This window comes from Lampris incognitus, chromosome 6 (assembly GCF_029633865.1).
Source record: "Lampris incognitus isolate fLamInc1 chromosome 6, fLamInc1.hap2, whole genome shotgun sequence".
Lineage (NCBI taxonomy): Eukaryota > Metazoa > Chordata > Actinopteri > Lampriformes > Lampridae > Lampris > Lampris incognitus.
Window position 1 is genome coordinate 12,442,497 of NC_079216.1, and position 72,089 is coordinate 12,514,585.

The window sequence follows — 72,089 nt, forward strand, 5'->3', positions numbered from 1 at the left end:
TGGTAGTCTGCAGCCCTCCCCGGATCGGCAGAGGGGGTGGAGCAGGGACCGGGGCGGCTCGGAAGAGTGGAGTAATTGGTCAAATACAATTGGGAGAAAAAGGAGGGGGAGGGGGGACCTGCTGGCTCACTACTGACCCGCCCCCATATTGAATCCCCACCTGCGTTTATTTGACATGAGCGCCTGTCATTCCGCCTCTCCTTTGGATGACGGCTTGCCGGTGACGTCATTTCCGTCAGCAGCTCTCTCCGCGCAGCGTTGCTCTCTGGTGTTTGACTCGTAATAAATTCCTTTGGAAACGTGGACGGGCGACGCGTCATCCTGGAGACCGAAACGTACAAAGAGTCGTGCGATGGCAGTCGTGCGTTTTATGGGGACAATAAAAGAAAAGTAAACGCGCGAAACGCCAGACATTTGGACAGAAGGCGAGCTGTAATTAACAGCTGGCAGTCGTGCAACATCCTTTACCGGTTAATGGGCTCGGACACAGTTAATGAGTTGGGTAAAAAGTGTTGTAAACTACTAATAAGACACGTTAGCCCCTAGCTAACCGGTCCGACCCTTTAGCCGAGCGGTTAGTGACGTCGCCTTGTGGTGCAGTACACGAACTTTCATCAGTGCAAATTAGCAACATACAGGTATCAGGGTCTGCCCTTAGACCCGAACTGGACCCTCAACTCTCCACACAGCACATGGTTGCACACACATCCAAAAGATGCAACAACAACAACAAAAGCTGCCCCGATTCTCTCTGCAGGATTCGCGCCATCTTACCAAAATGATGCTCTGTGGTCTGTCAAACACCGTACCCACTACTTCCGCGAGCCCAAAACCAAATTATAGCGGGTGTAGTCGAGCCTGTCAACAGCGGGGAGACGTCTGTTCGAGAGCTGGACAAGGAAGAGGCGGGAAAAAAAGGAGCGGGCAATCTCAAAGGCGGGCGGAGTTGTGTGTTTGGCGGCTTCATTCACACCGCAGTGAACAAACACAACGCGGGACAGGAGACAAAGGAGGGACGCCTCGCGCGTTCCCCCCTGCCAAGCGCTCGGGAATGGCTGCCCGGATGGATGCTGGGCCACGGACAGCTGGGGATGAGCGCTGCCTGTGTCTGTGTCTGCCTTCAAGCTAAGATAAACGCTCATTTGGCTGCAGCAACACAAAAAACAAAAAGAGGACATGTAAGACCGAAAACATGGCGTATCCTCCTCCAGCTCTGAGGGGCATGCCCCCCCCCCATATCCAGGCCCGCGCCTCAGACGGACTAGTTTGTATGACTTGTCGTCCAACCACTTCAGACACCAGTCATTCATACCTTTTTTTTCCCCCCGAACAGCTAAACTAAAAGGCGGGGTGAGAAACCGTCCCTTGTAGACAGGGGTGGCGTTACAAACCGGAAGTCTTTGTCATCGCGACACAAAGAGTCAATCAAACGCTGCTAAAGACCAACACTTCCGGAAAGGGTTTCTTCAAAGCTATTGGCGGTGAGCAGACAGCATGGTGCCGGAAGTAGCTATGTTAGCGAGGAAATGACGGAATGAATGAAGGGGTGTCCGGGTGGCATAGCGATCTATTCCGCTGCCTACAACGCGGGGATCGCGGGTTCGAGTCCCCGTGTTCCCTCCGGCTTGGTCGGGCGTCCCTACAGACACAATTGGTCGTGTCTGCGGGTGGGAAGCCGGATGTGGGTATGTGTCCTGGTCGCTGCACTAGCGCCTCCTCTGATCGGTCGGTGCGCCTGCTCGGGGGGAGGGGCAACTGGGGGGGGGGCGTGGTGAAACTCCTCACTGTCAGGTGAAGAGAAGCGGCTGGTGACTCCACATGTATGGGAGGAGGTAGCTTGCAGCCCTCCCCCGGATCGGCAGAGGGGGCGGAGCAGCGACCGGGACGGCTCGGAAGAGAGGGGTAGTTGGCCAAGTTGGGGAGAAAAAGAGGGGTAAAAGAATCATTCACTGCGGATAAGGGGCGAATACTTTGGAATGTCAGTTTGGGAAATTTCAGATGCAGAGTTTTCCAATCTGGTCCTGAGAGAGTAGCTTTCCGATGCTATCTGGCTTCATGAACGGCACCTTGTTTGAATCCTGCAGGGGCCATAAGACGAAGAACTGAAGCTCCAGTGCAAGTGGCTGGGTGAGTTTGAGTTGAGGTTTTGTTGTTGTTGTATTTTTTGTTCTTTAATTACGGGAACATGTTCACTGCTGCCTGACCCTGGGAAAAAAAAAGGCAGGATCACGTGCAGTCTAGATGCGAGGAGAGGCTAATTTGGGAATTCGTCTCCCTTTGTCCACCAAACACAGTTCATACATAGGAATGCCTCACGACTGAGGAGGAAAAGCAGACCTTTAAAGTCCTCCAATGCAGTCCACGGGATCCTCATGCTGAGCTCGTGAGACTGCGCGTGAAGAGGAAAGCAAAGGGAATCACTGGCTTCAATCCGCCAGCACCATGGGGGGGGGCGGCGGGGGTCCATCGTTTAATTTCATTCAATCAAGCGTGAGTGCTCTCTTAATTCTGACATAAGCCTCAAAGGCACGAAACCGGCGAGGTGGAATGGGCGCGTATCTTCGCTACGTATCGCCCACTATGATATGCGCTCCGGCTTTATTACAAGTCGCAGGCCCCATTTCCATACCGCGCCCAGAGAAGCTCATCACACTTTCACTTCAGCCGGTAATTCAACAAGGAAATTATATTTCACCCACACAATAAGACAGCATCCAGGGACAAACCGGTGGCAAATCGCCCCCTTTCTGAATGTCAAGTGCTGTATTTGTTAGCACGGCCCGTCTCACCGCAGACGGCAAATTGCATTTCCAAGAATGTTGGTTCTTTAACAAAGGAGCCGAAAATGATTTGCTGGATACACAAGTGAAAGAGCGCCCCCGCCCCGCCCCCCCCTGAGATTTGCCCTGTGGGTGAATTATTCTCGTATTGTAGGGGGGGAAGGATCCATTTTTAATAGGGTCGGTGCACTCTGCTGAGAACAAGGGACGGCTTGTCAACACAGGGAGGTTGGCTTTGGAAAAATAACACACAGACAGGCCTGGTCCTGAGGTCTTCTGACTGGGCCAAGCCACATATACTGCGTGTATTGTGTTTCGGTACTTGTGCTACATGCTCTTCCCGTTTTTCCTTGAAAGGGCCTTCAAAATAGACCCGTTTATGTGCGCTTGTATGTACGGCGGGTGGTCAAACATCTGTGTTAAGCGCTTTAACCGGCCTGGCCTGGTGTGAGTGGCGTCCCGCCCATCCAGCCGTTGTGCCTCTGCAGCGTTGCCTCTTTTCTTGCCTCGATTTCTTGAATCTGGGGTTAGGCAATCTTTCCTAATCTTATTGGTGATACTCACCCTTATTGTATTCTCTTTTTTTCCCTCCTCCTCCTGCGCCCACATGCATTGTACGAGACTATTAGTCTGTTAAATTATTTTTTGATTTAGTCAGTCTGTGGAGGATTTCATGCGTATCGTCGGAGGAGATAATACATACAAATAAGGAAATCAGATTCACAGTCACTTTCATCTTAAAGTGCATTAAATATGAAAGAATTAGTCTTGCTGACTATGATGCAGAGTCATACCACCAAGGTCAACAGCACTTTATAACTGCATACAGACAGCACATTAGACATGTCAGGAGCATGTGCACACAGGATCCACATTTAACATCAGGCTATACTACATAGCAATGTGTATATACTGTAGAAAGTAGACTACATAACATTCAGCACATATGAACAGCTGACTTTACAGAGCACAACATGCATTACTATATGCATATCACTCTACATGCAGACATATCAGTCGACATCATCATCATCATCGTTCTTCTGGGTCCTCAGGTGGGTGTAGAGGCCGATCCTGGAGCCACATAATGGGAGGACGCCTGCGCGTGACAGCTTTTTACGTGGCGTGGCTGATGCATCTGCAGCCACCTCATGGTCCTTGGCAGGGGGTGGCCAGAGTCCAGCGTCATGGAGAACCAAGACGATTGGGGACCCCACCCTCTGTTGCGGCCTTGATCCGCCTTCACTGCCGTTGTGACCTGGAGACATCTTCCACCAGTTCCGCCGTTGAGGTCTTTGTTGGATCCTGCTTTGTCTGGAACCTTCCCCTTGACCTGCCCGCCTTGTGCATTGGGGAAGGGAGGGGTGCAACATACAAATAACATACAACGTGCACATGATGTGCATGACGAGGCAGTGGATGGTGTGTCCTTTCCTCGAGTAGGTTTACTGACAGCTGATGATTGCTTATGGCATGAAACAGGCTTGTACTGTCTCATAAAGAATTTGCTCGACTAACTGGATTATTTTGCTCCTTATTTGTTGAGCACTTTCCCTACCAATCAATCAATCAATCAATCAAGTTGCTTTTTATATAGTGCTTTTCCAGCTGCAGCAGCCACTCAAAGCACCTTACATTTCTGGTCAAATCTGAATTTCAGATACCTGTTACGATAGAACACAAGCCCTACCGTTGAGTGTTTCTTTTAACAAAGTTATATATATATATATATATATATATATATATATATATATATATATAAACCCATATACATAACTATATTCCTATTTTAAATGAAAGATAATGATAACACTAAAACCCAAACTCCGCCGAAGTGACACAACCCACTTGGAAGCGTTTTGGGTGGATTTGTGAAACTCCTTCCTACATGTAGACGTCCGTCCCTGGCCATATGGCACAGAGGCTGAGGTGCCTTGGCGCCAGACTTTGGCACTGGTCCTCTTCCTGGTCACACCGGCCCACCAGTACGACAGCAATGACAAGCAAACAGCCGGCACCATGCGTGCCATGGCACCTGCTCCCGTCTGTTCTCCCACCAGTCTGGTAGAGTGCCGTGCACAGCTGTAACCTCTGGAGCTGCTGGCAAAACACAGGCGTAAATTGCCTTCCGGAAAAAAAAAAAAGTGGCTTTGCACAAATATAGTCACTAATACTTGTTGTTTTTTTTTCTCCTTCATTCCACGTAAAAAGGAAAACTGGCCTTGGAGATTAATTCGGCATCCCTGCTGTCATTTTCCACCCTGTGATCACTGCCGCCAGCGACGTTTGGCGACCATATAGCGCCTGATCCCCTTGATGTATTGGATGCATCGCTCTGCTATTGAAGCGCATTCATTTCAAGTCAGACGAAGCCTAAGCTGTCACGTTCCACGCCGGCGTTTTGCCACGTAGCTTTCCCTGCGATGCGCGTGAAACGAAACATTCCCTCCAGTGAATGACAGTTGCAATGGAAAGTGACGTTTTAATACTATAATCATTAACGATGCTTGAACCACGGGATCCTTCAGAATAGTTTACAGCTAACATACATGCGTTACAGAGGGAGTGTGCTCGCATGCGAGTGGTGCAGCCGTCTAGCGGCTTTAGCTGTAATGGCAACATGTGCCATGAACATGACTCTAATACTGCCCGGGGTCAGGGGCCATGTACACTGATGAGCCAAAGCATTATGACAACTCACAGGTGAACCAAATAACACTGATCATTTCCCCCCAAAAAATGGCACATGTCATGGTCTGGGTAGATGAAAGTGTAAGTGAACAATCAGTTCTCGTAGTCAGCTGCGTATGGAGCTGCTGGGCTGCGTAGCCGCAGACCAGTCAGAGTGCCCATGATGACCTCTGTCCACCATCGAAAGCACCTACAATGGGCCCGTGAGCGTCGGAACCGGACTTTGGAGCAGTGGAAGAAGGTTGCCTGGTCTGGTGAATCACATTTTCTTTTACATCATGTGAACGGCGGTGTACATGATTACCGTTTACCTGAGGAAGGGATGGCACCAGGATGCACTGTGGGAAGACGACAAGCCGGTGGAGGGAGTGTGATGCTCTGGGCAATGTTCTGTTGGGGAACCCTGGGTCCTGCCATTCATGCCTATACACCATTACGGACCAGGTACATCCTTCATGCCAATGGTATTCCCTGATGGCAGTGGTCTCTTTCACCAGGATAATTACCCCTGCCACACTGCACACATTGTTTAGGAATGGTTTGAGGACCATGATGAAGAGTTCAAGGTTTTGCTCTGCCCTCCAATTAATCCAGATCTCAGTCCCATCGAGCATCTGTGCGATGCGCTGGACCGACAACAGCTCCACCTCACAATTCACAGGACTTGAAGGATCTGCTGCTAATGTTTTGGTGCCAGATACCACAGGACCCCTTCAGGGGTCTTGCAGAGTCCATACCTCTGCGGGTCGGCGCTGTTTTGGCGAGAAGGTAATGGACGCAGCCTGCGGAAAGGCCCCGAAGGTTCAGCCCTAACCACAATATGTTGTTTGCAGTCATGTGATTCCCATAACGCTTGAGATTCAGATGGAGGGCAGGAAGTGGGAAGCTGAATGGACGAGATGGAGGAAAGGCCGTACTGTGCTAGTTTAAAGTCATTGCAGCTCGTTGCAATTGCACGGCAGGGTAAGTTGTGTAACTGGTAACCCCGGTTTAAGTGTTATTGGTGTTGCTTGTAGCTGTTGTTTTAAATCTACCCGCAGTGCACACCCACAGATGAACTGTGCAAAATACAATTTTCCATTTGTGGTTAATGAAGAAATGTCTTCTCTGTTCTATTCTATTCACAGGTAGGATGACCAACTCCACATAAACCAGCTGACAGGAAGCTGCGGCGGCACCTCGGATGAAGGTTGCAGGCTTGGCAGTGGAAACATGTCAGGTAAAAAAAAAAAAAACCTGTCTTTATACAAGGATCAGTGAATTAAGTAAAATAAAAAACGTCAGACAAAATTAACCTCTTCAGTCTATTGTTTACATGTTCTTTCCAATGTGAATTTTAGTGCCCACACTGCAGGCAACACGAGGTTAATCTGTGCCTGTGTGTTGGAGACGAGGGATTCTGCCTCACCGATGATTTTGCGCCGGACAGGAGCCATGCTTGCTACTTCCATGTGCAGCCACAGCTTCACATTGTGGATGGTGAGTATTGCGACTCTGTGGTATGGAACTATAATGACATTTTTGTTGAAAGAATTTTGCCCGATATGGATTTCTGGGATGATGTGATTCCCAAAGTTTGGTTTTTTTTCTCCTTGTTTTTCTTTTTTCCCCCTCTATTTTACACTGATCAAATACAGTTGAAAGACTGATATTTTCTAACATTTTAACATCCTCAAATACCATTTACCCACATCCTGCTCCCGTCTATCTGCTCCTATCCCGTCCCGCAGGCCCCTTCTCAGAACAGAATTAAACCACATTACAGTAGGTTAAATATAAACATGAAAAAGGAAAGAAAAGAAACAAAGGAACAAAGAAAGAAAGAAAGAAAATACAGAAGCGAGTAAACAAATAAGAGAATAACTATTGTACTGGCATCTGAGCCATTTTAATGGTCTTTTTGGGGCTTCTTGAGGTTGGGCAACTGCTGGCTGTGTATGCGGTGGGCAAACTGCAAGGTATTTGTTCACCCCAGGCCGGCCCAAGCTCGATTTCTATGGCGCCACCTCGCCAGGGGGGAGGCGATCAAAATATTCAGTCAATGGCTTCCGCTGAGGATAAAACCTATCAGAGGAAACCCCTCAGTGTAAGCTTCTCTCCAGTTTAAGTAAAAACAAAATGTCCCATAGCCATGCTTTAATAGAAGGTGGCTGAGAGGATAGGGCTGAGGGTTTTTCTACAGGCATTTAATGGGCAAAGGCAATAACATTAGATTGGACAGTGATTTTGTCTGGGGGGGGGGTCTACTAAAGATTGCTATGTGAGGGGATGGACAGATTTTCAACTTCAAAATTTCTGAAATCGTGTTAAAAAATGAATGCCAGAAGCCAGTTAGTTTAGGACAATACCAGAACATATGAGCTAAATCGCAAGGGGCTAGGGAACATCTTTCACAATTTCCATCCACTTTGCTCGGGTAAAGTTTGGCGAGCTTAGCCTTGCTATAATGGAGTCTATGAACTACTCTGAACTGTATGAGACTGAGCCTAGCACAACTAGCGGAGGAGTTGACAGTTTCCAGAGCTTTGTTCCAGAAAGCATCTGGAAAAAAAAGTGGTCTGCAGTTCTTTTTTTCCCAACAAACTCTAATCTTACTAATGACCGGCTCGTCCGCTGGGGATAAGAGGTCGTAGAAATAGGAGACATGGCCTTTGGATAAGGTTCCCACCTTGAGTAATAAGTCTGTACTACTAGGGGGGGGGGGTTTGAGGGAAGAGGGGGAAGTGAGTTTTACCTAAATTTCGTAGCTGAAAGTATCTGAAGAAATCAGAACTATCTAAGTTAAAGGCCGCACGTGGTTGGTCAAAACTGGCAAATAGACCATCTATATACAAACCTCCCAGGCGGTGGAGACCTCTCCGTTCTAGCAAGGAACACCAGGGATCCATCTTGGCTGGCATAAACAAGTGATTGTTATATACCTGAGTCGCTTGGGGGAGGGAAGACCAACCAAAATGGCGCCTGACCTGTGCCCAGATCTGCAAGGTGCCTATTACGATGGGGTTAGAGGTGAATTGTGAAGGGGAAAGGGGTAGGGCGCTACATGCAAGAGCTTGGCGTGAAGAAAAGGAGCACGACTTTGCCTCAATCTTACACCAGCTCCTTTGAGGTGAGGTGAACCAGAGCATAATCTTGTGGGTGTTAGCGGCCCAATTAGCCTATGATGATGGGCAATCCAAGTCCGCCCACGGATCTGTTCTCGGACGTAGGTGAAAAACCAGCTGAGGAGGTAGCACACAATTGCGGTATAAAACACAATCTTTCAGAGGTTCTGAATCACCGCAACAATGAGAGGTCCTTGACCATACAGTCATAACTGTGCACACAGATTATGACGCTGACAGGCCCTGTAGTATGTGAGATTAGCAGCGGACTGATACACGCACACGTGGAAAGAAAAAGTGTTTTTCCTGCCATTATAAGAATTTTGTGCAGCGCCCAAATCAAGTGAACGGGAAATATGGGAAGAAAAGGTTGTTAATATGCAGCGCTCCATCTAAACAAATCTACCTAATAAAAACGTTTTGCCTGTCAGTCTGTGGATGTGCAGCCTCCTAGGCGGACCCTCACACGAATGCGACCAAGTCTACTATGAAATTTCCAAGAAAGGTTTGCTATGCGACCATGTTGGTCTGGCCCTACCCCTGTCTTTATGTTCATAATGTAATAAAGCTGGGCAAACCATTTACGGTCGCTCTTGCACGATGCAGTTGACTCAGATCGGGCAGTGACAAGAACATGCAACACTTCCTGTTCTGAGTGCAACCTAGAGGAAGTTGTTCCATTATAACGTTCACATTTTTTGGATTATTAAGATTATTTTAATAACTTTTGATCGTGTCGCTGCCCGATCTGAGTCAACCGTAGATGTGAGTCGCGCATGCACAAGTGTAAACAGTTTACCCGGCTTTAGTTTCCCTCATACAACTAGTATATAAAAGATAGTTAACGCAGTATAAATGGCATTGGACATTTTCTGACAGATGAGAAATGTATATATCGTCTCATGATACATTACATAAATACATTTTATTTTTTAGTTTTATCCATTATTTATGACATATGTTCCCATCTCATCTCATCTCATCTTCAGCCGCTTTTCCGGGGTCGGGTCGCGGTGGCAGCAAGCTAAGCAGGGCACTCCAGATGCCCCTCTCCCCAGCAACGCCCGCCAGCTCCTCCTGGGGGATCCCAAGGCATTCCCGGGCGTTCCGGGTCTACCCCGGGGTCTCCCCCCAGTTGGCTGTGCCCGGTAAACCTCCAAAGGAAGGCGCCCAGGAGGCATCCTAATCAGATGCCCGAACCACCTCAGCTGGCTCCTTTCGATGCGAGGGACATATGTCCCCAAAAGTTCAAATTCAGCTCGCCCAATGTTGCCATTTCACACCAGTGAAATGCCAAATGACCAGTAAGAGAGGGACACGCGGGCAAATATTGACGTATTTATTCCAAAATATAAATCCATTAGTTTTATACATGATATTTACGTACGTTAAAAAGAGCATTACGAAATCCTACAGTAGAGGCACAAGCTTCCGAAATTCCCACTTGTCCTGAACGAAGAAGCCCTGCTGATGTCCTGGATGTGGGTGAGGCCGTCCGCCCAACCCCGTCTTCCCGCGGGCTGTTGCCGCTCCTACTTGATTTTGGCAGCACATGGAGGACCAACAGCATGTCAGGCAGGTAGTCATAATGTTTTGGCTCATCAGATGAAGCCATTTAATTGTAAAGCACCTTGTGTCCTAAGACAAGAAAAACGCTATGAAATGCAGTCACGCATTTCGCAAGAATTGGCAGTTACAGAAGATGGATTAAAACCCTTTGTGCGGTGTGTTGATGTGCTCTTTAGCAGGAGTGTACTCAGCCACCATGTGACCTGAACTATCCCTCAGTAGTTGTGCTCTTGTAGACCTACAAGTACATTTAGCTCCATGGGGCAAAGCGCTGTGCGAAGGTTATTGTTCTCATTCCATTTAGCTCAATACTAATACTACAAGGGTTTGGGGCCTCTATTCACTGTTCAGATCACTGGTAGAAATATAGCATTAACACTTCCAGGGCTGGTTTTTTTTTTCATGTAGCTTAATTTGTAATCCCGTCGCTTACACTACCAGACTGACCGCCACGTTTCCCTGTGCAGCTCCAATGGTTGGGCGCGGGCGCGGCCTTCGTTCTTTGGCGTAGGGTTCAACAATTTCCTTGTGTTGAGCATGGCACTTATTCGGGAGGTTTGGGGGTACCCCTCCGGCTAAGACGATACCTGTTATACGTGTTTTCACATGTGTTGGGCAAACACTCTCGAGGCACAATTCTCAAAGTTGTTGCAAATGTCACGCGGACGACCCGCTGTTTTGTAACCTAATATTTCATCGTAAATGAGATTTTGGGATTTGACTTTAGTCCTTGTGACGCCTCGACGGCAGTATCAAGCTGTGTAGCAAATGAGCATGGGGTTGATGAACTTGAATAATGACTCTATTCAATCATTCAGACGCAGGGGTCGGTTGACCATAAGCATCTCACGTGTGGAGAGAAATGGAGTCGTTTCCTGAAATCTTTTTTTTTTGGTCCCCTTGAAGTTTATCCACATGCCGGATGTGATCTAACTATTCCTTCAAGGAACATTTCACCGATGGTTTTATGTATGTGCAATCAGTACGATGAGTAATGTAGTGGATTGTAGTGGAGTCCTCACTGTGTACTATATTGACGGAGAACTCAGTGCTCTCCTGCACAGGCTTTTCCGCAGCGCCTACATGTACCACAATGCATTGCTGTAAACTTCTGGGTCGCCGTCGGTGTTGTGGGGCGTAATGTCAACCATCGGAAACGTAGCTCTGCCGATCCGGGGGGGGCTGCAGACTACCACGTGCCTCCTCCGATACATGTGGAGTCGCCAGCCGCTTCTTTTCACCTGACAGTGAGGAGTTTCACCAGGGGGATGTAGCGCGTGGGAGGATCACGCTACCCCCCCCTCCTCCTTACAGGTGCCCCAACCGACCAGAGGAGGCGCTAGTGCAGCGACCAGGACGCACCCACATCCGCAGACACGGCCAATGTGTCTGTAAGGGCGCGCGACCAAACCGGAGTTTACACAGGGATTTGAACCGGCGATCCCCGTGTTGGTAGGCAACGGACTAGACCGCCACGCTACCCGGAGGTTGCGTTCTTTTAAAAGCGTGTTTAGAGTAGATTTTAGACAGGCTGTGTGTAGTGTTTCCGGCCGCCAACTGACGTCACGACACGTCACTCGGCGGCTGGAAAAAGACTCGGTTTCAGTGCCACCGCAGAGATGCGGAAATGACCGGGAACAACCGCAGACGCTTTCCGGGTGCTGTCACTGTCGCAGATAGACAGAGATCAGGTGGAAAATCGGTGAATTTGCCCTTTAAACTTGTTGGGGGGACATCGGTTGGATAAACCGAGCTTGACTGTTTGGAAAAAAATGCAAGAGAAGTTATCAAATGTGTTGTGTTCAGTAATCTAGTTACCCTATATTACATTGAGTTATATACTGCCAACCGCTAGAGGGCGCTGTATTCTTAGGTCACTAGTAACAGTAGGTTAGGTTGACTCTTTGAACGTGGTTGTTAGTTGTTGCTGAGAACCTGCCGGAGTATGTTGGAAGCTAACGGTCTGCCTTGCAATTCTTTTAGTAAAGTTCATTAAGCTATACTTCGTGTGGTTATTCTACCAAAGAATATAACAAATGCTGGAGGGCGCTGTTTTCTTAGGTCACTAGTAACAGTAGATTAGGTTGACTCTTTGAATACAGCGCCCTCTAGCGGTTGGCGGTATATAACTCAATGTAATACAGGGTAACTAGATTACTGAACGCAACAAAATGGTCACCTCCCATCATGCTGTTTGGTTGAATCAGGCCCACAGCACCTTAATCACCAAATCCCAGAACCACCATCCCCCTCCTCACCCCTTTAGAGAGAGAGAGAGAGAGAGAGAGAGAGAGAGAGAGAGAGAGAGAGAGAGAGAGAGAGAGAGAGAGAGAGAGAGAGAGAGAGTTATCTGATCAACATTTCCCCGTTTAATAAAATGAGATCAGGTTTGTTTTTGATTGGGGTTGTTGTCTGCAACTTACGCTACACAGGAGTGCAACATAAGAAATCAAACGGAGTACAAAATAACTTGAGAAATATATATTTGGGCAAACACATTTTACAGCATCTTTTTTGAAATCAGGCTTTAACATAAATATGGAAACATTTGTTTGATCACACTGCAGAGTAACCTTTAGAATAATTGGGGAATAAACTTTTGTTTTTGTTTTTGTTTTTTTGGAGATTCAACCTGTGGCATTTCGGTTACAGGGAAGTCTATGTGAGTCACCATATTGCCGCCCTGCCGCCAACACATGGCAGGGTCCATTGATGCCAGTGTGCAGGTAATGAGCAGTAAACTGGCCCATATCCAGCCAAACTGTCACTTACCTTCACACTCATAAAGGATCATTAATTCATTATACTTCACATTCACAGTGGAAAATACTTTGTGATTTTTTTTTTAATTATTTTATTTTTTAATGGGGAATTTAGAGAATCTTTTTTCTTTTTTTTGTGTAACATCGTGGGGAAATAAACTAAAATTACCACGAAAAATCTGACACCTTTCAGAGCCACCCACAAATCTGCAAGAACATACTGACACCCTGCCATGCCTACCCGCAAGCAAACACACATCCATGCATGCACATGTATAGTAGCTTCACACGCTATCGCACACCATTCTACCAACCCCATAGGCACCGAGACATACCTAAATGCTGTTTTACGAGGCTAGTCTTCCCATGGTGTCCATTCCAATAACCTAAGGCTCAATTACTGCCAACGTTTGGCTGGCCAACTCCTGGTTGTTTTGGCTGTAAATAAGAAATTAAGAGCCGCAGAAGTGGAGTGAGAGAACTGCTGGCAATAACTTTTAATGGTGTACTTAATTATGCATGCAACCATACAACAATGTAATTTGGAGTGACAAAACATTTTCCTCGTAAATGTCCGGGTCGAGTATTTCATGTGATGCCCATGTCACAGGTTTATGGGGAGCGAAAACAGAAAACAAAGCAAAATGGAGGAGAGGGGGGGGGGACTTTAGGTCAGATCAAGGACACTGCAGCAGAGTTTCACAAGCCCGCTAAACGAAACGTTTCCGGTTAAAGCTCACCTCCTCGTTATCTCATGACGGGCTGCGCCCTGCCAGTAGTGGATCTAGAGATTTTTTCCTGGGGTGGCAAAGGGGTGGCAAGACTGTGTCCCAGAGGTGGCAGCTGCCACCCCTTGCCACCCTGTAGATCCGCCCCTGCGCCCTGCTAGCTGCTGGGAGGCCTCAGAGACACGCAGCGACAATGCTGCGATGCTTCAGAGGCGGATGTGAGGAGTCAAAATTTCCCTTCGCCCAGTCTTCCTTTACCACAGGGGGCAAGGAGCCATATCTATATGTCCTGTAAGATGTCGGCTTTTAGGTACTGCAGTGAAAAATGAACATTTCTACAACATATCTTCCCCTGTAAATGTATGCGTGTGGCTGCCTGCCTGCCTGCCTGGCTCTCCATCTATTTTCTTAGATATGCATCGGTGGCCCGGTGGTTAAGGTCCTGGGTTCAAACCCCGGGCTCGTCCAACCTTGGGGGTCATCCCAGGTCCTTTCTCTGTGGAGTTTGCATGTTCTCCCCGTGTCTGCGGTGGGTTTTTCTCTCCGGGTGCTCCGCTTCCTTCCACCATCGAAAAAGGGTTAATATGCATGTAAGGGTTAATACTCCGGTCTGTGCCCCCTGACCAGGGCAATGGAAAGCAGAACTGGAGTTGGTCCCCGGGGGCTGCACGGCGGCTGCCCACTGCTCCTAGCTACACAGCTAGGATGGGTTAAATGCAGAGAATTTCCCCACTGGGATTAATAAAATAAAAAATGGAAATAATAATGCTGTGCAGCAGATTATGCATGAGTTCAGCATACTCAGGGTATACAAGAGGCCTTTACTATTCTGACATGTAACATAAGGGTATCTCATCTCGTCTCATGTCATTATCAGCCGCTTTTCTGGGGCGGGGTCACGGTGGCAGCAAGCTAAGTAGGGCACTCCAGATGTCCCTCTCCCCAGCAACGCCCCCCCCAACTCCTCCCGGGGGATCCCAAGGCGTTCCCAGGCCAGATTGGACATGTAGTCCCTCCAGCTAGTTCTGGGGCTACCCCGGGATCTTCTCCCAGTTGGACGTGCCCAGAAAACCTCCAAAGGAAGGCGCCCAGGAGGCATCCTAATCAGATGCCCAAACCACCTCAACTGGCTCCTCTCGACGCGAAGGAGCAGCAGCTATACTCCAAGCTCCCTCCAGATGTCTGAGCTCCTCACCTTATCTCTAAGGCTGAGCCCAGACACCCTACGGAGGAAACTCATTTCAGCCACTTGTATCCGCGATCTCACCCTTTCGGTCACTACCCAAAGCTCATGACCATAGGTGAGGGTTGGAACGAAGACTGACTGGTAAATTGAGAGCTTTGCCTTCCGGCTCAGCTCCTTCTTCACCACAACGGTCCGGTACAACGTCCACATCACCGCTGATGCTGCACCAATCCGCCTGTCAATCTCCCGCTCCATCCTACCCTCACTCGTGAACAAGACCCCGAGATACCGAGAACACAAGGGTATGATTTGAATCAAATACACCAAATAAGACGATCCCACCGTCTAGCCTGTGTGCTTACAAAACATTTTGTCGAACGTCCCCTGCAGAGTCGGATTGTTTTAAAAATAATTATGGCGTTAAAGTCTTTTCACCGATTACTGTGACGATAACAAAGGTCTCTGTTAGATCCAAATATTGCATTGCTGTGCGGCAAGCAGAGAAGAAGTCAGACAGAGACAGAGGGCAACCCGATAAGACCATGTCTGGCACCTGATTTCTGCTAATCCTCCTTTGTGTAGCCTAGATGGGATTATAAGGTGCTGAAGAGATACCGCTGGCTGCTGGATCCGCAGTGAACAAAGACGCAGTGTGCTAAGGAGGCCTGACCATTGCAAAATGGACTGCGATCCCAGAATATAGAAAGCATAGAAACACTTCTTTTTTTTTCTTTGCTTAAACTCCGTTAATGATCAAATATGAATAATTAATTGGAGTGTCTTTGACATACCAGCACCAAGACAGGATGTGCACCCGTGCATATTCCTGTTTTTCACTAGGTCCCTTCTTATCCACGAGAGAGGCTGACCGGGGTAGATGTGTAAATACTGTGAGTGAATGAATAAATGAGTGAATGAATAAAAGCCACTTTATTTGTCATTGTATTGTTACAACAAATTGTATTCTTACAATGAAATGTGTCCTCAGCGTTTAACCCATCCTATTGCATAGCGGCAGTGGGCAGCTGCAGCGCCCGGGGACCAACTCCAGTTCTTCTTCCCATTGCCTTGCTCAGGGGCACAGACAGGAGTATTAACCCTAACATGCATGTCTTTTTGATGGTGGGAGGAAACTGAAGCACCCGGAGGAAACCCACGCAGACACGGGGAGAACATGCAAACTCCACACAGAAAGGACCTGGAACAGCATGGGGTTTGAACCCAGGGCCTTCCTGCTGTGAGGCTACAGTGCTAACCACTGGGCCACCATACTGCTACTAGAGTGCTGGTGGATATTATATATATATATATATATATATATATATATATATATATATATATATATATATATATATATATATATATATATATATATATATATATATATATATATATATATATATATATATACACACTATATGGCATATTGTGTTGATGCATTATGGTGTGGTATGGTATAACAGGATAACATGGTGTATTATGTGTTATAATGGACAAAATACACAAGGTTAAAAGAGGGGTTTTAAACTCAGAAATGTAGCATAATGGGGAAAAAATTACATTATCCAAACCATTTATCCCAATCGGGGTCACGGGAAGCTGGAGCCTATGCCAGCAGTCATTGGGCAGCAGGCGGGGAGACACCCTGGACAGGCCGCCAGTCCATCACAGGGCCCACACATACACACACATTCACACCTAGGGGCAATTTAGTGTGGCCGATTCACCTGACCTACATGTCTTTGGACTGTGGGAGGAAACCCAAGCAGACGCGGGGAGAACATGCAAACCCCGCACAGAGGACGACCCCTAAGGTTGGACAACCCCGAGGTTCAAACCCCGGACCTTCTTGCTGTGAGGCGACCGTGCTAACCACTGCACCGCCGTGCCGCCAAAACTGTAAAAAAAAAAAAAAAATTGGAAAAAAATGTGTCAAATATAATGCCGTAATAGTAGGTTTACCCAGTAATATCAAGTCCTATATACTAACACACCACATTGCGGAAGTTTCTTCCTTTAGAAAAACGTTGAAACTGGGACACACCGTTTCACCACTTAGTCCTGTTGAGAAAACAAAACAACAACAAAAAAAAACAGTTGCTTTGGGTCGGTGACTCGCAAAAACAAGTTCAGTGCATGTAACTGCCGGGAAAATCTACTCCCAAACTTTCCCTCTCTCACAGACAGGCCGGTGCTAAACATTTCTCTCTTCTGTCCTTGGGACTACGTCTCCCTTCTCACTGCAGGGGAGGGATGTGTCTAGAAGCTCTTTTTCTGTCACTCAGTGTGAGACGTCCGTCACGCGCTCAAGAGCAACTGCTTGGCCCTCTGCTGGGTCCCCAGCCCATCAATCAGAACCACACACACACACACGCACGCACGCACGCACACACACACACACAAGCCTATGATCACATATTAGTTGCAAGCATGCATGCACAGCGACGCACACACACACACACACACACACACACACACACACACACACACACACACACACACACACACAACATTAACATGCACATCTGTGAGCAAGGCCTTGCTGCCTGAAGTGTGGCATGTGATCTCTATGCACTTGCAAATTCCTGACTTGACAGGACTCAGTCATCGAGACACCTCGCTGTCTGCCTCTCCCTGTGCTCTGCGAGAGTGCTTGCGCAAAGCACCGAGAGCTGGTATTGTGTGTTGTTATTTGTGTTTGTTTATGCACGTGTCTAGCATATACGTATGTGGGCAAATACGCAAAACAATGGTCTCATTTGGTATTATGGCTACTTTCTCTGCAGCCTGTGGCCCTCCTACTTGCTGTTATGTGAGTACTGATGTTGTTTCAGGTACGATGGTAGAATACAGTAAGGGGGAGACCCGGACACGGAAAAATATACCTTCTGCGGGATAAACCCTCTTTTGTTTGGCAGGTGTCATTTTCTGCAATTACGGTTATTATCCGAAGCAAAAAAGAACGGCCAAATGCCGTCAGCGCCGTCACAGCCAGTACTATATTTGAGAAATATGGCCCCGTGGCGTGCTCTGCACAGGGGAGGAGTGCCCTCTCCTTGCCCTGCAAAGAGCTTTAGATGAGCTGCATTACATGCTGGAACTCATCTCATTCATTCTAACAGCCGGACCCGGAGAGTTACCATTGTTGCTCCGCTAGGACGAATAAACACCACCTCTTTTTGGTCTCCGTGTTAACCAACAACTCCCACAATTATAGCGCGCGTGTGCGTGCGGGCGTGCGCGCGCGTGCTTCAGACAGCAGCCGTGGCGTTATACGGACCGGCAGCTCCCCCAGCTGTGACTGTGGGAGAACTGGTCATGTGTTTCGCACGGAAGTCTTCGGCATGGGAATATCATAATAATGTCATCGAGCCGGTAAGGCTTTGGATGGGCGGGGGGGGCGCGGGGGGGGGGTTGGAAACAGTCGAGTAAAGGCGGAGGAGACGTTAGTGAAGAAAGCGGGTCGCTGATAAAGAGAGAGGGGAGACGCGGCGTACCGACCCTGAATGGGACGCGGGTGTAAACGGTAACAATCCGTGACGACGGGGCGGGTAAGCGGAAGCGGAAAGCGACCGGAGGAGGCGCGAAAGAGGAGCGCTGGGGCGGGAAGTCGGCAGTCCGCGAAATCACGCGTGACACCGGAGTGACAAACGCCACTCCGTCGCCATGGAAACGACGGTTGCCCTGCTGGTGAACACGTGTGATGGGCCCCGTTTGTAGTCCGTCCTTCACACGGTCGAGGGCCGATGCGATGCCGTGGGTCTTGCAGTTGACACCTTAACTTCCGGTTAGTTCCGGTCCTCCTCCTCTGTCACCGATGCATGCCGACGCATCGCCCTCGCTAACTTTAATTATCCTTACCTATCTCTGACGTATACGCTCGCATGATCGTTTTCTTCTCTGGCCTCCTTCCGCTCAAGCCGCTCTGCAGAAGCATAAGGGCGACATAACGGAAATAGGTGGCAGACGTTTAAGTCGATGAAATCGCCAAGGCGTTGTTGAGACGACGCACGGCTCTCAGCCAATCAGATCGCTTGATCCACAGGCCGCTGTTGCATAGGTACAATTAAACCCTCAATGGCACATGCCGAGATAAGTACTACAACGTTACCGGCGTTCACGGTCCAAGAGAAACAGGGTGTACCGTCTTCACTAGCAAGGACCACGCCACAACAATGTGAGTTTACAGGCTTAATGAGGAGAGGAAGTATTGGATGATGGGGATGAATGATGGAAGTGAGGGTGTGGGTGGATGTGGAGGTTGTCTGATTAGGCCGGTCTGGGACATCTTGGCATACGGTGGCTGGAGAGGGGGAGATTCATGGTGGGGGTTCCATCTCAGGTGATGGTTTTCCCGAGCCAGCTATGCACCCCAGATGGTGCCTGAAAAGGGGGGAGAAAAAAGGAGGGAAGAGCGTATGAAGGATGTGAAGAAGGATGGGTAGGCAGAGGGATGAGGTAGGAGGTTGGAGGTTGGACGCAAGGAAGGGAGGGAGTGGGAGGGTGGGGGTCGAGAGAACGGAGACAAACAGTGCTGGATGGGTTGACCAGGTATAAGTCAAGTCAAGTCAAGTCAATTATATTTGTATAGCCCAATATCACAAATTACAAATTTGCCTCAGTGGGCTTTACAGCAACACAACATCCTGTCCTTAGACCCTCTCATCGGATCAGGAACAACTCCCTAAAAAAAAAAACATTAACAGGGAGAAAAAATAGGAAGAAACCTCAGGGAGAGCAACAGAGGAGAGATCTCTCTCCCAAGACGGACAACGTGCAATGGATGTTGTGTTTACACAATTTACAGAATACAACATTGAAAGAGGATAACAGAATTATAATGGAATTATAAAAATCTATGAAGAATATGATGAGGAGGATGCCAAGCAGTGTCCAGACGCCAGCGGAACAGCCCAGGCGTATAAGCAGGCTTGCCAGGTGATTGGAGGAGTGGTTGAGGCATGGCCCTGCTCCCGAACCTTAATTAACGAGTTAACTTCATAATGAGCAAAGTGATCGCTAACATTCAGGCCTCATCTTATGAAATGGTGACCTGACAGAGAAATGGTACACCTGGATTCAGCCTTCCATCATAGCGCGCATTCAGGCAGTGTGACATGAGTGCGGTCGTATGTGTGAGCAGTGGGCCAACCATGAGATATTCCCTGCTCTCAGGAAATTTGGGAAGAAAATTTGTATGTTCTGTGCATGAACATTGTTTCTGAGGGCTAACGTGGCATTTTGGGCCGTGGTTTTCAAACGATGGGTGGTGACCCATAAGTGGGCGGCAGCAGGGTGCCAGGTGGGTCATGGCATGGGAGGTCCATAGTAAACAAAATGTCAGATGTTGACATTCTTTATGTTTCATCTGATAATAAGTAGGCCATGACCGAAGGCTAAAAGGGGGAATACTGCGGTCATGAACATTGTAGAGAGGCTTGTTAGTTTTCTCACTTTTTCAGGAATCAGCAACAGGAACACTTTGTCATTTCACTTCATACACTTGCGTACATGACATTAAATGAAATGTCATTTCCCCCAGCCCACAGCAGCACAACACAAAGACAGAAACCCATCCAAGAACTTCAGGAACACCCAAAATAAACCAAAATCACTGTCCAAGGGAACAAACGCCAGCCAGGACGACTGTCAGAACCGCCAGTCTGCAGGAAGTTTTCGACAGGTAATGAGAATTAATTCCTAAATTTACTGCACAAATTGGTGGATCTCAAGCCCAAAAGTATTTCCACAGATGGGTCACTGCATGAAAATGTTAAGGAACCCCTCTCAGGGTATTCAGATGTATGAATTGTGTAAAAAAAACGTTTGCCTCTTTACTGGGGTATAGTGTCAGCAGGCCTACGCATCCCAGCAGTTTGAACTTCCATGTAGGGTTAGTTCCCAGATCAAATTATTACTCAAACAAAATCATATGAGCATGCTCAGATCTGACCAGTAGATCTGATACAGCAATCCGTCTTCATAAAACCCACTGTACGTGCACAGCTAGATCCTGGAACGCACAGGTATAGAGAGCCATAAATCTGATATATTTTATTGGCCTTTGACATCCGAGTGCAACGAGAGGGAACCGAACCTCACAGAGCAAGAGAGAGAGAAAAGAGAGAGAGAGGCACTGAGATAGACAGAGACCAAAAATGACTGCCATTTTGAATTACTACAAAATGTGTTCATAGAGGATAGATACAGATTCAGACACTGACACCGCATTTTTTTCCTCTCAGTTTTAATGTCTTGCACAGCTCCTGGTGTTTTACTTACTGCAGCAGTAGAGTATTAGAAAGAAAGCCACTTTGTTTTGTCATTGTACCTTACAACCAATTGTAGTCTTACAATGAAATGTGTTCTCCGCATTTAACCCACTCTATTGTATAGCAGCAGTGGGCAGCTGCAGCACCCGGGGACCAACTCCAGTTCTTCTTTCCATTGCCTTGCTCAAGGACACAGACCGGAGTATTAACCCTAACATGCACGCCTTTCTGATGGTGGGAGGAAACCCACGCAGACACAGGCAGAACATGCAAAATCCACACAGAAAGGACCCGGGACAGCCTGGGGTTCGAACCCAGGACCTTCTTGCTGTGAGGCAACAGTGCTAACCACTGGGCCTCCGTGCCGCCCTGCTGTTAGTATGCCTTTGTTTTCCACATATGTATACTTGTACGTTTTTAGCCTTAATTCGCAGAAGTTGTAATTCGAAGTATTGTTTAAACTCAACCACGTACCCAGATAAGCAGAATGAGAACCAAAGAGAAACCAGTGTGACGTGAGACGGTACTCTCCAAACCAAACACTGGACATGGATGGACAGATTGGTCCGTCTTGGCGTTGGGGGGGGGGGGTGAGAGAGAGAGAGAGAGTGATATACAGGTAAACAGAGGAAAGCAGCCTGAACCAAAGGTGGAAAGGGAGACAGAGAAGAAAAGACAAATGCATAGGCAGAGGTACAGAGACGGACCAGGAGACACCTCCACACCAGATCTCAGCTGCCAAGGAAGAGAGTGTTTGCAGATCTAAATGACAGGTCCAAACACAGGCTAGCCGCTTTGTTTAACAGCGGTGGACTCATTTCATTACCACTGACTGGTAGAACATTACCGCTTGCACGCCAGACCCTCTTAGGTGGTTTATCCCCCCTTTTTCCCCCCACATTTTTCACTCATGTTTTCCTGTTGCATACAGCCTGGGACAGAGAAAGGAGAGGATCTATGTCTGACTGTTATTTTTTCTCCAACCATATTTTGACACATGTTTTGCCTCCACCTGCTTTTTTTTTTCATTATTTTCTGGGGTTTCCATAACGGCTCCAGGGAAGATACCTAAACTTAACCTCTCTTCAAATGTCCAACTGACAGACTGCACCCTGGTGCATGAGGCGGGATTCGTCAGGATACAGAATAAAACTGCCTGGCAGGAACGGCCGTGTGACTTCCCCCTGCCTGGCGCGGAGACCCGTCACTTCAGCGAGAAGGTGCCTTCCAGTGGAGCTTGCACGCCGCCGGCAGCCAGACTCTTCTGGGATGCAAGGCATCTCAGGTAATCTCAACCTGGCAACCCAAGGCCTGCTGACGTGGACTTGATTTATCCTGAACTGCCAACTCAGATTGCGAACCATTCCCCATTCGTTTTATGGGAGCATTCTTATCAGGTCAGCCACCCAGCTGGCAAGTAGAATGGCCATGTCAGCGTCTGCTGACATCAGAGAATGCTCCTGGTGATTTGTCTAATCTGAGTTGGCCTCCATTTCTTCGCCTCCCGTGCCGCTTGCCAAGAACTGGATCTTTAAACATGGATTCTAGAGGCAATATTGGCCGTGAATGTGAGCCAACAGTGAGACATTTCCTGGAATAGATATGGAAATATCAATATACAGGTATGTTTTTGTAACTGCTGATATATAAAATCAAGGCCTTTACCATCCATCTTTTTGAGGTTCACGACAAGCACTTTATACAGCAGATCTGGATGCCAGATAATCATTAAACCCTGCACGTGGTGTAGGGTAATTGTCATGTTTAAATGTTAAACTCCCATGTTATATATTAAACACTTGCCACTAATCCTAGATACTGTCGCACTTTTGCTACCTCCTCGAAAGGGAAATGTAAAAATTGAGTTATATAATTATTCAGATATCAGAAGTTAAAATCTTACAACTAGATAGTTGAAAGAAAAAGTTTTATGTTGTTGCTGTACTGACTGATGCAAGTTAAGATAGTGCAAGATACTGGACAACTCCAATATCGAGCAAATCTTCCCCTAGGGGGCACTATATTACAGACTGCTCCTGTAGAGAATATGCGGATAGCCAGCTAATACAGTCCAACTGATGAGTTATAGAGAGCCACTGCTTGAAGCCTCATCTTGAAACTTCCAAGTGTCAGCATGAATCCCAACACTGCATGAGACAGGATGGGCAGCGTGTGCATAGAAAGAAAAAGGGGAAAAAAAAGAAGAGGAGGAGGAGGAGGAGGAGGAGAGAATCAAACCCGTCACCTGCCTTCACAGAGCGGTGTCGTTCTCAGAAAAATAATTAGCATTGTCAGAAAGAAATAATTACGTTTCTGGAAAAGAGAAAGTCAGTTCATTAAAAACAACCCACTCTACCAAACCCCTCCCAATCCCGCCCCCCCCCTTCCTTCCGTGCTCATTCCATCAAGTAGCCTACCAAACTCCATTATATGCAATTAGACAGATGCAATTAGCCCAGCTGCTGTGATTTCCTCCCCGCCTATGGGTGCAAGACGGCGGTTCTTCAGGACAAGCTTTTTTCCTGGGCTGTACATTACTACAAAGTAATTTACTTGTCGGCTGTAATCACATCCTAGCAGGCTGCCCATTATCCGATGAGGCTGTCCGGCAGCTGTGGCCTCAGCGTTTCTCATCCACAACTTGGGAAGGAAAGGAGGAACAATCAGAGGAACACCGGATGAGAACTTGAAGTCGGCTGTTAATGTCGTTTTGATGAAGAAATTACCTTACTTTTTTATGGGAAAGGAAAAAGTCATTGTGGGCTTTATCTATCTATCGACCTGTCTGTCTGTCTGTCTGTCTGTCTGTCTGTCTGTCTTATAGAGATGCATTTTTTTACTGTTGTATAGTATAACCTACATTGCCTCTTTTCTTTTTCACTTTGGATTAAGACTTGGATTGAAAGCAGCATTCTATTCCATTATCCAAGCCGCTTATCGTGTCGCGGGCATGCTGGAGCCTATCCCAGCAGTCATTGGGCAGCTGGCGAGGAGACACCCTGGACAGGCCGCCAGTCCATCACAGGGCAAACACACATTTAGTATGGCCGAGTCACCTGGCCTACATGTCTTTGGACTGTGGGAGGAAACCGGAGCACTCGGAGGAAACCCACGCAGACACGGGGAGAACTTGCAAATGCCACACAGAGGACGACCCAGGACGACCCCCCAAGGTTGGACTACCCCGGGGCTCGAACCCAGGACCTTCTTGCTGTGAGGCGACCGCGCTAACCACTGCGCCACCGTGCCGCCCTATATAATAAAACATGACCAGAGAATGAAACATGAAACAGATTTAATGGAGTAACACCATCTCTTCACTCAACCTCTTCAGTTGGACCAGCAGAGTTTGGAGGGCAAAAGGCAATGTTGACTACTTTGGTCATCTCTTGAAATTCCCTCCTTTTAGACCTGGATTGCTGGGCCTCATGGGTGGTAAGGAGAAGTGGGCAGCTAACGTTTGCAAAGCTATCAGAACCGAAATGGGCGCACGGAGGGCAAGGAACCAAACACAGAAGTGACAAGCTAATGCTAAACTAAAACCATTGGAGGTACCTGAGGACAAAAGGTTCTGCAGATCTAATGTCAACCCGCAAACCAACTCACGTCCGGGCCAGAATTCCAACTGACTGGAGTATATGTTGGCAGGATGAAAGACACGAGAGGAAAGCCGTGGTTCTCTCGCCATTAGCCTGCACAGTGTGGGAAGACGGCGGCGCAGACTCGTGTTTGCAGCGGCCTCACCCAGTACCGATTATGCAGTGTCGTTGTCAATGTCTACATCTAAGTTTGTGTCATGAAGTTTTTATTTTGATCGTCGATTTCGCATGGCTTGGAGAGCTGGCGCTGGATCGGCTGAGAGAGCTTGGTCTGCCGCGTCCTGTGGGCTCGAGGAGGAGGCAAGCGGGGCAGGCTAAGCAAACTGCTGGCCCACGGCCCTGCCCGAGAGGAAACACCGAGGTGGTCTGACAGGACACGGAAGCGGGGCAGGCTAAGCAAACTGCTGGCCCACGGCCCTGCCCGAGAGGAAACACCGAGGCGGTCTGGCGGCAGCCTCGCCTAGCGTCGACTGTGCCGTGTTTTTGTCTGCGTATGCATTTGTGTCGTTGTGTGGAGTGCGGGAGAGGTGTGTCGAAAGTGTCTGGCTGGACAGCGAGCTTTGGATCGGCTGAGGGAGCCTGGTCTGCTACATCCGATGGACCACGGCCCTGCCTGGAGCTGCACCTGAAGAGGAAACACCAAGGGCGGTCTGACAGGATGCGGAAGCGGGGCATGCTAAGCTAACTGCTAGCTCATCCAGACCGGCAGTTCCGACAGTCATCCTGGCTGGCGTTCGTTCTCTGGACGGTGGAGTTTTTGGACTGTGTTGTACTGGTTGGACTGTATTGTTGACTGTTTTTGTTTTGTTCTCTCTGTTTCTGCATGTTTTTGGTGGTGTTGTTTTGGGATAGTTCTTTGGTTTTTGGATATGTGATTTTCTCTTTTGTGCTGCACTGCTGTGGGCTGGGGGAAGCTAAACTTCGTTTCTTTTGTGTACGTACTAGTACATACGAGGAAATGACAAATAAATTGTTCCTGATTCCTGACTTGATCAAAGTAGCCGAGTTAAAGGTCAGAGTTCGCCGTATAAAATCTCCTGTCATTGAAATGATCAAAGGGGGTTTGCAAAAGATGACATGTGATGAGGAAAATTTGTAGTGAGGCAGGCAGGCAGGCAGACACCATGACAGCACAAGAAAGTGTTTAGTGAGCAACTATGTTCCTGTGAGCATATGGCGGCTGCCATCTGTGGCAGTCTGAGAGACAGAGAGTGCTTTGAGTACGAAAAATGTTGGATGTTATTGCAACCAATTAGGGAGAATTTTCACCAGCAGACTTTGCAAATCTGTCTTTGCGAGCTTTGAAGGAGCACAAAATAGCGGTGGAGTTTTACCAAGATGGAAAAGTTCACATAAGTAACTCAAGATTTACGTGTGTTACTAACTCTAACGAGAGTAATTTTAACTCTTGTTTACCCACACAGAGGCAACCACAGCAATGTTTACACAAACTTGCATAACACATAAATAACACATAGCACTGTTTGCAAATGCAATGACAATTTCCTCGGAAACTCATTTTGACCTGGGTTGGGCAAGGTCACTCAACCGAAATTTGTCAACCTCATAGCTTCTCTGAAATCCTCGAACCCCTTTTTTTTATCACCTGAGTGAAACGGATTGTTTGAAAATGTTTGCAATAAAATATAAAATCTTACCTTTGCGTGGCTTGTCCAAGTCTGAGTCTTGGGCGGCACGGTGGCCGAATGGTTAGCACTGTTGCCTCACAGGTCCTGGGTTCGAACCCCAGGCCGTCCCAGGTCCTTTCTGTGTGGAGTTTGCATGTTCTCCCAGTGTCTGCGTGGGTTTCCTCCGGGTGCTCTGGTTTCCTCCCACCATCAAAAAGTCATGCATGTTAGGGTTAATACTCTTTTCTGTGTCCTTGAGCAAGGCAATGGAAAGAAGTAATGGAGTTGGTCCCCGGGCGCCGCAGCTGTCCACTGCTCCTATACAATAGGATGGGCCACATGCAGAGAACACATTCATTGTAAGAATACAATTCGTTGTAATACAATGACAAAATAAAGTGGCTTTCATCTTCTAATTTCAAATGCATCTGTCAGTGTGGATGCTGCTGATCTTCTCCTATGCCTCTTTGCTGTGCACCAGGAAAAACAATCATTGCTAATTCCATTCTCATTCACCTGAGCTTACTTGTTTATTATCACCATGGACATCATACTGGACAAAATAAAAATAATTTTCTCTAAAAATGCATTTCATTGGAGGATAGTACCCAACACAGTGAGTATCTTAGAAACAGGGGAGCTAAGCATGAGGTAGTTTCAGTCAAGACTACCAAGGTTGTCCATTGTGGCGTAGATAAATGTTTAATCCCCATTTATATGCCCTACTCCTCCAGTTTTGCCTTATGCAGACAAGCATACATTTACCTCCACTTTGCCCCGTGCTTAAAGCCATTATTGTATCAGCTGATATAGTGCACACCCAAAACTACAAGAACAGACATGCTTTGGTGGTTAATATTAACCACACCTTGTGTGTCATTTGATCCAAATAAACTTTCCACAGAAGATCCTTCAACACGTTTTATTGAGGCCAAAACCTTGTAAACACACTCTGCTTAGGATGCTACTTGTCATGCTAATAATGATTGCAGTGCAGGGAAACATGGATTAGGTGTTACTTCTCTCTCTCTCCTCTCAGGTTTCAGAGGGAACAGCTAGGGCTCTTTTTAGAGCTGTACAAACTAGACAGATAGAAAATAAGGGAAAGGGCATATAGTAATGAGTATGTACACATAAATACCATTAGACAGGTTGGTATTTCTGTCTTGTTTTCAACCTAGCATGCAAACTCAGTTTGACATGTATGAAAATGCTGTGGCAGGACATAAAAAAGGTAAAGGGCATCCATGATCCTTTCCTTATCCTTATATGCTGTGTTATTTGTTGGTTTATTTGCTGCTAGAGGTGTTGGCCAAAAAAAAAAAAAAGTCTATATCCCTGATCAACATTTCTCAATAACAGGGTATGCAGACTGTCCTGATGCATGCTCAATAATCCATGTATGGAAGTCACAGAAACAGAGTATGCAGTGTTACTGCAAGTGTGCCAGTTTAGTGTTTACTCACAGCCCAACCATACAGATGGAGAAAATAACAATGCACTGGGGTGTCATTTCCACTAGACGGGGAGGGATATGCCCACCCACATGCACACTTTCAAAATCGTGTTATTGTTTTTTTTTTTAACCGAATATATCGTGCTTAATACAATACTGTTTGGCCAGCCGTCACATTCTGCCTGAGAATGGGAATGGGTATACATGCTGATTGCAAGGCCCTGATATACTAAAAAAAAAATCTATATATATATATATCTATCTATATATATCTATCTATATATCTATATATATATATATATGTGTGTGTGTGTGTGTGTGTGCCACGGACGAGTAGCGGACACGGACAGCCTGCCTACACGGCTCTAGTACATTTCGGCGTCTGTGGACGCGGACGTGTTCCACGCATGCGCACTTGAAAAATTGCTCGCTGGACGAGCGAGCGGCAGTTCATAAACACGCGGCAGCAGTTAAATGTGACGTCTTCATCTGGAGACGGTGTGGAAAGAATGAAAGGAGATGTGATTTGGTTGATTAGAAAGCTATTCGGTAATTTAGTCCAGGATAATCATATTTTCTGTCTAGACCTGTTGACGCTAGGCTGACGCCGACTGAGCCAACTTTAATACAATCTTGCTAGGTAACGTTGGCTCACCAGCCCGTCACATAGTTCCGATGGGGGGGTAAAGCGAGTTGACGAACTAAATATTTAAGGTGGTCGTAAAACAGAGCGATTTTCTATTAACCTAAGTGACTTGAAAACGAGTCCACCTTAAACCGCGGCAAGTATCCGTCAACGGTGTATGAAAAGCAGCGTCTCCCTCGCTGCTAGTTTACACAGGATAACTCCGCTTCGCTTTCATAACAGACCAGATGGGGTGGAGGCCCCTATGGAGGACAGGGAGAAGCAGCACTGAATGGCAGCTACTAGGCAGGAGCGGAAGTTTGGTTTCAGCATTGGGTAGGGACATTTTTAAATCATTTGTTGGAATGTGCCTACCCACCCCACGTCAATAGCAAAGCCATGATAGGTAGAGCACTAACAATAACTCAGGATCCCACTCACCCCCCTTAACCCATTCTTCATGTAACCGGTTATTTATCTTGCCCGGTGTGGGATTCGATCCGAGGTGTACTGCACCACAAGGCGACATCGCTAACCGCTCAGCTAAAGGGCCAGACCCGTTAGCTAGGGGCTAACGTGTCTTATTAGTAGTTTACATTCACATTGCTTCCATCTGGTCTCAGGTACAGGTCCTTCACGCGGAGACGGGCCACGTTAAAAGGAGTTTTGATCCATTTGCCATTTAAGTTCTAAACTCACCGAACCTTTAAACTCTTGTGTTAATGTATTGTAGCGAATTCGGGGGGAAATTCGCTGCAGTATTGTTTTCTCCCTGTCCTCTGTGTATGTCCTGTGGTATGTACATGGATTTACTTTATGTGAGGCTCTGTTCAAAAGGTGAAAACAAATAGCCTCTTTTAGGGTGTGTCACACCCAGCCACTCACGGACAAATTGTGTTAATGTTACAGGCCCACGATCTGCAAAAATGAAGTATGCATAATGCATGCATTCTGCAAGTGATGATCGGGTTAGTTTTCCATGGGTGGTTGCACTTGCAAGTTGAATTTCAGCGGGGTTTAATGGGAGGTTCTGTCTTTCAAGTAAACAAGCGATTTTCGTCTTGTTTCATAAAACCTTATTTATTTCAAGTCTCTTACTGCACTGGTGGGGGATTCCTCTCGTTTTGGGGATTTTCTTACTCGAATACGCTAAATTGTGTCTCTATTTTGAGAGATGTGTGTATGTGTATGTGAGAGTTAACCCCGTGGCGACACAGGCTGTGGAAGAGGAGTCGCCCACGATCGGGGGGGGGGGCAAAAACCAAGTCAGGGTAGCACTTTTGTTTGTGTTTAATCTCAAGACATGTGTAGATATTTAATCATTAAAGAAGAAAAACCTACAAATAACCAGGGAATATTTCTGTGCCGCCATTTTGATAAATCGCACGCACTGAGCGGCGGCATAGAAAAGTCAAAAGAGACGGACAATCGGGGAGGCCCGCAACGTGTGTGAACGACAGAGATAAACGCTGTTTTCAGGGGCCGGAGGTCCCGCTATGTCGGGGCTGGCGGCAGTTCCGGCGGCGAGCGGACGGGCGCAGCCGCAGTCTCTCGGCGTAGCGGGTGAATTAGAATACGTGATGACGCCATTACGTGCGGCGCTAAACCCGTCCCACATCCCGGATGGTCGGGGAGAGAAACCGCTATCCAAACCCGGATTTGTGCGAGGGGCAAAAAAAAAGAAAAAAGAAAGACGGTATCTTCATGTCCCCCTTTTTAAGTCGTTGTGTCACTCGGCAGGACAGCGGAGCGATGCGCACGCAGAGATAACGCCGACGCCCTCTGCGCCCGCCGATGTTTGGGGTGACGGCATGGAGAAACAACCCAAGCTATTGTCATCTCGGCTCCGGCTCAAACACGGCGTCTGCGAGGTGGCGCTCAACCGTGCGCTGCTGACATGGAAGGAGCCGCCGGCCAAGAAGAAGCGCGTCTCCGGAGGCGTTTACCACCCATTTAAGCTCGGTAAGCGGCGCGGCGTGCGTCCTCGCGCTAAGGGAGGACGGTCGCGGGTGTTCACGAGGGCAGCCGACGACCGCTTTTGTTGACCCGCTACTTTCACCGCGCGCTCGTCCCCGGCGGCTCCCGTGTTTTCCCGCGGGGGCCCGGCACCGCCGCAGTTCCGCGTCCAGCGAGAAACAAGCTGTTCCTTCTAACAGCTACTATATATATATATATATATATATATATATATATATATATATATATATATATATATATATAGTTCAACCTCTACCTAGTAGTGGCCCCTTCAGCGTGACGCACCAACTCGTCTGTCCGTCCAAACCGTTTGGACGGACAGACAGACAGATGACAGACCGGTGTCGTGACGTCCCACGTTACCTGTGGTCCTGTTAAGTGTTATTGCGCATGCGCAGGTTTGGATTTAGTTAGTGTCTGTAACAATGGTAGCACATTTCCACAAGCACGGTAAAATGTCAGACCACCGGTGGTGATGCAACACAGATAGGGACCATTTCGATTGGGTAGAATATTATTTATTTCAAATGAAAAAAAAAAAATACTTTACTGTCGGTTCAACTGCTTGTATGCCTGACCTCTACTTGGACATTGTGTTGCTGAGCAGGTCACAGGTGACAGTGCTACTTGTAATGCAGGGTCTGCTACATGTGTCCACTTTGCCCTAGGATTAGGACCTGGTTGTTTTAATGTTTTAAAACTGTGTGTGTGTGCGTGCGCGTGCGCACACACTTAAATTGCCCTAAGCCTGGAGGACAGGGCATAATGAAAGGGAGTATTATGAATATTTAAAGTAGCCTTGAAATGTCTGACTGCATTAGGCTATCAGTTACAGCAAAAGCTGGAAAGGATGAACTCAAATTGCCCAAGGGTCACCTAATCCTGACAGGAACGTTCCACCAATGAACTACATTCTGGTTCAGGATTAACTTTCTACACTTTCAGATGAGGCTGATTGGCTGTTGACTTCAGTCTAGAAAATAAATAGACAAACATGGTAATTTATGAGTCAGACATGGGATCATTAACAGATTGCTCAGATGCTTCTTTGGTACGTCTTGTTTTATAAAGAGAAGTGCACTGAATCTAAAAATGCCCTTTAAATGATTTCTGTTTCTGGGTTGTTTCAGTCAGTAGTAGTGAACAGGAAAAATGCCTTACTAAAGCCAGAAATTGATTGAACCAAAGCTCAAATCTTGTTCGTCGTCAGTAATTTACAGTTTATGCATTTATATTTTGCTATTATTTAGTTTTGTTCAGTGAAGGCAATAGTAGAATGCAATCTCGGTTTTACAACATCAACAAGCTACCAATATTGATTAGAGCCATATGAATAAATGGGACAAACGTACCCATGACCATTGAAGGATCATGCATGATAGACCAATTCAAGGAAAGTATAGAGAAAGAGATAGAGAGGCTTTCTACCTTGTTTAGTCTGGAGTCACACAATTGCCATTAAGAAGGGGACTTGTGTGGTCTTTCATTTGCAGCCCCACTTATCACCACTGGTGCTTCATAAATGAGGATCTGTGTCTGGGTCAACGGGTTTGCTCTGACCTTACATACTCTGGCATTTCCATGGCTATCTGGTGGTCATGGGTTAATTCTTGCAAATAGCACCATCTGCTCTGTCTGGGACCTTGTAACAAAAATCCTACACGGTCCTACCAAGGCGAAACCCACAAAATTCTCTTTTTGTGAGTTTAACAAAGCATAGGTCATGATGTGGCAGGACTTGATTAGAAACATAACATGGCGCATTGTAAAGATGAAGTGGGTAATAAAAATTATAGAGTGGCAACAGCAATTGTAACTTAAGAGACTCCTCCAGTCCCATCTGGCGGCCTCTTGCTCCTTCTTAGACTGACATGCCAAACAATCTGGTTGGTTGATGTCAGAGTCAGATTTTAGAAACCAAAACATCTTAATTTTATTTTCCAGGGGACAATTAGCAATACCATATTTACATTGATTTTCTGATTGAATATACCCCCCCCCAAAAAAAAACACAAAAAAAACAAAACAAAACAAAATGACAAAAACAACTGAAACTGGAATCAAATGCTAAGTTGAGAAGTAGCCGTGCATAAAATGCGCAACAAAGAACAGGAGATGCTGATGAGAGGGAATCAAAAATAAAGGAAATTCTATTTTTAAAAACGCTGCTCAGTCATTAACTCTCTTTTCTTTAATGTGGAGATTTGTTGGCGATATGTTGATAGACTGGCCTTACACTGAGTTTAAAGTGAATGGGCACACTGTAATCAGGCCTCTGCCCTCATGCAATAGAAAACTGTGTGTTTTGTGGCGTGCATTCATGCACAAAATGGATGCCAACAAGAACATCACTTTTGGCTAGGATGAGTCATTCATTATATGTCAGTAAGCAGATCGTCTCGATGCACGGACCCCAAAAGCAATGAGGACATGAACTTGGATGCTCCTCTTCCTGCATCAGTTTACTATTGATGCCTCTGTCAGGGGTGGTTGAATATTCCATGACTGCCCTATTTCCAGATGAATCTCAGGTATTGTCTGTCATATTGGGTCACTAGGTCAGCAGCGGCTTGGTGGTCACATGATACAGGGGACCAGTGAGGAACAAAAATGGGAGCAGTTATTTTGCAAACGGTTCATTACATGAACTTGGCAGTAGGATGATTATGAAACCCGGCCTGTATTTTCCACTAATTGAATAGTGTCTGCCTCCCTTCCTAAAAGCGGTTAGAGAGATGAAAGGTTTTGCTGATGCAGTTGAAAAGATTGGACCTAATTTTGCAAGCAGAATACAGACACAAACGTTGCAAATCATTTGTATTGATGTTTTCACAAGAAGTGTATTTATCAAAGTTTTTTTGGGAGTTAGATTGGTTTCAGAAAATGTTAGTGCCTTACAATAGCGTTCCCCAACCAATGGGCCATGGACTGGCACCGGGCCTTGAGGAAAGGATATGATTCAGCAAAAATAGATAAGTAAATAAAAATAAGAAAACCTGAATAATAAACATAACATAATAAGCTCTTTGTGTGGTAATTATAGTGACCTTGTCACACTCTGTCTGTGCTGCGCCTTTCCTCACCATTCCCTGTCATGCCACAACAGGATGAGGATACCGATGTTGAACTTGAGTAATGCAATGCATGCGAGGTCATCAGTTGGTCATCACCCGCTTACCTCCTCGATGGGCATGTTGCGACTAGCTAGCTACCGTGAGTAAAAAACAAGCATTGCTTGAGAGTTTCTTCAGAAAAGGTAGGGGAGATAAAAGGTCTAACGAGGATAACTCAGAGACAGCACAGGCCGAGACTACCACAAAAGAAAGCTTAATTTAAAGGAAATATGATGAGTTGTACCTAAGTATGGCTTTATTACCACCGATGACTTGCGTGTCATGACCGTCTTGTTGCAGGGAAACAAGCCCAGGGCTCCCACTGATTCACTGATATTGGTGAGTTGCAATGTTTTTAATAAATTCATGCGAGGGAAGTATGCGCTGTGTGTTTAATATCCAAACGTTACTTAAATGTTATGATGCTACTGACTTATAAACCCAACCTATATTCTGGTCGTGATTAACAACCTTGCCCGCCAGCCGGTCCACCAGAATATTGTAAATATTAAACCGGTCCGCTGTGCAGAAGAGGTTGGGGACCCCTGCTTTACGAGAGCTCCTGACCACTCGTTAATTTAACATGCAGACTCTAAATCTAATTTTGCGTATTGAATCTAAAATCTAAATTCGGAGGCAGTCGATCAAAGGATGTTCATAAATTAGGACAATTTACATGTTAAGTTAAATTTTTGGTAAATTGGAGCAGTCATTGTCAGTGACTGCTGGGATAGGCTCCAGCATCCCCGTGACCCCGAGAGCAGGATAAGCGGTTTGGATAATAGATAGATGGATTTTATTTAAGAATGACCTATAAATTGTTGCTAAGTATTTGCATCACAGAATATTATACAACAATTGCTAAAGGTTTGACATTTGCCTCTAGAAATAAGTTTAACATCAGAAACAACAGTCAAAATTACCAGTATTAATTAGCCCCAAGAAAGTGTCAGACTATAAAAAGGGCAAATGCGCCCTATGGCTATGGTTTGCAATGGCTGACATCACATGACATGAGGCACACTTCAGACCGATCGAGCAAGTGTTTAGGAACTGGTTGAATTTCTTTTCATTCCTTATTTTTGCTGAGAAATGGCTTGTGAATCTTTTCCTTATACTGCATCATGTTTTACTGATGCTATGAATTTAGAAATCTGACCTCATAGCATTACCACAGAGATCCGTTTTGTTTCATTCCCATGCACATTTAGGTCCTATCAGTACTTGGATTTTTGCTTACAGGCACATTTCAAAAGGAGGTAAGTGATCACTTTGGTATATCGCAACCCTCTGTTAACTATTTACTCCCTAATATGCTGAATACCATCAGTAGGCTTTTTCTCTGACTGAACTCCTTTTTCTGTATGCAGCTATTGTCTCATCTAAATCAGTCTTAGGTCAAAACATTTTCTTTTTACCTCACAAACACTGCTTTGTTGAGAAAACTAAAATAATCTTCACAATTATTTCCTCATAATGTTTTGTCCTGTGCAGTTAAACTACTGCTTAACACCGCTGAAGGAAATGTGTTTTGAAATGGCACATTGTTAAATGCAACGTCACACTCTGTCTCTGAGAAGTCCTCATCTATCTCTCTCTCTGTTGGATGCTATTTCACTCTTCTGTAAGCTTTGAGGGCCTGTCTTCCCCATAGATAGGGATTTATGAGCATCACTTGATGGTCGTCTGTTGTGCTGTGAATGCACTTTTCACTTATAAGGGATTGGTATCAGCCAACATACTAAATGGACTGCAAATTAAATCTGTGCTTGTGAATGTTTTATAAGTTTGGTGAGAAAATGTAGCACATATACGTATAATGATTCGAAGATACATCCTAGGATGCACAGGGACACATAATCAGTGATGTTTCCTGAGGTCCTCGGGTGTTTCCGATCTTTCAACATCATACACCTTCGCTCAGATGACCCAGCCAGGGTTGATCAGGCCCTGGCTGTCCCAGCAGCATTGGCCCACAGATCACTCCTTCTGATCCAAAGCCATCTGGAGGCCCTCTCTGCAGCCTCCATGGCTTGATGGCTTTCCTTTTAGCAGCCCCGGTGATGCCAAGTAAAGCATACACTTTGCACAGTGAGTGGCCAGCAAAGCCGCTACACCCCAATTCAATGGGCTCACAACGCGCCTTCCAACCTCCTCCAGCACTATTCCACCAGCTCATGGTACTTGGACCGCTTCCGCTCATTTGCCTCCTCCATTCGGTACTCCCAGGGAACCGTCAGCTCTGTAAGGAACACCTGTTTTGGAGGGGCTGATGATAGCACTATGTCTGGCCTCAACGAAGTTGTCATAACCTTGTCCTGGAACCTGAGCTGCTCCCCCAAGTCGACTTGCAGCTCCCAGTCTTATGCAGAGGTGAGGAGACTGGCTGTGACAGGCTGCTCACCAGCCCTGACAAAGGCAATGTTCCTCTGTCCGCAGGCTTGCTTGTTGTTGGCCACAGCTTTGGAGATGGCCTCTGCAACTGTCTTCAGCACCTGGTCATGTCACCAGCGGCAATGGCCCTCCCTGAGGGCAGATGGGCCGCTGCTGAGGATGTGCTCAATTGAACCTTTTCCAGGGCACAGAGGACATGATGGAGAATCAGTCTTGCCCCAGAGGTGGAGATTTGCAGGGCTAGGTAGAACATCATACACAGCTTGTACCATGAACTTGATCCACTTTGGTTCTGCCTGCCAGATATCCGCCCAGGATATCTTCCTCTCCAGCGCACCCTCCCACCTTGTCCATGCTCCCTGCTGCCACATACCCACCATTCTGCTGGTCCTTTCCTCCTCAACACCTGTCTGTACCTCCTCCAGGACTAGATATGGTGTTTGTCCTTGCCATGGGCCTTATCATAGCGAGGTTGTGGGATGGCTCCCAGCCCTGCCCATCCAGTTGCCACTGTGCCCACCAAAGCCCTGTGTCTCTGCCGAGACTCTGTGTTATCTCCAGGCCTTCCTGGGCTCTCCACTTCCTGCCTGTCCACACCATAATGCCTGCTAATTCCACTCTACTAGAGTCCTTGAGTCCAGATAGAGCAGTGCCTCTCTTGTGCAAGAAACCCTAAACTCCTAGTCGAGGCAGCTGATAGGGAGCCGGAGTTTGTTTATCCTCCCATACGGTGCTGCACTACTAAGGCTGCTGGGCAGACCCAGCCATCTCTGGAGGTAACTACTGATCTTCCTCTCCAAGGTCTCCACTGTCGACAGGGTTACCTCGTAAACCAACATAGGCCAGAAGACTCGGGGTAAATCCAAGCCTTGAACCTGCCAGGTAGGCCAGACTTGTCATGTACAGTTAGGTCCATAAGTATTTGGACAGAGACACAATATTTGTAATTTTGCCCCTGTACACCACTATAGTGGATTTGAAACGAAATAACCAATATGTTATTGAAGTGTGGACTTTCAGCTTTAATTTAAGGGGTCGGACAAAATATTGCATTAACCGTTCAGGAATTACAGCCAGTTTTATACATGGTCACCCCATTTTTAGAGGATCAAAAGGAATTGGACACTTGACTAACAAGTGGTTTCATAGGCAAGTAAGACCTTTTCCATCGTTATCCCATGACAAATTAAGCAGATAAAAGGTCTGGAGTTCATTCCAAGTATTTACATTTGCATTTGGTAGCTGTTCATCGGAACTCTCAACATGAAGTCCATAGAGGTATCAATACAAGTGATGGAGGCCACCATTAGGCTGAAAAAGCAAAGGAAATCTATCAGATGGATAGTAAACACTTCAGGAGTGGCCAAATCAACATTTTGGTACATTCTTAAAAAGAAAGAATGCACTGGCAAGCTCAGCAACACCAAAAGGCTTGGAAGACCATGGGACACATCTACAGTGGATGATCGCAGAATTCTTTCCCTAGTGAAGACAAACACATTCACAACATCTAGCGAAGTCAAAAACACTCTTGAGAGGTAGAGGTATCATTGACCAAGTCTACAATCAAGAGATGCCTGCATGAAAATAAATACAGTGGGTTTACGACAAGGTGAAAACCATTGGTGTCACTTAAGAACAGGAAGGCCAGATTAGACTGTGTTTAAAAACACCTAAAAATCTACCCAGGTCTGGAACAAGGTTCTTTGGACAGATGAAGCAATGATTAACTTGTACCAGAAGGATGGGAAGAGGGAAGTGTGGAGAACAAAAGGAACAGCTCATGATTCTCAGCATACCACATCATCTGTCAAACATGGTGGAGGTAGTGTTATGAAATGGGCATGTATGGTTGCCAGTGGAACTTAGTCATTGGTGTTTATTGATGATGTGACTACCGACAGAAGTAGCAGGATGGATTGTGATGTTTATAAGGATATGCCATTTGCTCAGATTTAGCCAAATGTCACAAAACTGAGAGGATGGCGCTTCACACTGCAGATGGATAATGACACAAAATAAGCAGCGAAAGCAACCCAACAGTCTCTCAAGTTAGAAAAGTGGAATATTCATCAGTGACCAAGTCTGTCACCTCACCTCAACCCAATTGAGCATGCTTTTCACTTGCTGAAGATCAAACTAATGGCCAAAAGACCCACAAACAGCCAGCAACTGAAGGCAGCTGCCGTTAAGTCTTGGCAGAGCATTTCAAAGGAGGAAACTCAGAATTTGAAGATGTCGATGGGTTCAAGACTTCAGACAGTCATTGACTGCAAAGGATTTTCCTCCAAACGTTAAATATAATTGTTATAATCATAGTTATGTTTGTTTCCAGTTACTTTTGAGCCTCTGAAAATGGGGTGAGCCTGTATAGCCATGGCTGTAATTCCTGAACAGTTAATGCCATATTTTTATCCAACCCCTTAAATTAAAGCTGAAAGTCTACTCTTCAATCACATCTCAAATACTTCATGTCAAAGCCACTGTGGTGGTGTACAGGGGCAAAATTACAAATATTGTGTAACTGTCCAAATACTTATGTACCTAACTGTATGTACATGTATGTGTAAGAAAATAAACATTTTGCATACTTATAAATAGATAAACGTAGCCTGTTTTGTCTGTGTATCTTATATAACTTTTTATTTCACTGAGTTAATCATCACATATTCTGTCTTTCAGAGGGAGACCAGGTGGAGAGAAAACAAATAGATTGACAGAAGAGTAACTGTAAAGATGGAAATTGTAATAACTCTGACTATGCAGTTGTTGAGGCCCACCCCCAGAGATAATTTATGTCGAACGTTAAGATCGCCTCCAGAAACATTTGTTCAAGATTTAATCTTTTTTTTTACATCATAATCATAACAAAGGGGAATTGGCCCATCATTCCTACTAAATGATACCCTACAACAGTATATCTTAGATAAATACTCATTCAGGCTACTGGTAGCGTGTTGCGCAAATCATGTCCTTCCCATTTCATGGCCCCTTATCTTCCCATGCTACCTTACCGGGTAGCATATGAAGTTGTTAAGAGAGCCCTCGCCATTTAGTTTATGATGGATCGGTGTTACTCATAAGCCAATTCGTCCATAGATGATTGTTCATTTCAGAGTTATCTGGACTGGTCTGGGAAGGAAGATGTGGAGAGCTGTGGAAATGCCGTCATGCATTTACATTTAGGGCTACAAGGTGATTTCTCTTAACCTTAGTGACTTAAAATGAGGGAAACAGAAGATCAAGTTTCAGTTCCTTGATCAGCAATATGACAAATATTGTTGTGACCAATATTCCATTAAGGGGGTCAAAGGTCAGTGGCACTGAGTGACCTGAGTAAAGATGAAATAAAATACTCTTATAATGGACATGTATGATGGAGAAGTGAGAGCCAAGCAAACTTTGTAGATGAGTTTTGTTTTGTTTTTTTATCACCCCCCCCCAAAGAAAAAGAAAAAAGCTATGATAGTGTTAGTGAGATAATCTTGGCTGGTGGAGGAGGAAATGAGAATTGCAGGAATCATTATCCCTTATTCTTGCTCTCTGAGACCTTTGGATTAAATGGATTTCCTCACATTTTGTTAGATAATTCTTTTTTTTTTCTCTGGCTGAAATTCGTTACATGGCCCAAGATCTCATCTCACAGTGGACATTTCTTGATTGAATGGCCTTGTTTCGCAACACATTTCCACTAAAGTGGTGCTTATACTTTATCAAAAGTCGATCGAAGACTTGAATACAAAGCACTTGATTTAATCAGGACTCACTCTTGCTTAATTTGATTCAGTTTCAGGGAGTTTACCTTTTCCAAATGAGGAACTGCAGAAAATGAGAAGATTTCTATCCTCAAGATTATTGATATTATTTTTTTTAGCAATGAATAGGCCATCTGAGCACCCATATTTAAAGCACATCACTGTACAATGAATACATGGGCCTACATTAATAGTGAGTTAGACAAGTTGTGGTTTTAATCATTACACCAGACAGCATCGGAAAAAAATTGCCAGGATTCCATATTAAAACCATGGACTTGTCTTACGAATCGCTGTTGGTGCCATGCCATGCCTTTCTGTTTAGGAAACCCCTAAGCATGGCATTGTTAATGCCATGCTTATATCATTAAGCTTGACAGGGCAATGAGCCCATAAACCTGGCAACGTTACCCTGCGCCCACACCAAATGCACAGGGGCAACAAAAGCAGCCAGCAACCATTCATTTTCAATGAGAGCTGGCGATAAGGAGCGGCCAACACTGGCGGCAGCGCGATGCCAGCATCCAAAACGACAGTTTGAAGATGAGCTGTGATTAACTTTATGCAAATTAGTGATGATGAGCTGAAGTAGCAACCGAGTGCAGACAGGGATCGCTTTCCACTATAAAATATTCACTACAAACTGGATAGGCTTTTCGGCAGAACTAAGCTTGACGGCTGCAGAATGGCTTGTATGATCCGACCCACCGGCGGCGACTGCTAAAGGGTTCTTTGCGGCAAACAGTACTAGCTCCCAAAATGACTGCTGGCATTCGTGACGTTTTTGGTGTGTGTGCAGGATTAGGGGTATAATCCATCTGTAGAGCTGGACAGAAAATGGAGCCCATAACCCTGATAGTGTTGGTGCCATGCACTGTATCAAGTTGTGCTACACAGAGTCCCCTTGAAAGTTCTAGGTGTCTGGGGGGGAATGGCAAAGTCTTTGAATTTCACCATGTTACTCAGCAAGATTACAGTAACCCTGTTGTTCTCCTCCAGGTGTCTGTCTTTTAAAGTTCCCTGGCAGAGAAACGTCAGGTAGGAGCTGTCTTTACCGCCATGCGTTGGTCACAGAGACACAAACCGGCAAGAGTGATGTGTACATTAAGGTTTGACCTGTCAAAAGTGCTTCTGACAGCTGTATTTGATGGGAGTCACTATGAGGACTTCATTTCTGAAACGCTGTATATCCATTTTACACTTTCTAAAATGGAAAAGTTTTGTCTAACAAGGACAAGTTGCCTCCTTCTTTCGTCTTAAAACCACATTGACGTAGTGCATGTGCTAAATAGAGTAGTGTGCAAGTGGACATCTCATCATGGGGAAAATGTTCTTGCCTTGCAAGAAAAGTTGACTTTGTTTTAAAGCTCCCGCTCCGTATCGTCAACTTTAACTTGACTGCAGAGTTATTCATATTTTTGTCAATTGGCCCGGTGTGTCATCATTACATCCCCAATAAACATCAAATACAGCAGAAACCTGCTTACATAAGTGGTCATACAACGCTGTGTGTGTGTGTCTTGGATTCTTGCCGTACGCCGTCAGTTTTTTGGTGAAGTCTTGTTTTTCTCATAATTGATGCTTTTGTCCAGTGCTTGCGTAACCACGACCAACTATTGCCACTGTCCAGTAAAACCCATGTGTGTATCTGCAAAACAAAATATGGTTTTGTTTAAGCTTGACGCACACAAAAACTATTGACGCCCTCATCGCTTTACTACACGAAAAGCCTGTTGCAAATTTGAAATCGAGAAAAAAAACAAGATGGATACACCAAAATACATGTAATCATTTTTTATTTTTTTTATCAGCCGACAGCTCTGCTACTCTGCCAAAGCGATCCTAAAGCCTCGGTCCAATCTCCAGAATTAATTTTGTGGGTCCTCCAGCGACGACCACATGATCCCATGCAAAAGTGAAGCGTGGCGTGGCTGCGGAGTACAGAACAGTTTTCTGGCGTTCTCCTCTTTGTGTACCAGCAATGGCGTCTAATCCCTTGTGTCACATGCAGTGGAGCTGATAAGCCTTTTCTAGCCGGTGTGTTACCTGGACGTGAAAAAGAACACTTTCATCCTTACTGTAAAGCCATGAAATAGTCCTGTCGAGGCGCCATGCTGTCGTATTCCCCTTGCCCTCTCTGACTTCTCCCCCCCCCCCTTCCTGTACTTTTTAACACAGTATAAACGTTTTTGCATGAGAAAAGATTTTTTTTGTTCTCGGTTTGTGAAAACTGATCCATGACCTGCTGTTACCTGATACAGTTTTTTTTCTTCTCCCCCCCACCCCATCCTACTCCATGTTATTGTAGGCCATTTTCATAGCATTATGGGGCTGCGTAAGGCTAACCCTCCCCCGGGGGCTTCTGTTATGTAAGCTCCTCTCACTGACTCATGCATTGGTGCCTGTACGGGCTCACAGCCATAACATGGCTTACGTATTGTGCCCTAATTAATGCAATCAGTTTGAATTTTCAATAACCTTTTTTATTCAAAGGAAAGTTAGTATAACTAGAGATCAGGTTACAGGGCCGACACGCAAACACACACCTAGGGACAATTTAGTATGGCCGATTCACCTGACCTACATGTCTTTGGGCTGTGGGAGGAAACCGAAGCACCCAGAGAAAACCCACACAGACACGGGGGGAACATGCAAACTCCACACAGAGGACGACCCGGGACGACCCCCAAGGTTAGACAACCCCGGGGCTCGAACCCAGGACCTTCTTGCTGTGAGGCGACCACGCTAACCACTGCGCCACCGTGCCACCCGGACATCGTATTCTTGTGCATCATATTCTTCATTCTTCATTATAATTCTGTTATCCTCCTTCGATGCTGTATTGTGCAAATTGTGTAAACACAACATCCATTGCACATTATCCGTCTTGCTCTCCCTGAGGTTTCCTCCCTTTTTTTCTCCCTGTTAAAGGTTTTTTTTTTTTGGGGAGTTGTTCCTTATCTTAGTAAGGGTCTAAGGACAGGATGTTGCTGTAAAGCCCACTGAGGCAAATGTGTAATTTGTGATAATGGGGTATAGAAATAAAATCGTCTTGATGATAAATGCCCGTCCACGCATAGCAACCTTCAGGCAGCGAGAGCGGGACGGCGGCGCGTCCCTTTCCTCGGCGAATATTGCTAAATTGCGTTTGAGAATAACGCGCTTTACCTTCAGTTTCTCAGCGAAAGCAGTTGAAAAGAAAACTTCACGGGCAAAAAAATTAAAAGTGAATTGAAAATCTTCAGACAGTCTGGCCTGAACTATCCAAGGTCGCAGAAATAAATAGAGAATTCGAGGCCTGAATGTTAAGGACAATATCAGAGCCGGCGCCGAAGAGGGCAAGCCGTTTCCTAAATGTTAACAGATTGGCTCTCCCATTGGAGATTACAGTAATTGCTCTCCGGTGACTGGATCCTAGCATTTTGTCAAGGTTGGCCGATACTGTGTGGCACTTCTTATTCAGGTGTTCCCGGCCCGGGGCGTTAGGTGTCTCCTACACCTGTGTCCCCCTTTGAGACAATCATTAGCCTGGTTAGTTTGCCTTCACAGATGAACCGAGAGCTGGCTTTTGTTCAAAGAGCAAGGTGCACGAATCTGTCTGCAATGATGCATTTTAGGCTGAAGCCGAAAGGCTTTTAGAGGTTACTGGAAAAATCGGTGTTTTCTAGAATCCTCTCCGGTACATGAAAGCCCCCCCCCCCCATTCTCTCTCTGTTCCGCTGTGTACACTGTCCTCTACCCTCCAGGTCCCCATCAGAAACACCTACGTAACACTTTAAATAACAATTGGCAGCGTGTAAATGAAGGGGCTGTGACAGCTAATGTCAATGAGGCGAGTCGACAGATTCTGTTCAAAGCTATCGCCGCAGTCTATTGTCTGGCCTTCATAACCGGAGTTTAAGGCCAACTGGCATGTTTCAATATTATATTTCAATATTAGTGAATATTATTAATGTTATTAGGATATAGTATATTATTGTTAATTATTATTATGACTATTATATGAATATTCATATTATAGTGAATATTAGACATATGGAAACATATTGAGTGAATATTAGACATGTATAGAAACACACTGACTGAATATTAGACATATATAGGAACACATTGAGTGAATATTAGACATATATTGAGTGAATATTAGACATATATAGAAACACATTGAGTGAATATTGGACATATATTGACACATATTGAGTGAATATTAGATATAGAAACATACTGAGTGACTATTAGACATATATAGACACATATGGAGTGAAAGAAATGTATAGAAACATACTGAGTGAATATTAGACATACTATATAAGGCCCTGTGATGGACTGGCGGCCTGTCCAGGGTGTCTCCCCACCTGCCGCCCATTGACTGCTGGGATAGGCTGCAGCATCCCTGCGGCCCTGAGAACAGGACAGCTGGTGATTGCTTATGGCATGAAACAGGCTTGTACTGTCTCATAACGAATTTACTTGACTCACTGGATTATATATATATGTGTGTGTGTGTGTGTGTGTGTGTGTATATAGTTCCAAGTAATTGTGTAGCCCATATACCTGCCACAGTAATTATTATGCACCAAAATTAGAAACAAATTTGTCTTTCACCTGCCTTTGAATATGTATTAGTTATTAATTGAAGTCTGTAATTAAGCTGCTTAATTTCCTTCCCCTGGCTTAAACTGGCCTCGCTTCCTCGTGATTCTTTAGCAAGATGTAAATGTTGTTTACAGTTCTGTTCGCACAGCTCCTGCAGTTCTAGCCACAGCGAGACCGCCTTCACGCCGAAATCAAATTGCTAATTGTTCCATTACAGCTCCCATCTCATGACATTAAATTTTATCGGCGCAAAGCTATCCAAGAGGGTAATTGATACAGTCTGTCTTGCCTCGTTTGGCTGAGAATGGGGAAAGGGGGACAAACAATAGCTGGTTGTCTTGCGGGACACCAGAGGAGAGGAACATCCTCCTGCAGCTTTTATATAAGCCACCATTTGGCAAAATGTCACATCTCAAATCTCCCGGTTTGGAGCCATATTGCAAAGGTCAATACTGTCCATTGATTAACAGTATTGAGTCGAAGTGTTGTTCTTCAACCATTTTGTGTCCTTTTTATCTTTCACTTTAAAATAACTTGGCAAATAAATGAGCTTGACCTATGATGCGGTCTCTTGCTAGAAATAAATCTTGTTTGCTTGTGTGTCTTTTTGTTTTTAACAGGTGTGTGCCACAGCGTACCCGTGTCAGAGATCATAACCGTGCAAGAGGTGGACGTGGACAAAACCAGTACGGCCAAAAATGATGGGAGGTGGCAGAAAATGCCCCAGAAACCCAGCGAGGTCTGCATGTATTCATTCACAGGTAAAGTGTACACAGCTGGAATGACTGGAGCCACTTCTTATCGCATGGTTGCTCAAATCCTGCCGCCATGGTGCTCCAGCCCCCCAGAAAAAAATTATTTGAAAGAATCAAGCCGTGCTTTCCTCAGCTGCAAGAAAAACTTCCAAGTTTAATGCAAAGCGTTTGAGTTTTGCATTAAAATGCTGTTAATATTTATGATAATTTGGTTCTGCTGTACTTCATTTATGAACATGTGTTTTCCTTTGCCAATACTGAATGGTTGTAGGATGAACACACCTTGAAGTATTAAGTCTTTATGGATTAATTTGCTGTAACAGTTTTACTGCGTACAGATGGTGAACTTCCCTTATGATTATCTGTATACTAACTGTGTGTGTGTGTGTGTGTGTGTGTGTGTGTGTGTGTGTGTGTGTGTGTGTATGTGTGTGTGCGCGCGCACTAAACCTCCCCCCCTCCACCCCTACACACACGCACACTCCTGCAGTGTCCTATGTGGAGAGGACAAGTCGGCACCGCTGGCGGTGCAGCGACGTTACCTTCCACTGTCCAGATGGGACTCTCTGTCAGCAGTGGGTCAGCGCCATCAGAGAGCAGCTTGCGTCCCTGGGTAGGACTTCATATCAAATTAGCACCGGGTGTTTTCTCAATAAGCCCGGGATGAACAACCGTCCCTTCCGCATACAGACTCACACGGCCGGTTAAAAACGGCAGAAAGGTGGCATATAAAGTAGCGAGACCATCCTTAAACGTTGCCGCAGCTTAAGCCCACACTTCAGCCGGACTGGGGCCTGGCTGAAGTGTTACTGGACTAGACACTTGAGTCCCACAGCTCTGCAGCTGACTGTGGGCTTTGTTCTACTTGGGAGTAGAGCAAAAAAAAAAAAAAAAAAAGGAAACTTGCCATGAAACAGCACACTATTGTACTTGCCGGCGAGGGGTTTGGAACGGGCTAACTGCTTCAAACGGACCTTTTGCCTCTGCCAAGGTGGCTTCTAGAGCCGACACACTGAAAAGCCCAAATTACACTGGCTGGCAGCTGAGGCATCAGTGGCTGGGGAATTTCCTCTCACTCCGCGTAGTATGAAAAAAATCCCAAATCTTTTCAGAAATAATTTCCTTTTCCATTTACTTTTGAGATCATACAATGAGATTCCAGCTCTTTTACATAAGTGCTGTGGGGCCATGATAGTCACTCAACACATAATTGACTTTTTAACTAAGGAAATATTCAATAAATGTACCAAACATAATTTCAGTAAAAAATCATAACACCTAAATTGCAGTTACAGCCATTTTCGCTGCAGTTGCATTTGATATGACTAAATGGTCAATGTGAATGTTTGAACATTTATTTTAACATGACTTTATTTTGAAAGTATTGCCATACTGTTATGGTGAGATCTGATTACATTTAGGGCTTTTAGTAAGACTGTATAAGTTATCATTCATTATCAGTAATGTGTCTCTAAAGCCGAGGACATTTTGTAGAGAACTGGTAGTTATGAAGATGATACTAAAAACTTGTTTGTACAGAACTTTTCTAAACAGTGCTACAAGCTGATTTTGCCTGCGGTGAAATAACAAATAAGACACAGATGATCCATAAAATGCCCAACACAATTAGAAAGAAGTGGGTCGCAATAGTATATTTATATATTACAGGCCAAAATGACAAAAATAAAACGGGCACAACCAAATGATATACTTTCGTAACTCTACAAAATGTACGTTCAAGAGTGATCCATCACACATTAAATGCTGTAGTAGAAACTTGACTGCAAACCTAGGAAGGAGGTTGCCCTCGGTCGACCTCCTCCTCCTAGGAGCCGACGCTGTAAAGTGCTGACTACTTGAAAAGACTTCCTCCTATCTTTGGCACAAAATCTAACATCCACCCCACCCCACAAGGCCCTGCTGTGATTAAAAAGGCCTATATTTCTCTGTTCTCATATTTCCAGCCAGCAGACCCAAGCATTTGCTGGTATACATCAACCCTTACGGAGGCAAACAGCAAGGCAAGCGCATCTATGAGCAGAAGGTCGCCCCACTTTTCGCACACGCCAACATCTCCACACACGTGATTGGTAAGTTTGTTGTCCATGGCCGTCTCTTGCTCAACGTGTGTCCCAGCGTCAGAAGGACTAAAAATATCAGAGGCTCTTTTGTGTTGGAATCATGCCTTCATCTGTTTCCACAGTTACAGAGTATGCCAATCATGCGAGGGACCATCTGAAGACAGAAGCGGAGTTGAAGAAGTTTGACGGGTGAGTCATCTGTTTGGAGTCAGGCAGAAGCGTCTGGCACTACCCACCTCACAGCTTACATCCCTTCTCTGGAAGGATTTTAACAGGTTGCTAGTCCTTGATACACCCGCCGTATGTTTTTCCGCATGATCTGGTAATGCCGTCACATACTGTGTGATTAGACCTTAGCATAAAATACAGTTGACAGCAGCAAAAATGATATGCCATCATAAATTGTCTTAACAGGGTGTTTGGCCTCCACATGATGCCAGAATGGCATTAATGCAACTTTGTGTAGATTCTAAAAGTGTCTTTGACTATATTGGAGTGATGCCATACTCAAACCATGGGGTGATTTTTTTTTTTTTGCCTAATTACCTCTCATTTACTCAAATGCTTATTTCCTTTGGCAATTATCTGTAGGTCATTTGGTGCACTGTAAAGGACAGTTTTGTGCTTTTTAGCTGCAAATCTTAACATCTGATCCTGACAGGGTTTGCATGTTGCTCTACCCTGCAGTTCATACCTTGTAACGTTTAACTTTGACCCCACCCTACCCCTCCCTTTGACCTTGATACCCTTGCGCAGAGTGGTGTGCGTGGGTGGGGACGGCATGTTCAGCGAGATAGTTCATGGGCTCATCTGGCGAACTCAGAACGACAGTGGCGTGGATCAGAACTGTGCGGAGGAGACCCTGGTTCCCTGCGCACTACGTATAGGCATCATACCAGCAGGTCAGTGCATGACACACACTAACATTTTATACTTCAACCTTTTTGCCAACACGTTGGTTACTTAACCATTGAGTGAGCAGGTATTGCCTTGCTCAAGGGCACCTGGACATAACAAGGCTGTAGAGGAGATTGATCCTAAGAAAGACATCCTATTTAGAAAGACAAATTCTTGTCTCACAAATATGTTGACGCTATCCTACAGGGTTTCTTCTATACATACATAACTGATTGTGCTTCAGATAATCCTAATAATCCAAATTAACTGTGCAATATCTTAATATCTTGTTCCGTCATATACATTTATATACAAACACGCATAACTGCATGTTTGTATATAAACAGGCACGCACAATACTCCTGTTTCTGTTGTCCTTATTTTTACCTGGTTTTGTGTCCTGTGTTTGCTGTAAAACATTTTCCAACAAACCTCGAGGAGAACAGTTTATAAAGCGGGTGGTAGAGATTAGAGCCCTTAAATGCAGAAGCAAATTGGTATTTTTAAGCCTTTTTCTATGGAGAAAAAAATAATGTGTTTTTTTTTTTAATTGAACGTCTCAAATAAGGTCTGAGCTTCAGAGATTTTGATGTTTTGCCCCATGAATTAAAATCAGCCATTGAACTTAGAATTTGTGAATTTTTAAAACATTTACGTAGTACTGACGCTGAGGCTAACATTAGCTTTTTATTCATACCAACAATATTTATGTGCTTGCAAACTTGTGTGCATTTGTGAAGATTCCTATAAAACAAGTCATCCAAACTGCTGACTGCAGATGGCAAGTCAGGCCTTTTATAAAAGCCACATTCATTTCCCCCATATAGAGAGAGCTGAGAGAACCCACGGCAGAGCTAACGTCTGGGCTGATTTATAGAGGAATGGTGTGGCTAGGTGCAGCATCGAACACTGCAGCCACACTTAATTCTCCCTCCATTTTTGTTGCTGAATACTTTGTACTGATCCTGTGGCACAAAATAAAACTAACCAAGCATGGTGATGATTTTTTTCCCCCCATAAAGCAGGAGCTTGACTTATGAGGCTCTAGTAGTTTACGGGTCATAGTGTAGTCGATGGCGCCGGCGCTAGTTCACGGCGCAAGTCGATCTAAGGTGTAGCCAATACTTTTTGGCTAATTTCAGAACATGCTGCACTGGCGGCAATTGGCCGCAGTTGTAAAAGGGTTGGATTAGGAGGAATAAATTATCAGTAGGAGTGGTGGAGGATGTCTTCAATTATGGCAAATGAAATCAGCTCCTCTCATTGCCTTTAAAGCAGCGCGCTCTCTGTCATGGCGAACTGCCAGTTTCGTAATGGACGGTAAAAGTCCAGACCGGCTAAGACAAAAAGCTTCTCCCAGGCAAGGGCGCAGATCTCATGACAACTTGGGAGGAGGCCACAGACATGGGATTTCCTCAAAATGACGGGGCCTCATACAAGTGCCTTAATATAACTGTAAATCCTTACCTCAGACTCTGTCCCTCTATGTTGCTGCTGCTGCCTACTACAGATATTTCTACTGTTGTTGTCTAATGGCACAATTATTTAACATTTGTATTAGCCCATTTTCTATGAGGACTTTATCAACTAATGTTCATAATATTACAGGGGTCTTCCTACTTACACAGTGGAGTTTTGAGCCTACAAAAATGTCCTGATGTCCACCTTTTTTCTTTTCTCTGTCATGTTTTTGTGAACTCAGACCACACACACACACAAACAGGACACAGGTTAGTTATGGAAGGAATTAATATACTTGAACTTAACTCTAATATAACACTAATCTTCTTTTGCTTGCTGTGCCGTTAGGGGTCGCCACAGTGGGTCATCCATTTCCATCTCTTCCTGTCCTCTGCATCTTCCTCTGTCACGCCAACCACCTGCATGTCCTCCCTCACCACATCCATAAACCTCCTCTTTGGCCTTCCTCTTTTCCTCTTCCTTGGCAGCTCTATATTCAGCATCCTTCTCCCAATATACCCAGCATCTCTCCTCCACACATGTCCAAACCATCTCAATCTTGCCTCTCTTGCTTTGTCTCCAAACCTCCAACCTGAGCTGTCCCTCTAATATACTCGTCCCTAATCCTGCCTTTCTTCGTCACTCCCAGTGAAAATCTTAGCATCTTCAACTCTGCCACCTCCAGCTCCACCTCCTGTCTTTTCATCAGTGTCACAGTCTCCAAACCATATAACATAGCTGGTCTCACTACCATCTTGTAAACCTTCCCTTTAACTCTTACTGGTACTCTTCTGTCACAAATCACTCCTGACACTCTTCTCCACCCACTCCACCCTGCCTGCACTCTCTTCTTCACCTCTCTTCTGCACTCCCCTTTCTTTTGAACAGTTGACCCCAAGTATTTAAACTCATCCAACTTCGTCACCTCTACTCTTACTCTACTCTATCTCCTTAACAATCTAGTTAAAAACTCCACTGCCATCTCTCCTAAACATCTTCATGCCTCCACAGGTATGACATTTGGACCAACTGCTTTTCCACTCTTCATCCTCTTCATAGCTGCCCTCACTTCGCTAGTCCACTGCACTTCCTGATTCACTATCTCCACATCATCCAACCTTCTCTCTCTCTCTCTCTCTCTCTCTCTCTCTCTCTCTCTCTCTCTCTCTCTCTCTCTCTCTCTCTCTCTCTCTCTCTCTCTCATTTTCTTCATTCATCAGCCGCTCAAAGTACTCCTTCCACCTTGTCAACACACTCTCCTCATTTGTAAACACATTTCCAACTCGATCCTTCATCACGCTAACCTGCTGCACATCCTTTCCAGCTCGCTCCCTCTATATATCTAATTGGTACAGGTCCTTTTCTCCTTCCTTAGTGTCCAACCTCTCATACAGCTCAATATACGCCTTTTCCTTTGCCTTCACCACCTCTCTTGTCACCTTATGCCACATCTCCTTGTACTCCTGTGTACTTTCTTCATCTCTCTGACTATCCCACTTCTTCTTTGCCAACCTCTTCCTCCGTATACTTTCCTGTACTTCCTCATTCCACCACCAAGTCTCCTTGTCTTCCTTCCTCTGTCCTGAAGACACACCAAGTACCTTCCTAGCTGTCTCCCTCACTATTTCTGCAGTGGTTGCTCAGCTATGCGGTAACTACCACCTAGTGCCTGCCTTAATTCTTCCCTGAACTCCACACAACAGTCTTCCCTCTTCAACTTCCACCATTTGATCCTTAGCTCTGCCTTCACTCTCTTCCTCTTCTTGATCTCCAAAGTCATCCTACAGACCACCAGCCGTTGCAGCCTCGCTACATTCTCCCATCACCAATTTAAAGTCTCCAGTCTCTTTTAGATTGCACCTCCTGCATAAGATATAGTCCACCTGTGTGAACCTTCCTCCACTCTTTTTTCCTCCCTCTTCTTGAAAGACATATTCACCACAGCCGTTTTCATTCTTTTTGCAAATTCCAACACGATGTGTTTTCCCACATTCCTCTCTTTGACACCATACCTACCCATCACCTCCTCGTCACCTCTGTTCCCTTCACCAATATGCCATTGAAGTTCGCTCCAATCACCACTCTCTCCTCCTTGGGTATGCTCTCCACCACTTCATCGAATTCACTCCAGAATTCTTATTTCTCTTCCATCTCACACCCTTTGTGGGTTATATGTTCTGATAAAATTCATCATCACACCTTCGATTTCCAGCTTCATACTCATAACTTTTCACCTCCAACACATTCTTGACATACTCCTCCCTCAGGATTACCCCTACCCCATTTCTCCTCCCATCCATACCACACCCCCACGCCCATTTCAGTGCAAGCAATGTCATGGCGAGCCCAGAAGTTGGCAAACATGCCCAGATGAGAGAAAAACCACCTTGCACCCAACAAAATTGTCACTACCTCTGCATTAGAGCTTCCGCCAGCATTATGCCATCCGGAAACTAGAGCCCTTAAATGTGTTGTTTACCCTGACAGACATAATATACAAATCTTAAAAAGTAATATGTTTATATTCCATATTAAGGAAATTAGTTTCCATTACATCCTTAATGTATGAAAAATTTTGATCACAAAATGGATTTTCATTGCAAAACCCATAACCCCCTCCCTCTAAACCAGGTTCACACACACGACTAAGTTTGTCTGTTGTAACTGGCTCATTACAACAGTACAACTCTAATATTCGTTGATGATCTATGCATGTAAAATTGGGGGGGTTTTTCCCCAGTGGATCTCTGAGTTACACCAACTTTGTTGTTGTAGAGCACTTACTCATCGCTGTAAGAGGGATATGACATTTTTCACAGATAACACTGAAAGAGACTTTCCTTCCCAAACTAACAAAAGACATTGTGGTCTCAATCAGGTTCCACAGACTGCATCTGCTTTGCAACAGTAGGTGCCAATGACCCTGTGACCTCAGCTTTGCACATCATAGTGGGTGAGTCATGTGCGCACACACACACACACACTTTTTGTGGACATATTTATTTTCATTTTTTTTCTCACATGAAAAGCAATTAAAACAGGGCAGAGAGAAAGCATACAAAATGTGCAGGTGAGATTAGGAAATCCAAAGGGGACTATGAAAACCATTTATTAAGGTAACAAAAAAATATAGTCAAGTAGATCACGGCTGAATTAAATAACAGAAAGAAATATAACTTAAGCTAAGCGGAAATCTTTCACACATGCACGAAAACACGTGCACATATCTCAGATCCGTGGATCATCACAAGTACTTGGTTTACCTTGTCCCCACCAGGAGACTCCCAGCCCATGGATGCGTGTTCGGTCCACCACAACAACACCTTCCTGCGCTACTCCATCTCTTTGCTGGGTTATGGTTTCTATGGCGACGTGCTGACCGACAGCGAAAGAAAGCGGTGGATGGGGCCGGCAAGATACAACTTATCAGGTAAAAAAAACATCACTACTTCTCGGCGGCATAGTCAACAGCCGGTCTGGTGACCACAAGGTCGCTACTTCCAATTCCCGTGGCAGGCTGGGAACGTTTGGTCAAGTGGGAAAGTAAATGACAAAACACTTTCGTCTTGCTCATCGTCTACTGGCAAGGGGCGACGTGGTTTGGGGAGAAATGCTCAGCTGTCTCCGGCGGTGAACAGGGGCAGACGGTGGCTGTGTTGCGCAGCCTCCAGAGCAATTCTTTTGCACTTTTGTGAAGCTTTGTGAACTTGCTTCAGAGAGGGCCACTTTCGATCTATGACGTTTTTGTCATCTGTTGCTGTTGTATTTTTTGTTATTGTTGGCATGTGAGCCAGATGAAAAGAATTTCCTCTGTGAAGGAAAACAATGGACATCAAGAAAGGCCCACTTCCTGAAGAACCTGTGCAGGCCAGCTGAAAGCAGATGAAACGGTGTTGTTTGAACTTTTAATGTAAATATAATTATAGAGGATTACAGTAAAATAGTGCAAAATGTTAAATGAAGAAATCCAATGCAATCTTTGCTGAAGCCGCTGGATTGAAATAGAATAGCAGCTAAAGCTACAGTAGTTTTAGCAGCCAGGCAGTTCACTGAGACGCACAGCTAAAGTAGAAGAACATTTTAAGGTAAGAATGAGGTTTCACATGAGCACTTGACAGTTCTGGCCTTTGGACAGAATTTGCTCGCAAAAGCTAACACTTGGAAGCAGCACGGTGGTGCAGTGGTTAGCGCGGTCACCTCACAGCAAGAAGGTCCTGGGTTCGAGCCCCAGGGTAGGCCAACCTTGGGGGTCGTCCCGGGTCATCCTCTGTGTGGAGTTTGCATGTTCTCCCCGTGTCTGCATGGGTTTCCTCCAGGGGCTCCGGTTTCCTCCCACAGTCCAAAGACATGTAGGTCAGGTGAATCGGCCATAGTAAATTGTCCCTAGGTATGAATGTGTGGGCCCTGTGATGGCCTGGTGGCCTGTCCAGGGTGTCGCCTTGCCTGCCGTCCAATGACTGCTGGGATAGGCTCCAGCATCCCCGCGACCCTGAGCAGGATAAGCGATTTGGATATTGGATGGACGGATGGATGGATGAAGTTTCCCAATGAAAGTTCGTGGAAGTTGTTTAAAGTCTACAAATTAAAAAGGCACAAATGAGGATAAAGTAGTAAGTGATAAATGATTGCAAATCTGTTGGATTTGAGGCAGCCGTTTTTAAAGCTAAGACACAAATCTATATAGTGGCTTAACATTTTAAAGTATGAATAAAGTTGCAAGCTGGCAATATGTGGAGGAAGTTAAGTCTAAGAAATAAGGTTTGAAGAGTATAAAGGAGAACATTTAAAAAAAAAGGCTGAAATAAGAAAGCAAGTGCATGTCTATGAAGCTCAGTGGAACTAAACAGAAGCAGCCACTCACCACAGCGAGAGTCACAGCTAAAGTAGTTCAACATTATTAAGTGTGAATGAAGTTTTTAGCTGAAATTGTGCTTCAGTTATTGAGTAGAATTTCTGAAGTGTTGTCGAATAAAGAGGAGTAAAATAGTGTGAAAAGCTGAAAGGAGGAGACCGGGTTTCCACTTTCCATTCCAAAATCTGTAATCATCCAAACTTGGGACGCACAAACTGGTGATCTGTGCTGCAGACGTTGGCGGCAGACACTCCCAGCTCGTCCCACCTCCTGGTTAGGTTTGGGTATGTGTTTTCCGTGGTTAAAGGACAGGAAAGGCTGTCCCTTTACCCTGCCATCTAGTGAAAACTGTGGAAGTGGTGCTTTCTGCGCATTCGAGGCAGCCATGGTCCACATTGTCGATGGTCGCAGATGTTGGCGTAATGCCATGACAGATGTCAACAAAACTGTAAAAAAAAATAGACGAAGGTTTGGGTTGATGAGTCAGGTCAATTTTATTTTTATAGCCCAATATCATAAATTACAAATTTACCTCAGGGGGTTTTACAGCAACACAACATCCTGTCCTTAGACCCTCGCATCGGATAAGGAACAACTCCCCCTTAAAAAAAAAAACCTCAGGGAGAGCAACAGAGGGGGGCTCTCTCTCTCTGATGAGTGAAGTGTGGATGGGAAACCACTGACTAGACTAGAATTCAGACTAGACCACATTCTCTACGAGATTGCAGCAGCATTAAATTTTGTTATCGCAGGCGTCCGGGTGGCGTGGCGGTCTATTCCATTGCCTACCAACACGGGGATCGCCGGTTCGAATCCCCGTGTTACCTCCGGCTTGGTCGGGCGTCCCTACAGACGCAATTGGCCGTGTCTGCGGGTGGGAAGCCGGATGTGGGTATGTGTCCTGGTCGCTGCACTAGCGCCTCCTCTGCTCAGTCGGGGCGCCTGTTCAGGGGGAAAGGGGGAACTGGGGGGAATAGCGTGATCCTCTCACGCGCTACGTCCCCCTGGCGAAACTCCTCACTGTCAGGTGAAAAGAAGCGGCTGGCGACTCCACATGTATCAGAGGAGACGTGGTAGTCAGCAGCCCTCCCCGGATCAGCAGAGGGGGTGGAGCAGCAACCAGGACGGCTCAGAAGAGTGGGGTAATTGGCCGGATATAATTGCTATCTAACGCTCTGTGAAGCAGGCCATCTTCCCTCTCATATGGACCTACAACTATGATCTTTTGGTCTGTTGTATGAATGTAGTACATCCTATCTTGCCTCTCTTCTCCACTGTCAAATCAAGCTGGAAAAACCTATGTACAGAGTAGGTTAAATCAAGTTTACAGAGCATTTTATTCAAACTTGTGCTTCTAAGTTTAATAAGCTTGACGATTCAGGAAAAGAAACAAGGGTAAACTCAAAGTGACAGAGTTTCATTTTTGAGATTTTTTTCCCCACTTTAATCCCTGTCAGGCCTGAAGACCTTCCTGACCCATCACTACTATGAAGGGGCTGTGTCTTACCTACCAGCAAACGATGTCCTGGGGACCCCAAGGGACAAGACCATGTGTAGATCTGGGTAAGGGCTGCAGAACCCAAACCCAGGTCGGCCTGAAGCATGCATATGTCATGTTGGGTGGGTCCTGGTCAGCATGGAAATGTGTTTGGCACTGCCCCTCTTTGATAGGGTGTGGACAGAGATATTATATAGGTCATTAGAGATGTTATATAAGGTACATGCAAATGTTACACAAATGTTAAGTATTCAAATGCAACAGCCAAAGGGCGCTGATACTGTACCAATGCTACTCGTAGGCTCGGAAGAGGTACTGAACGGCACTGATATTGTACCTCATGGAACAATATGGATAGGCCTATTATACAGTACTTGGGTTTTGCACAGACAAAATATTACATTATGCAACTATGTGTAAGCATGTTGCACTTAAAATAACATACATCTTTCTGTACTTTGCAGCTGCTTGATATGCCAGCACAATGGGCAGCAGTATTTGGGAGAGAGGGCTGAGAAGTACAAGTCAGATGAGGTGTCAAACAGCGGTAAGTCACGCCGTACTGGCGAGGTTTTCAGACTGTCCTAATTGCTCTTTAAACTCTTGTGTTGTTGTTGCCAAAGGCGCCTTTCTGTCCAGGGCTCCTAAATTCCCAGCAGCTTGTTTTCCTTTTTTTTTTTTTTGAAACAGGACATCAATGAGGTTTAAGAGGACTCTCGTTGGACTGGAATGTCTCACCAAAGCTTTCCAACAATTTCTCACACTTGGACATCATGGGCTGCCAAAGATACTCTTGAAACAGTCCTTTGATTTTAACCGTAATGACAGTACTACGAGTGCTTGTGATATTGCCATTATAACAACAGGTTTTATATAGCAGTGTCCAAAATCAGGTGAAACACACAATCTCTGACTGGCTAATGAACTTTTTGGTAACTGGCTGTGAATATCATGTATCTTAATAATGACACAACAAAAGAAGAGGCAGGAGGGCTCTTTGAAGATCTCCTTTTTTTTTTATTTTGGATTTTTCCCCCTTTTTCTCCCCAATTGTACTTGGCCAATAACCCCACTCTTCCGAGCCATCCCGGTCTCTGCTCCTCCCCCTCTGCCGATCCGGGGGGGGGGGGGGGGGGGCTGCAGACTACCACTTGCCTCCTCCCGATACATGTGGAGTCGCCAGCCGCTTCTTTTCACCTGACATTAAGGAGTTTCGCCAGAGAGATGTAGCGCGTGGGAGGATCACGCTATTCCCCCCAGTTCGCCCTCCCTCCTTAACAGGCACCCCAACCGACCAGAGGAGGCGCTAGTGCAGTGACCAGGACACATACCCACATCCGGCTTCCCACTCGCAGACACGGCGAATTGTGTCTGTAGGGACGCCCGAACAAGCCGGAGGTAACACGGGGATTCGAACCGGTGATCCCCGTGTTGGTAGGCAACGGCATAGACCGCTATGCCACCCGGATGCTTTTGTGAAGATCTCTTTGCCCATAAAAACAGGGGTTCATTTACATAAATGGAGACCCTCAACCTGTGGTTGTGTTCTGTTTCAGAGTGCGAGTGTGACGGTGACTGGAGGACGATCAGAGGCAAGTTCCTGGCCATCAACGCAGCCAGCATGAGCTGCGCGTGTCCCCGTAGCCCCAAGGGTCTGTCGCCAGCCGCCCACCTGGCGGACGGTACCACCGACCTTATCCTGGTCCGCAAGTGCTCCCGCCTCAACTTTCTCAGACATCTCCTCCGCCACACAAGCAAGGATGACCAGGTAAGTTGATGACCCCCCCCCAAATCTGGCTGGAGGCTGGAGTCTATTTCAGCAGACACTGGATTGAAGACAGCCCTCACTCACTCACCCACCATTCACACTTAATGGCAATTTGGAGACTCAGATTCACCTCACATATATGTCTTGGGACTGTGGGAGGAAACCAAAGCACCTTGAAGAAACCCACACAAACATGGGGAGAACAGGCAAACTCCACACAGGACCCTCTTGCTGTGAGGCGACAGTGCTAAGCCACTGTGATGCACCAATTCCAGATATAAATACTAAATATAACAGAGGTATTGGTGATATGGTTATAGTATTCCCTGTTTTTGTCACTGTTCCCATATGATAGTGTATACCCTCAAATTATTGATAACCACTATCCAAACAACACATGACAGGCCTACAAAGTAGCTCCTGTCAGACTCTGCATCTGAAATCCCTACACAAAAGCTGGGAATGGTTGGAAAAATTTAGGCCTGACTGAAAATTCCCATATGATACAGATTATACACTAGTCTGAGGAATGATATATTTTGTTATAGGAAATTGTAATGTTAGGACATTTTGACATGCCTTCTGCTTTTTGAAGCAGAGCCATGCTTTGTCAATTGGCACAATACAAATCCCTGTGAACAAGGAACATTGGGTGGTGTGAAAAACTGATACAGTACAGGTTAGTTGTAATTTCCCAGCCCTCCTGTTTGTCACTAACCTTTGTTCCCCATTTTTATTTGTCACAATTCTCAACTTCCTCTGTCTCGATGCAGCTTCCTCTATTATCATGTTTCTTCCCTCCCTTTCTCCCTCCAGTTTGACCTGACCTTTGTTGAGGTGCACCGTGTGCGCCGTTTTCGGTTCATGCCGCGCCACTGCCAGAGTGACTCGGACCTGGAGCTGGACCTGCGGGAAAACAGCAAGCGCCTCTTCAGCCAGATCTGCCGGGACCACCCGGCTTGCGGCTGCGTTCCCACGTACAGCAGCTGGAACTGCGACGGCGAGATCTTGCCCCACACCGCCATAGAAGTCAGGTACTAAAGCACGAGTCAGCCAGCAGCTCGCAGCTCGTAACCTAAAAAAGAACTCATCTCTTAAAGTACTCCGGGTCTTCCCCCTGCATCACATTTCCGTTTCCTTTTATCTACTCTAAATTCATAATCCTCTGATATGCTCTTATCTTGCTGTACAACAAATTCTCCTTATCTGCCAATTAACTCAAGTATTTTTAAGCCCTTTTGTCCTGAATATTCATTATAAGGTCATTAGAATATATCTGTTCTCCTCCTTATCTATTGACCCTTGCACTCCTGATGACTGCCATGTTGGTGATCGAGGAAGTTAAGCTTATTGGAATTTTGCACTTGTTGCTGGTTATTCGGGATAAGAGCATCGGCTAAATACCTTAAATGTAAATGTGAAACAAATGTTGGACCTTGTAAACCCAATTCCAATTCATCTTTACAAGTTTCCTTTATTCTTATTTCCCCCCTAGAGTGCATTGCCAGTTGATCAAGCTTTTTGCACGAGGGATCGAGGAGCCGGCGGTGTTTGAAGATCTCACCAACCCATGTGCAATATAGTCTCGCCCAGCTACACTTCCCAACCCTAACCCCAGCCTCAGTCCTCCTCGTCGGACACTGGAACTGTCTCACTGCGTTCACAAAAGGTCACAGCTGTTGATGTACCCTGCTGCCGTCACATAATACCATGCACAGCCCCAAGACATTCGCCACAACTTTTTGACATGGGCCAGGAAAAGTCTCCTTTTTTTCCATTGAGCAGGAAAGGGGGGGGGGGGTTGTCGATTTTTATTTCCCCTCCTCCTTCTGGCAGAGCACAGTACGAAGCAAAATGTCCGATAGCACATAAAAGGGTTCAGGATTTGTCTTACCTGCCACACATTTTCTGTTTTGAAAAGCTGAATGACTGCCTGGTGACCAGTATCCAAGTAATTTTAGATACCAAATCGACTCCTTGGTATGTGCACTATTGCACAAACAGAAAAAAAAACGTTTAGGAAGTTCTAATAATCCTTAGTTGGAGATCTTCACTTTAAAGCCCTGTGAAAGCTGGACGTTGGTTAGTGAACAGGATTGCAGGTAACATTTTAGTCAAGTCAGTTTTATCTGTATAGCCCAACATCACAAATTTGCCTCAGGGGGCTTTACAGCAACACAACATCTTATCCTTAGACCCTCGCATCGGATAAGGAAAAACTCCCTAAAAAAAAAAAAACCTTTAACGGAGAAAAAGTGTTTCTTTTAATCTACACAGGGTACCAGATGGGCGGAGTTTAAGTAAAAACCAAGCACAATGAATGTCAGAGAGGTAAAGCTGTTCAAAAGTTATTTAAGTATGCTTTCTCTGTGATTGGCAATTTATGTCAAGTGATACGATTCTCCAGGTCCATTAAACCCCGCTCATCTGATGCTCAGAGTAGAGTAGAAAAACATGCTGAGTTATTTGCAAGGGTTAGTTGATTCATGTCTGGCACTGGTAGTAGTCGTTCGTCTTCTCATTGCTATTTTCTGCAATAATGAAAATAAATCCTGTTGCAGATAATTTGCTATTATGGCTAGAGCCGCAGTTTGCATGTGTTAGCATGCCTGCTGTTTGAAAATGTGTGTGATACATGGGGCAACTTTGGGGACAGGGTACATAAACCGACGGCATTCCTGAAAACTGCAAGGTCAGATATCTTTTCAAATGTTTCCCAGCAGGCAGTGCTCCTATGTTATTAACATTTACAGGTTGGGAAATTACAACCCAGCAGCTGTTCAGAAATCCTGTTTTCCAAATCACATTTCCCTCTAATTTTGAATTCCAGTTGCTAATTCGGATGAATCAGTTGAACATAACGCTCTGGCCACGACTTGGTCATTTTTGCCCAGAGTTTCCCCTGTATCACGCCGCTTGTAGAATAAGGATAGAATAAAGTATTGTCTTTTCTTTAGCACGGTAGATGAGTAGATATTTAGGAGATATATTAAAGGAATGTAGCTAGTTTTTTTTTTTTTTTGCACTTTTGTTTTTAAAAAAATGCATTTTTTAAATGCGAAAGTTTGATTTTATATATATACATATATAACTTTGTTAAAAGAAACACTCAACGGTAGGGAAAGTGCTCAACAAATAAGGAGCAAAATAATCCAGTGAGTCAAATAAATTCTTTATGAGACAGTACAAGCCTGTTTCATGCCATAAGCAATGCATGAAACAGGCTTGTACCGTCTCATAAAGAATTTACTTGACTCACTGGATTATATATATATTTAAATAAACTAATTTTGCTGGAAAGAACTAGATGTTTGATATTTTGAAAGGTCAACAAGAGAATTGTGACACAAGTTTGAAATTGTTTCATTTTTAATGAATATTTGAATTAAGAAGACTTAACCAGTGGTGAAGTAATTTGTGGTCATTAGACTACACCAGGGTCTGGGGTCAATTCACTTTCAGTTCAGTAATTGCAAATTGATCAAGCCAATTTTAATTTTATTGGTTAATAGGGTATTTACTTTAATTACTTTAAATTAACTTAGTTATGACAATCTAACCTTTTCAAAAGAAGGACGAAATGTGCCCCCTGGATTAGTCCAAGATGTTCTACTCTTTATCTCCTCTAGAGATAAACCCTGTAGACGGCAGTGTACAACAAGTTCCAACGGTTCTCAACCTCTTCCCCAAGAGTTTGAATCCCGAAAAGAAACAGGTTTTCAATCTTTGTGATGAACGCATCTCGTGAAACAAAGAATAAATATGCATCTTACAGACTTCTATCCATTTGAGAATGTGAGACGAGTGAAGAACTCCTGTTCTTCTTTGTCGGGCAAAGTTGAGCGTTGGGGATTCGTACACTTGCGGGCAGGTGTACGATCCCAGGGAAAGGTTTGTTCTCCGACAGCAGCGAGAACCACAACGCTAGCTAACATCCCCAGCTAAACTGAACTGAACAGGCAAACTGCATCAGCTGAAAGTTCATCAACCCCCGACCCTGAGGAGAAGAGCCGTCACCAGACGGCTTTAGATTCGCACTGTCGCAGTTTAATGCACTGAGCGTAACCGACCGATCAAAATACAAAAAGACTTAATAGGTATACAAGTTACCAGCCAGCCGAGCTTTTAGTACTGCTGCAATACCTTTCCATCGGGATATCCTAATGTCTGAAGTAGCTGTCAGGAAAAAATATAGATATTTAGTGGGCAACACTTAACAGTTATCTTGTTCCTGTGTATTAGCCTGGGGGAAAGTACAGTTCTGTTACTGATTGGAAAAACTTTCTAATGCATAACACAGGATATAGCATTACAGTATAAGGATATACCTTGTTCTTACACCATGTTTGCTACATCACTCCAAGTATTTTCTGTATGAAGGAGAGTATCATCACGTACTAATGCTGAAAATAATAGCTCACTTCAACATTTTCTCCCAATTTATCAGTATAAAGTAGCCTTTATATACAACAGGCAAGAAAGCTGTTACCAAAATAGTGTTGTGTATTTGTTGCACTAGTGGTGCTCTGCACTGCTTCCAATTGAAATCTTGTTATTTTCTCATTGTACACTATGCCAGGTGTAATTTCCCCCACAGTGATCGAGCCGGCCTTGCCACGTGGGAGGGGAAAATGGTAGCAATTCATGGTGCTCAACATGGATATGCTTTTAAGGTGAAATTGTCAAAAAGCCCCAGAGCAGGGTGCTTTTGATTTTAATTTTTGCTCCACGTCTGACCAAATCTTAACCTCAGTTTGATGCTGATGCTGTGATGTAGCTCTGTAGATGTCATAGTGCTGTACCGCCACCTGTCTACGTCAGTCAGATAAGTCAAATCATAGTAGCCAGGTAGACAGTTGGCTACTTGTGATGCAACTAGGTAGCCACACCAGACCAAGACCCAGTATATCGTGTGGTCAACAACATACAATCACTCATAGTATGAATGTAAACATAGAGTTGAGTTGAATAGAAGTATTTGGGTTTTTTTTTTTTATTTACTACTTTTAATGTTGGAGTCAGTAGATCCGGGAATCTATCTACATTTAAAAGCTTTATCCATTTAAAGAGCTGTTAGATATGCAAAGAAATAGATGTAATAAAGAAAAACCATTAGCTCTGTAGGGTGTCGACAGATAATCAATATTTAAAGGCCAGTAGTGTTATTTTTCCTTCGAGTAGAGACCAGTAGCATGCTGTAGTTGAATTATGTGCAAAACATAGTGTACTAACTGAAGACATATGAGTTCGCTAGAAGCAGGACTACTATTAGGCCAAAATAACACCATGTAAACATAGTGTACTAACTGAAGGGTTAGCTAGAAACAGGACTACTATTAGGCCAAAATAACACCAATCATGTTTGACTTGTCAGTTACTAATAGATTTTGCAGAGACGGGATAGAGGAATTTTCATGTCACCAAAGTGTTTATGTAGCATTGAGGACTTTACGGTGTCTGGTAGCTCAACTGGTTAGATTGCATACTGTAAAGACTCAGACGACCACAAAGTCCAAGTTTGCAATTTTCCGAATCATATAAAGTGTGATATATGTTCATATCACATATGAATCAAATGTGATGTGTCATATTTAACCTCTGATCAGACCGACCGATATTTCGTCGGTTGTGGTTTCTTTGGTTGCAGGATGTGATTGCTCCTAAACCTCTATCTTGAGAGTTTGCTGACTTCAGCCTCAAAACCCCTTTCTGGTTTCCTCATGAGCAATTTGGTTGTTGTTTTAGTTTTACAGAACTCCAAATTGACAACCTGTTTTTTAAAGGGTTGTAAATGAAGGGTTTTCTCCCATAACACCCTTAGTCAGACTCTTCCCCAGTCTTTTCCTGTCTATCATCACCCCCCCCCCCCCAGCCATCTTTTAATACAGTCTTGGGTCCGGCTCAGCACAGAGGGGATGCAGACTCTATAGTAACATTTGGGCAGGTCTGACACCAGTTATCAGATCAGACACTGAGAAAACCCACCACGTTCCTGCAGTCACATGTCAAGGTTATTTATCGGGGGACTGAGGGGTATCTTGCATGTGGGGGGAAGTGTGCCAGGTCTTGTCATTTCAACAGCAAAATACTCTGGATTTTTTTTCCCTTCTGTCTTTTGCAATTCCTCATCTAATGTATCTGTGTACTCGCCATCTCCCTAAAATAAATTCCAGAAATCACAAATGGGCATTTTGAAGTTTTCTGTGTTATTTAAGTTATTAATTATTAAGTTTCCTTTATTAATCCCCTTGGGGACATTAAGTTAGTGCAGACGAACCCATCCTAGCTGTGATCTGTGTAGCTAGGAGCAATGGGCTGCCGCCTTCATGCTGCGCCGGGGGACCAACTCCAGTTCTTTTCCCTTTGCCTTGCTCAGGGGCACAGACAGGAGTACAAACCCTAACATGCATGTTTCTTTTGATGGTGGGAGAAACCAGAGCACCCCGGAGAAAACCCACCGCAGACACAGGGAGAACATGCAAACTCCACACAGAGGACGACCTGGGATGACCCCCCCCCCAAGGTTGGACAACCCCGGGGTTTGAACCCAGGACCTTCTCGCTGGGAGGCGACAGAACTAACCACTCGGCCACCCAGTGGTTAGTGCCCAATATTTGGCTACAATGAAAATGCTGGGTTAATTTTTTTTCCCTCATTATCTCTCTGTATGACCTTTTTCATTTAAGATGGACGCTCCTTCACGTTATATGCTGCATGATGTTGGCCTATCGAAAAGCAAACTGCACCGTGGTTCTTTCCAGGCAGTGGTTCTTTTACTCTTGAGCAAATCACGTTGGTATTACAGAGACTGCCGGCATGTCGTCAGCTTGGTATCCAAATTACCCGGCGGTCCTTTATATAGACAGAACCATCTTTGGTTAGCGTTTCGTGATATTAACTTTTCTATGCAAATGAGTGCTGGTCTGTTGCAGTTTAGTTGATCATTTATTCATGATCGAGCAAAAAAAAACATCTTTTCTAGCGGCTCAGGTGGGACGAATTCTGGGCATTCGTTACCTCAAGCCTTTCGGAAACTGTATTTACTCTCATTGTTTAAGTCTTTTGTCCCGCCATTCACTGTCGCTGCACGATCCACCATATATACAGATGCCCTATAATGTCCGTACAAATACTTCCACTTTATGTAAGCGGCGTTAGTAAGATCAGCAACGGAGTCACCAAAACAGCTGACAAAGGGACACCACGCATATCCTTGCCAGGGGGTTAAACAGACCAGCCCTGTCTGCAAAATTACAATCTCAACCTCTGTGTCCTCCAACGCAAGGACTCTTTAACTGTGCTGGCAGTTGCCTCCAGCCTCCATGAACCTTTCATTACAGCTGGACCGGAGTCATCCGCTAAGCGGTGATCTAACAGATGGCCTCCACCGCCCTTCCAGAAGATGCTGGAGCTTGGCCCAAAATCCTCCCGAATTAAAACCACGAGGCACACTGTCTCAACTCCTGAACTTACGAGCTGACAGCTTGGTGGGACCCCAAGGAGCGACCGAGTCCCCGCCCGGCCCGCAAACCATGTCGATATTACGGCGATTGTTGAAGCTGTTTCTGAGCCGTAGGTGGTCTCTAGTCGCCGGTAGTAAAGAGCCAGAGCTGCTGACAGCAGCAAGCAAAAGGCAAAGCGCTCCCCTGTGGGTCTCATTGTGTTTTGTTCCTGTCAAAGAAGGCCATTAGTCCTGGAGACCAGAGGGACCGGGAGGCCTGTTGGAGGGTGTAGGGTTTGAGTTTCCCGCAGATGCGCACTACCACGTCGAGGAAATATGTGTTTCACTGGTCTCAGACTAAATGAAGCCCAAGACACAGTGTGGCTGTGTCGGTTCTGCTCGTACCAGCGTCCGTACGTCCTGTCAAGAACATGGCCGCTCTGCTCCCATCAGAGGAGACTTCCATGGGGAGGAGGAGTAAAAGAGTCACAAAGGAGTTTTAACGGTTTTGATGGGATTTCATCAGCTCGGGGTTTGTTTGGGGATAAAATAGTGAGGGGTTTTTTTTTTTGGGGGGGGGGGTTCCCTGTTTTTTTTTCTTTTCTCCCCAGTTGTATCGGGCCAATTACCCCACTCTTTCAAGCCGTCCCGGTCTCTGCTCCACCCCCCCTGCCGATCCGGGGAGGGCTGCAGACTATTACATGCCTCCTCCCATACATGTGGAGTCGCCAGCCGCTTCTTTTCACCTGACAGTGAGGAGTTTCACCAGGGGGGACGTGGGAGGATCCCGCTATTCCCAACTCCCCCCCTGAACAAGCTCTCCGACCGACCAGAGGAGGCGCTAGTGCAGCGACCAGGACACATACCTACACCCGGCTTCCCACCCGCAGACACGGCCAATTGTGTCTGTAGGGACGCCCAACCAAGCCGGAGGTAACGGGGATTCGAACCAGCGACACCCATGTTGGTAGGCCACGGAATAGACCGCTATGCTACCCGGATGTCCCGTACTTTAGGGTTTTAATCATCGTACAGTATCTACGGTCTAACTCCTGGCCTCTTTAACTTTGCCAGTATGCAACAAATATGATTTGTCATAATCAAGAAACTACACATTGATAACTTGAGTGTATTCTCTAATATGTTGTTGTCTAATGTGCCATTTTGTTTGTCACATTATTTCTCGGGGTGGTGGATATGTCATTTGCTTACAACTGAAAAATAAATATATGGCACACGGCATAATGAATTTGAAAGCTTAGTTTTGGAAAAGGGGTTATCGAAATAAAAGGCTGCTTATTAGGAGTTAGCTGCTGCAGCCCACGATGCCTCTGAACGTCACTGCATTGGACTCTTAAAAGGTCAGGAATCGTCAATACGCCGAGGAAATGGATGGTGGCACAATAATTGGTGCACCTCCAAAACTAATAAAGTGGAAACGGGGCAGTGTGAAGAAGTCATTAGCTTGAGCCTTTAACTAAAAAGATCGAGTTTGTGTGTGTGTGTGTGCGCATATGTGTTCGTGTGTGTGTGTGTGTGTAAAAAGAGTTGCTCAATCAAGTATGCCTGTGGAGTCAGTAATGGGGGGTAGGGTCACCTGAGAGGTTTAGGGACCTCAGGGCCTCACCGGTGGCAGGGCCCTGCCATTAAATGTCCCATTGGACTGGAAATTGAATTTGGCCTTGGCGGAGAAGTGCCTTATGTGCAAAATCACCTTGCATCCCGCCTCACATTTCCTGAGTCAGGCTTTTGCTCTAATGTGATGTTGGAAAAAGTCTAACGGAAAGCGGCGCGCGCCCACAAACAGCCAAGTCACGGCTCTATCTCATTACGGGTTGAGGGTTTGAGGAATAGAAGTTCATATTAGACCCAACAGCTGTCTCGACACATGAGCCTTTTGACACTGCACTTGAATTCCGTTAAATTGCAATTAGACGTCGAGTTTCTTTCCGTGGTGAGATTATAAACGCCGCTGGACAAAAGTAACACGCATGCCTGTAAAGCTTCTGATAACGCAGAGATCCTTTTTCTTTTTTTTTTATTTCCCCCCCCCCCCCCTTTTCTCCCCCAACTGAAATTGGCCAATTACCCCGCTCTTCCGAGTCGTCCCGGCCGCTGGCCCCCCCCGTCGATCAGACTACCACATGCCTCCTCCGATACATGTGGAGTCGCCAGCCACTTCTTTTCCCCCGACAGTGAGGGGTTTCACCAAGGGGGGCGGAAGATCACGCTATTCCCCCCACTTCCCCCTCCCCGTGAACAGACGCCCCGACCGAACAGAGGAGGCGCTAATGCAGCGACCAGGACACCCACCCGCAGATACGGCCAATGGTGTCTGTAGGGCCGCCCGACCAGGTAACACGGGGATTCGAACCGGCGACCCCCATGTTGGTAGACAACGGAGTAGACTGCCACGCCACCTGGACACCCATAGATCCGTTCTTCTTTTTAAGAAAAATGAAGATGACGATTTACTGAATTCCTTGTTCGAGGAAGTTTTATATCGGACGACACAGTTTTCACTGACATTTGAACCTTGTCCTACGCTGACACTACACTTTGTGTTGCAGGCCATTGATAAAGTGTTTCCCGGGACACTTCATTTGAAGACGTGAAAACAATAACACACAAAACAAAACTTAAGATGATGTCAAAAGCCAGCCACGCTTTCCCAATTAAAAGTAATTGTGATTAAGCGATTTGACAAACTAATAAACGGTAGACAACATCTCCCACACCCGAGTGGGAGCCCTTCTGTCCTCCCGGTACCCGTCTGCTGCTTCGGGAGACCCCTGGGCCAACCAAGCCCGAAAGGCCTCCTTCTTCAGCCTGACGGCTTCCCTCACCGCCGGTGTCCACCAGTGGGTTCTTGAGTGGCCACCTCGACAGAGACCGATGACCTTATGACCACAGCTCCTACCTGCTGCATCTGCAATAGAGGCTCTGGACATGGTCCACTCAGACTCCCTGTCCCCAGACTCCCTCGGGATACACAAGAACTTCTTCCGGAGGTGGGAGTTGGAGATCTCATGGACAGGGGCCTCCGCCAGACGTTCCCAGTTCACCCTCACTACACGTTTGGGTTTGCCAGGTCTGTCCGGCAGCCTTCCCCACCACCCGAGTGTCCAAAACATAGGGCCGCAGATCTGATGATACGACCACAAAGTCTATCATCGATCTTCGGCCTAAGGTGTTCTGGTACCAAGTACACTTATGAACTACCTTATGTCCGAACATGGTGTTTGTTATGGCCAATCCACGAGTCGCACAGAAGTCCAATAACAAGGCACCGTTCAGGTTCGGATCGGGGGGGCCGTTCCACCCAATCACGCCCCTCCAGGTTTCTCCATCATTGTCCAAGTGAGCGTTGGGAGTCCTCCAGCAGAACTATAGAGTCCCCAGGCAGAACCCTGTCCAGGACACCACCCAGAGACTCCAAGAAGGACGGACACTCCAAACTGCTATTCAGTGCATAAGCACACACAACGGCTCAGGGCCCCCCCCCCCCCCAGCGACTCGTAGTCGTATAGAGGCGACCCCCTCATTCCCCGGGGAGAACTCCGGCATGGCGGCGCTCGACCGGGGACTTGTGAGTATCCGCACTCCCGCCCGGCGCCTGTCACCCTGGCCAAAGAGAATTAGGGATATCCTCTGTGAATAGTGCACATGATCAATGGTCACACCCACATCTGCGTATGCAACTGGTCGCTGGTTTCGGTCGTTGGGCACTGTCTTGTACTGTATTGTTTATAAGGGTGGGGAAATCTAAAGACTGAAGTCTAGTTTAGACTGAAGAGGTTTAGACTAAAGTCTAGTTTAGACTGAAGAGGTTTAGACTAAAGTTCAGTTTAGACTGAAGAGGTTTAGACTAAAGTCTAGTTTAGACTGAAGAGGTTTAGACTAAAGTTCAGTTTAGACTGAAGAGGTTTAGACTAAAGTTCAGTTTAGACTGAAGAGGTTTAGACTAAAGTCTAGTTTAGACTGAAGAGGTTTAGACTAAAGTTCAGTTTAGACTGAAGAGGTTTAGACTAAAGTCTAGTTTAGACTGAAGAGGTTTAGACTAAAGTCTAGTTTAGACTGAAGAGGTTTAGACTAAAGTTCAGTTTAGACTGAAGAGGTTTAGACTAAAGTCTAGTTTAGACTGAAGAGGTTTAGACTAAAGTCTAGTTTAGACTGAAGAGGTTTAGACTAAAGTTCAGTTTAGACTGAAGAGGTTTAGACTAAAGTCTAGTTTAGACTGAAGAGGTTTAGACTAAAGTTCAGTTTAGACTGAAGAGGTTTAGACTAAAGTCTAGTTTAGACTGAAGAGGTTTAGACTAAAGTCTAGTTTAGACTGAAGAGGTTTAGACTAAAGTTCAGTTTAGACTGAAGAGGTTTAGACTAAAGTCTAGTTTAGAATGAAGAGGTTTAGACTAAAGTTCAGTTTAGACTGAAGAGGTTTAGACTAAAGTTCAGTTTAGACTGAAGAGGTTTAGACTAAAGTCTAGTTTAGACTGAAGAGGTTTAGACTAAAGTCTAGTTTAGACTGAAGAGGTTTAGACTAAAGTTCAGTTTAGACTGAAGAGGTTTAGACTAAAGTCTAGTTTAGACTGAAGAGGTTTAGACTAAAGTTCAGTTTAGACTGAAGAGGTTTAGACTAAAGTCTAGTTTAGACTGAAGAGGTTTAGACTAAAGTCTAGTTTAGACTGAAGAGGTTTAGACTAAAGTTTAGTTTAGACTGAAGAGGTTTAGACTAAAGTCTAGTTTAGAATGAAGAGGTTTAGACTAAAGTTCAGTTTAGACTGAAGAGGTTTAGACTAAAGTTCAGTTTAGACTGAAGAGGTTTAGACTAAAGTCTAGTTTAGACTGAAGAGGTTTAGACTAAAGTCTAGTTTAGACTGAAGAGGTTTAGACTAAAGTTTAGTTTATACTGAAGTGGTTTAGACTAAAGTCTAGTTTAGAATGAAGAGGTTTAGACTAAAGTCTAGTTTAGACTGAAGAGGTTTAGACTAAAGTTCAGTTTAGACTGAAGAGGTTTAGACTAAAGTTCAGTTTAGACTGAAGAGGTTTAGACTAAAGTCCAGTTTAGACTGAAGAGGTTTAGACTAAAGTTCAGTTTAGACTGAAGAGGTTTAGACTAAAGTTCAGTTTAGACTGAAGAGGTTTAGACTAAAGTTCAGTTTAGACTGAAGAGGTTTAGACTAAAGTTTAGTTTAGACTGAAGAGGTTTAGACTAAAGTCTAGTTTAGACTGAAGAGGTTTAGACTAAAGTTCAGTTTAGACTGAAGAGGTTTAGACTAAAGTTCAGTTTAGACTGAAGAGGTTTAGACTAAAGTCTAGTTTAGACTGAAGAGGTTTAGACTAAAGTTCAGTTTAGACTGAAGAGGTTTAGACTAAAGTCTAGTTTAGACTGAAGAGGTTTAGGTTTAGGTTTAAAACGTGTGTCCGGATAAACCGATTCAACCCTCTTTGACCGACTCTCTTTAGTGAGTGACTCATAAAAACTCGAGTCACCACCGAGAGCGTCCCCATCGCTCCCCCAGTCAAACAGCGCCCCCGCTGGACAGATGGCCCCATTACACTTATTTGTCTTCTACATATTCTCCATTTGAAATTTCCATGTTTTTAAAAGTTAATGTCCTCACCGATGAGAAGAGATTGGCCTGCCTGCAGTGTGCCGGAGGTGGCTTGGCTGTTAACTGGGCCCGGGTCCTCTGCAGCTCCAGATTGTGCCCCACAGCAATAAATACTACAAGTTTAATGACAGCGGTGACTACGGCAACTTCAAATTGTGCAGTGGCATGGAATAAAATTATTTACCAGATATTACAGGAGCCTCCCCTTAAATTTACGGACTGGAAACGAATCTAATTAATTTTCACAAGACGCATGTGGCCTGCGTCAAAACTGGAGGACAGACACCGTTTTAGCATAATTACAAAGTATATGAATAAAAATCATGTCTATAATACATGCAAATGGGAATATTTTTGACAGATGAAAATCAAACTGACTATGACGTCCATAATATATGTATAAACGAATAAGTTAATCAATAGAAACCAAAAAAAAATCTTTCATTAAATATGAAGTCTTCGATAGTCATAGATTTCGGCTTATTTTCATACGAGCTAATTAAAGTTTGGAGAATTTTTTTTTTTTTGCAAACTGACATCAAGGCATATATATATTTAAAAAAAATTTTTTTTTAGATGAATCAAAACTTTGGACTGGATTTGGTCGGTAGCACAACATTTGTGCCCAAGAAACCGTAAAGATGAGGCTCCGTGATCAACAGCGGGCTCATACCGGTGACATAAAAACCCCTGTACGCCACCCCTCATCCTAAAGGACCTTCAGCGACACGGAATGGCGACACGCGCCCTATTTTGTTGACAAACACATTAAGTGAAGCTGCAGACAAATGGGGCGCCACAGGTTTAATGGCCTCATTACATAAAAATGACAGTTGGGAGAAAAATAAAGCCGCGCAAACGCTTTAATACCCCCGCCTGTGGCACGGCGGTGAAATATCTCTCCCTCCCTTCCTCCCTCCCTCCCTCTCTCTCTGAAGAAGTGCCTTTGCTCACCATTATAATATCGGCCATACATTACAACCACTATCTGGACCAGCATGACAATGAGGCAGGGTCATTTCCACCGTCGCATCTACAGATTGTCCCGTTTCACCTCCTGCAGACACACACGCACGCACGCACACATGCATGCACGCACGCACACCACGCACGCGCACACGCACACATTTGGTCAAACTTGTGCGTTGTTTATTGACCTGTAAAGACGCTTGCAGCGGAGACCACGAGGAGGCTTTGTCAAGGACATCCCACGGGGGTGGTTACACAGACGGACAGCCCCGCCCCCCCCCGTCAGCTGGTAGGCCTGCAACGTCTTCCACATCACACCTTCAGTTTCTGCCCACCATCCTCGTCCCTTGTCCACATCCATCCTACATCAGACTCTATCTAGTTCCTGGGGGTATGCAGCGTTAAAAGCCACCCGTAATGAGGAGGTCAAGGGTCAACGCCACAGCGCCTCAGGTAACGTTTCTTTTTTCCGAGGCTGGGGTAGAGAAGAACTAGGGACACACAAAAAAAAATAGGA

At 45.4% G+C, this 72,089-nt stretch overlaps 1 protein-coding gene across 1 annotated transcript; it reads left to right on the forward strand.

Annotated features, from left to right (window-relative positions):
* The first annotated feature begins 30,077 nt into the window (after positions 1 to 30,077).
* LOC130114672 (ceramide kinase-like) lies at positions 30,078 to 59,272 on the forward strand. Its single transcript, XM_056282535.1, has 13 exons — positions 30,078 to 30,362; positions 44,856 to 44,996; positions 45,481 to 45,603; positions 46,955 to 47,080; positions 47,194 to 47,260; positions 47,828 to 47,973; positions 52,308 to 52,382; positions 52,707 to 52,859; positions 55,739 to 55,844; positions 56,244 to 56,326; positions 57,336 to 57,547; positions 58,364 to 58,581; positions 59,043 to 59,272. The coding sequence occupies exons 1-13, from the start codon at positions 30,212 to 30,214 to the stop codon at positions 59,128 to 59,130; spliced, it is 1,689 nt and encodes a 562-aa protein (XP_056138510.1). The 5' UTR covers positions 30,078 to 30,211; the 3' UTR covers positions 59,131 to 59,272.
* Positions 59,273 to 72,089: the final 12,817 nt, after the last annotated feature.

Bases quoted from the DNA above. Each gene is read 5' to 3' on its own strand.
- LOC130114672 (XM_056282535.1), top strand. From the start codon at position 30,212: ATGGAGAAACAACCCAAGCTATTGTCATCTCGGCTCCGGCTCAAACAC. The intron at 47,261-47,827 runs GTGAGTCATCTG...ACCCTTGCGCAG, and splicing joins GAGTTGAAGAAGTTTGACGG to AGTGGTGTGCGTGGGTGGGG. The intron at 58,582-59,042 runs GTACTAAAGCAC...TTTCCCCCCTAG, and splicing joins CACACCGCCATAGAAGTCAG to AGTGCATTGCCAGTTGATCA.